At 42.9% G+C, this 71,181-nt stretch overlaps 5 protein-coding genes and 1 long non-coding RNA gene across 20 annotated transcripts in view; 2 read left to right on the top strand and 4 right to left on the bottom strand.

Annotated features, from left to right (window-relative positions):
* The window catches only part of LOC103716779 (wall-associated receptor kinase-like 20), a 3,476-nt gene extending 1,089 nt beyond the window's left edge, over positions 1–2,387 (bottom strand). Inside the window, exons 1-3 of the mRNA XM_008804935.4 lie at positions 1,496–2,387; positions 1,338–1,403; positions 1–212 (exon numbers count right to left, since the gene is read on the bottom strand). The exon at positions 1–212 is cut by the window's left edge and continues 1,089 nt beyond it. Of these exons, the coding sequence (XP_008803157.2) occupies positions 1–212; positions 1,338–1,403; positions 1,496–2,294 (1,077 nt within the window). The 5' untranslated portion in view covers positions 2,295–2,387. The remainder of the gene's footprint in view (positions 213–1,337; positions 1,404–1,495) is intronic.
* An 8,404-nt stretch (positions 2,388–10,791) lies between these two features.
* On the bottom strand, positions 10,792–28,843 carry LOC103716759 (BTB/POZ and MATH domain-containing protein 3-like). 15 transcript variants are annotated; one of them, XM_026808344.2, is made up of 10 exons: positions 28,051–28,842; positions 24,686–25,034; positions 23,033–23,309; positions 18,670–20,338; positions 18,090–18,178; positions 17,772–17,963; positions 12,270–12,674; positions 11,284–11,361; positions 11,166–11,208; positions 10,800–11,088 (listed from the first exon to the last, which is right to left on the bottom strand). In XM_026808344.2, the coding sequence occupies exons 1-4, from the start codon at positions 28,476–28,478 to the stop codon at positions 20,139–20,141; spliced, it is 1,254 nt and encodes a 417-aa protein (XP_026664145.1). In that variant the 5' UTR covers positions 28,479–28,842; the 3' UTR covers positions 10,800–11,088; positions 11,166–11,208; positions 11,284–11,361; positions 12,270–12,674; positions 17,772–17,963; positions 18,090–18,178; positions 18,670–20,138. The 15 variants fall into 15 exon arrangements, with proteins under 15 accessions (XP_017700600.2, XP_026664143.1, XP_026664144.1 ...); XM_017845111.3 differs by having other exon boundaries at positions 10,792–11,088; positions 11,166–11,433; positions 11,909–12,674; XM_026808342.2 differs by having other exon boundaries at positions 10,792–11,088; positions 11,166–11,433.
* Positions 26,841–28,044, bottom strand: LOC113463364. The gene is made up of 2 exons (XR_003387488.2): positions 27,578–28,044; positions 26,841–27,472 (listed from the first exon to the last, which is right to left on the bottom strand). It is a non-coding gene; the product is annotated as an uncharacterized LOC113463364 (long non-coding RNA).
* Positions 28,844–30,902: 2,059 nt separating the features above from the next.
* Positions 30,903–40,736, top strand: LOC103716757 (probable methyltransferase PMT11). The gene is made up of 9 exons (XM_008804900.4): positions 30,903–31,951; positions 33,620–33,769; positions 33,860–34,130; positions 34,458–34,568; positions 35,814–35,973; positions 36,976–37,233; positions 38,924–39,046; positions 39,666–39,743; positions 40,070–40,736. The coding sequence occupies exons 1-9, from the start codon at positions 31,268–31,270 to the stop codon at positions 40,275–40,277; spliced, it is 2,043 nt and encodes a 680-aa protein (XP_008803122.2). The 5' UTR covers positions 30,903–31,267; the 3' UTR covers positions 40,278–40,736.
* A 5,361-nt stretch (positions 40,737–46,097) lies between these two features.
* LOC103716756 (very-long-chain aldehyde decarbonylase GL1-8-like) lies at positions 46,098–56,441 on the top strand. The gene is given in 10 exon segments (XM_008804898.4): positions 46,098–46,312; positions 48,972–49,109; positions 53,883–53,903; positions 53,905–54,029; positions 54,311–54,350; positions 54,352–54,431; positions 54,499–54,572; positions 54,575–54,710; positions 54,804–54,884; positions 56,134–56,441. Coding segments are annotated over 10 exon segments (783 nt in total). The 5' UTR covers positions 46,098–46,276; the 3' UTR covers positions 56,186–56,441.
* Positions 56,442–58,724: 2,283 nt separating this feature from the next.
* On the bottom strand, positions 58,725–60,720 carry LOC103716755 (probable protein phosphatase 2C 24). Its single transcript, XM_008804896.4, is given in 5 exon segments — positions 58,725–59,465; positions 59,575–59,680; positions 59,772–60,101; positions 60,189–60,231; positions 60,233–60,720. Coding segments are annotated over 5 exon segments (1,164 nt in total). The 5' UTR covers positions 60,625–60,720; the 3' UTR covers positions 58,725–59,172.
* Positions 60,721–71,181: the final 10,461 nt, after the last annotated feature.

The following is a 71,181-nucleotide window of genomic DNA, read 5'->3' as shown; positions in this document are numbered from 1 at the left end:
GAGGTTCTCGCGGGAGAAGTTGGCAGTGGCCTTCTTGATCTCTTTCCCGGTGAAGTACTTGGCGGAGCGGCCGCTCGTATTGTTGGTGTTCAGGAGCTCCTCCCGCTCCTTGGCCAGGCGCTCTCGGGCCTCGCGGATGCGCCGCTGCCGCCGGTAGAAGAGGAAGCCCGCCGTGCCCACGAGCAGTGCCGCGCCCAGACCCGACACCAGCCCTGTTTCGGGAACCAACTTCAGTGAGTTTGAGACGCTAGCAACAGCCTCCCCCCTCTTCCCACAAACAGGTGCGACCTAATTGTCTCCAGTCCTATCCCTGTAACTAGCGGCAGCGCTAATTTATGCTACCTAGAGATCAAGTATTTCTCATATTTATTTAGATTAAGATTTTTTTGCCAGTTATTAGATGGCTTTTTGACTTCATCCACTCTTACAAAACTATTAACAGATAATGCATGCGTTGTTTTCTAAAAAAGCTAACAGTGCTGAAGATTGAATAATAGGTTATCTGGTTCGCCGTACTAGATCTTATTTTTAGGATTCTTCTACATGTCTTTCTCCTTGAATTTTTTGTTTTCTGATTACTGCAGATATATTTACACTGTATTTTTTTAATTTTCCAACTTGCAAAAAGAAAAATCATAGGCTACACCAAGGAGGTCAGATGAATATTATTTGAACTCCCAGGGAGCTTGATCACAACCGTACACCAAACATGCAACTGAAGAACGATTTGATCTTTAAAGAATTCTCGAGAAGGTAATATTGATCTACGCATCTAGATGGTAAAAAGAGCCAAAGTTGAAGCCATCCTCTGCAAACAATTATGCGCGCGCGCAAAAAAAAGAAGAAAAAAAGGTACGGTTCAGGTCCACTTTGTAGTGTTAGAATATTACTTCCACTACCGGTCCACCAATACCGTCTTACCGAGTTATAAGAACCAAGACGGAGGCACTACAGTAATTTTGATCCATGTCAAAATCTTGTTGAATTTAAAAGCTTATATTAAGATATCAGACCCCTTGAAATGGTCCGCTCTCCTGCTTTGTCGTCTTTCCAACTATTCTACTTTCATTGAGCAGAAACGGGCTGCAGCTGGGTGCTATCAGGTGTTTGATATACCCATATAAACGGCAGAGAACTATACTAATTTCAGCATAAGGAGGTAGGTGATGAATATATATATCGACCATGACTATTTGAAGAAAAAAGGTATCATTTTGCAAGAAACAAATATCTTGATCCGATACCAATTCACGATTCATTTTAAAAATAAAATAACCAATCATAATAGCATTAGCACAATCTAAAATTGATAAAAAAAAGAAGAAGAAGAAGCTCACCGGCAATCAGAGGCCCATGGTTTGTTCCACCGCATCCTCCCGTACTCTCACAGGAATCCGTAACATCTACATGGGAAAGGGAACGACGAAGAGTCACGGAGGAGATTAATATAGCGAGTAATCCGGAGAAGAAAGAAACGGATGACGGTCAAACTCACTCTCGGCACAGGTGCCGCTGATGGGGTCCCAAGTCAAAGCAGCCTCCGAATTGCAGAAGCACCGGTTGACCGTCCCGCCCGACGCCGGATCCGCCCTGCACGTGGCGTTGACGCCGGCCTCGCAGTCGGCCTGGGACCGGCAGATCGGCTCCCGGGGCGACGACCACAGGAGCTCCACCCCGGAGCTGTCCCCCCACCGCGCCACCGGCGTCCCGGCGGCGTCGAGATTGACGAAGCTGCGGTAGGCGCTGCACCCGACGCCGGAGGCCCGGACGGCGTAGGAGGTGGAGGAGCCGCCGGCGACGAAGGTGCAGCAGATGGAGATGGTGCGGCAGGCGGCGGCGTCGGCGGTGGCGTTGACGTAGATGTGGCAGAGGCTGTTGGAGGAGCAGTTGAGGGGGGAGAGGAGGAGGCGGGAGGTGCAGTTGAGGAGCATGATGGTGTTGCTGCTGGAGACGTTGAAGGGGAGGGAGCTGTTGAGCATGATGCCCTGGGAGTGGAGGTCCGTGGTGACGCAGGCAGAGGCGGAGGCGAAGGGGGCAGGGCGGATGACGAGGCGCTGGATGGAGGGGTGGATGGACGTGATGGGGTAGGAGGAGCCGTTGAGGGCGTCGAAGAAGAGGGAACGCGTCGTATTGTCGCATCGGATCTTGTACAGGGGGTCCCCGCAGCCCTCCGCCGTGCTCAGAGGGTACGGCACGGCGGTGGAGCCGCACGAGGGGCACACCTTGGCGCCGGCCAAACAAGAGGAGTACACCAGGAAGAGGAGCAAAGTGGGAAGGAGGAGGGGTTTCGCCATTTGTGGGTTGGGGTTAGACGGTTGGGAGAATTGGGGGCGGAGACACAGGAGGAGGAGGAAGGGGAGAAGAGTGGACTTAAGAACTTGAAATGGATTGATGGGTGGAAGGGTTTCTAATGTGCCAACAGCTGAATGGATGGGAGAGATTTATTTTTTATTTTTTTCCTTTTACTTGTTGCAAATTTAATGCAATAGTAATTGGGATGTCAGTTGCTTTACCTAATAAGCTCGACGACTTTCTCTTATTGGAAGACAAGGTACCATGTGTAAGTACCAAGGGGGCCCCATCAGGTCCGGATTTAGGGTTCTATGTCAAAATAGGGAAATTGTGAGGGTTGCTCAGGTACCAGCTGAAAATATTTAGGGCTCGTTTGGTCCGTGAGAAATTTTTTTTTAAAAAAAAATATAATTTTTGAAAAATAAATACTTAAGAAAAGCATACTTAGGAAAGTACTTTTGTATGTTTAGTTGACCATAAAAAAATAATAAATTTACAAAGTATTTATATTTAGTTGGCCATCTACTTTCTTAGAAAAGTTATATATAATTCCTATTATATCCTTAATAAAAATTAAATTTTTAATGTCTCTTTAATGCTTCTTTAATATTGAAGGGATTTTTTAAAAAAAAAGTAAAAATGGAGTGATTCCTGCCTCATGGAAAAAGTAAATTTTCAATGTTTCTTATGAGAAAGACTTTCCCATGAAATATGGGAATCATATTTCCATGAAAATACAACTTTTCCATGAAATGTGGGAATCATATTCCCATGGGAATACAACTTTCCCTTCTCTCTCTTTTGAAAACTCCAACCAAACAAGAGGCATCTCATTACTTTTCCGTTGACCACACTTTCCCCCCTTCTTTTCCCACGAACCAAATGAGCCCTTAGTTGTCGGATGGCTAGTTATACGGCTAACCATGTGGACACTATTTTGTGAACTCTATGCTGGATATTTTTTTCTAAATTATTTTATATTTTATTTTCTAATTTATATAAGATATATTTTTTCGAGATTGGTATAAAAAAAAAAATCTATTTTTCACAAAAAGAAAAAAAAAGGACTTTTCATTCAAACTTTGCGGTTGTTCTGGAAACGAGAAGGTTTGATGCTGATCATTTAAAGATCAAAACTATGGTACGAGGGAGTGCGCCCTAAGTATTTGTTGCTGGTACTCCGCGATATGGCGGTGATCTTTTGGATTTATTTGTATTTTGGATTGGAGGTTGGAGTTTGACTAGCGTATTTTACTGACTTTGGTGTCGACTTCTCCCTCCTCAAGTTCTCCTGCAGATTCCCTTCGCACCAAGAACGTAGACTACACCAACTTATTCCACAATCATAGGGCCTTTCATCTTTTGCACTACATATATCTCAAGCACCGCTGTTCGTCAATCTCATCTTTTCCTTCAATGGAAGCGACTATAACGGAACAACAGGACAGAGAGATTAAGTTTTGAAAAATTTAACCAAGCTCCAATTGCTTCCCAAGCCCATATCTTGGTGATCATATGTGCTCGACGTTGAGTTCATCAATGAGAAGGAGACAACGAGACATCGCAGTCGCTGTAATGGACAAAAAGAATGTCGAAAGGTGCTTTCACTTGCACATAGCTTATGGGAAATGATCGAATTGCTCCTTCATTTCGATGATATTTTTAACCGAAGCCCGGATCTATCTAGCTTGATGAGAGGGGACGACGAAGGTGGGGTGCTCGCTATAATTTTGCTATAATTCTTCTTGTCATAGAAATTGGAGCGACGAAGGTGGCAGCCAGCGGTTCATTTACGAGGACGCCATTTATATGCCTGCAGCCTTTTATGGAGGCTTGGATACAGCAGGAAGGGTCAAAAAGTCAAAGTCAACAACCATCTCAGAAGCTTCCGAGCAGGATGGCCATCGACATCACTCACGATATTGGAGTCGACGGTAGGATCAACCAAGTCCCTTGTTTCCACGGGTGGACTGCTGCGGATAAGACCAATTAGTTGACCGGGGAGGTTCTGCAAACCGAGGCGTTCTTCCTCACGGCAAGCTTAACCAGAACAAGGTCCGATCTTACGTCCGGTATTCAGCGCTGAAGTATTACGAATCTAAGATTGCGATCGCAAGTCTGCTCTTTTACAAATAGCATTCTTGACTCCTGCCCGTATCGCTGTTCGTGAACAGCATGCATCTCTCTGTGATTACAGGGGACATTGGAATTTCCGAGTCGAAAAATCGGAACGTCTATCCAATAGAATTGCATCAGAACAAGATCCCAATCAGCCCCGGCAACATCTATACGCCCGCCTTGAAACATTGCAAGAAGAAACAAATTAGACACTTGAACTGCAAATCAGACATTGCTTATGAAAATTAAGCCGATTTGATATAACCAGAACCTACTGCACACTGAAGGGCCATCATATTTTACATGAATCCAGTCATATCCTTCATTAAAATTACATTACCTCAAAAGGTATATGTTGCCGCTAAAATCTGGCCTCTAGAATGTTCCTCAACAAAAACTCGACAGAAAAAAAAGGGTTTTGCAAGGTAATGCATAACTCTAGGATGTTCCTCAACAAAAACTTGATGGAACAAAAGATGTTTTGGAGTTGGTCTGCTCTTCAAAATATGACACAATTCTCTGTTTTTTTTTTGTTTCTGTTCTGGGTTATACACAGCTAACAGATTACTATCTTCTTTGCTTTCTCATAGGTTTATTTAGTTAGAACTAATACCTACAGTTCTGATCTGACAGACTCTCTACTTTCTATAACTCATCCTTTCTGTAATTACTAATTCTTTTAATAAAGTCTTGGATGACATTTACCTTCTTAGTATCAAAAAAAAAAATAATTCTAGCCTAAACTAGGCACCGAGCTATCAAGGTCACTAGAAAGGTTGGTGGGTTTGCTGTTTGAGTCGGAGACGTCGGCTTGAGAGTTGTTGCACGTCTCCGAGGAGAAGAGGATGCTCGGATGGTGGCTCCAATGCTGCACTCTGACCTGAAATATTGTAGACAAACGAAATTCTCTTGTTGAAAAGTTCGGTGGGGATCTTCCTATATCTAAGCTGGAATCAACTTCTAGGGAACAATGGAGATGTTGTCGGAGCGACAGAGCAGCAGCATGAGGGAATAAACAAAACATAGGCGCACTTCAAGAGCTCGGGAATACTTGCTTGGAAGATCTTGAGAGTGGTTTATATAAACGAGGGCTAGCTTTCATGGTCGAGGAAACCAGGCACGCACATCTTCCGTTTTTGGTAACAAATCATGTATGTCCCAAAGATCACCCTCATGCATTTCGCCCGTGTATATCGCTAGTTCGTCGTGCAGTCATGGGAACCATTCATGATCGCTAACTAGAAGAAGAGTTTGGAATTCAAAAGACTTTCCACGTGCCTTTAGAGTTATCTACGTGATAAAGTTTTATTGGTCGGCTTACGGCTTTGTAGTGAGTTTTTATTGGTCGATCTGCTACATCTGCTGTGATCGGTTTCGATGAATCAGTAAATAATATTTTTTAAAAAATAAAAATAAGTATAATGATAAAAAAATGTTTGCGGTCAGCCACTCGAGGTTTTCCGCTCTCGCAATGGTTGCCCCAACTTGTGCATCAGCTGCAAGTCAAGCCAAAGAGCTCGAACCGAGAGCGAGAAGGGCAACCCCAGCAACGATGCCATATATCGAACAAAGACGAGGCAAAGGAAATTACTTTGGAGATGCATCAGGGATGGTAAAATGGTGAAGACCAGCACACACTTTACCCACTCCAATCATCATCTTCGAGTCCCGACCCTGGATAAAATAAAAATCCGAGATATGGAACGACGAGAATCGCAGGTAAGCTTGCCGGTAGACATCAGATCGAACTTAGAAAGCACACGTAGAACATTATGAAGTGTCAAGAAGGGAGATAAAGTAGCGCATGCTAAACTACCATCTGGCAAAGTAACTGAAGTGAGTTCGTTGGATTTTATTCTGGTCAATAATATGCAGATGTAATTAACCATATGATCGGTGAACCCGGTGTCAATGATCCATGGAGTAGATGTAGGTGAGTAGGCATTAAGGGCAACAACTAAGATGGCAGTATTCGACATTGAAGCTTGTAATTAAGGTGCCTCTTTGATGGGCCATTGATGATCGTTTTTTGCTTAAATTGATCGGCAGCAAGAGAAAAAGATGAAGGATTTGAAGGTGTGGCTAGTTGTCACCTGAGGAGGCTTAATTGGTTAATGAAAGAAGCTAGAACCTCCTTCCTCCCTCGTGAAGGTGACGACCCGGAGGGTACCTATGCAAGTTGTAGCACTTGTCCACGGTGTTCTCGCTGAGAATCTTGTCTCCTCTTATTGGAAGTCTTTTAGTCATCATGATTAGAAGACTTTGTCGAAGGTGCCACCGCATTTAGAATTGTCGGATTAAGTGCAGTGACTTCATGCTGTCTTTGCTCTTGGAGAATAAGAGAAAATGCTCGATTAGCTCAAGGAACTGGATCCATCAGCAAGAATATTTGGCCCCGTGCAACAGCAAACGAGTCGTTGTGTTCCATGAGAAATTGCAATCAAGAGTCATCGGTATCATTAGTCCGCCGTTAGAGATAAGAGCAGAATTTTGTTTTTCAAACAAAACCTCAAAAATCCACGCAAGTCTATCTGGTTGCATATCAGAGACCAATCATGGAGAAGACCAAAACAAGTGGATATATATTGTGGAGGTAACGGTGGAAATTATTCTCTAGACCCAATCTATCAGGTCGGCTGTAGGCCAGACCTATAGCTTGTGACTTGTGTTCAAGAAAACTCTTGAATTCTAATCTTTCCAAGTAGCTCAGTACACTGCATGCAGAGATTAAGCATGAGGACTTTAGGAAACTGCTGCATATATCCTCCATGTGGAAAAGAGATCAGTGAATGAGTCCGGTTGGTGGCTAACACGAAGGATACGAGGATTTCTTTATCTTTTTCACTTTTTTCGGTGAAAAGAGCTCCCTGAGATCATCCCAAATCTCATGAGCGGATACAGCATATATGGCACCTCCCGTAAGCTCCTTGGGTAGACAGCTAAGAATCCATGAAGAAACCTTGTTATCACCCCGTATCCACGGTTCATAATCTGGAATCTGGATCCCTACTTGGCGGCTTAGGGATGGAATGGAACCATCAACGAAGCTGGATTTTTTTTGGGGGGGTACGGTATGTACTTAAGGCCATCAACATGGCACGGTTCCATATTGCATAGTCCGCACCATTAAGTGGTCGAGAGACGCAGAGTGCCTGGATTAACCGAATGATAGGAGACGGAAAGGACACTAGCAGCTGTATCTCATGCTCTCATCCGAAGGCCAGGATTTTGATGTCAAAATCTTCGACTCGAATGAAGTTTACTGAATAAAGGACTCGAGAGGACCATCATCCCATGAAAGCAAGATCGTAAGATTTTGAATTTGATGAGAAGAAGGAACTACATAATTTCTATATAATTACAGTAAGGGCTCTAGATTTCTTCTGATGGTAAGGGAGGCAAATAGCCACCCGGAGATTTCTGGTAACATTAACATGACATGTACTAATTCGCAAAAATTCAAGGGCTCTGCTTTGCATTTGATGTGTCATACTTATCTCTGCTGATGTAGCCATTACCGTCTTCCTCCACCCACACATTAAATGGGATCAGAAACTATTTGTAAAGCTAGCAATAATTCTCGTCAATTGAAAATGACAATAACTTGTTGCTCATCAAGCTGAAACTATTGGCGATCATATTATCACCTCTCTCTGAAAGAATTGAAAAGTAAAACCACGAAGCATGCACTTTCTATATTCACAATAAAATCCTCATACAGCACACGAAGACTATTTTTAGATAAATCCACATTTGCTTATCTACCTTCCCCAACACTAATCACAGTTGCCAGGACAGATAGCAGGGTGCCTTCGGCGGCCCTTCACTTATTGAACGAAAAAAAAAGAAGGAAAAATTAAGAGTCCCCATATTTGCCATTCACAAATCATTAAAACCACAATCATAAAATCGGTACCATATCTAGTAAGAGAATTATGAAGCCAATCAGCAACCCCGCCCTTCCGCTTGATCACCTTCATGATCGTTAGGCTCGCCGGCGGGAGGTGGAGCGCCGGAGAAGAGACTGCTGCACAGAGGTGGCAGGTGTGGAGGTTGCCGACGAAGCGATGAATTGGATCTCCGAGGACCGGAAGCTACCGGAGTCACCACTCGGTAGACGCATATAGTGAGCTGAAGGCGACTCATCCAGCCATGAATTCCTCAGTGGAGCTTGCTCGCCGTTCCTGTGCTGGATTATGGCCTTGTAGATAAATGGAATGAGGCCTTCCATTATGAGGGAAAGAGCTGAATTCTTCTGGGAAGAAAAGAGTTCCTTCTGGTTCTCGCTTTGCTTGGGTGGGGGGGAGGGGGTTGTTGAGGATGAGAGAGGCCAGGCGGGGTTGGGGAAGAGGGAGAGAGGGACTGCTTTAAAAAGAGGGAAGGTCTGACGTGGAGCTGGGTGGAATCCAGCTCCTTGCGGGAAGCTACGCAATTGGGCACGAAGGGCGACTTGGACGCAAAATTTACTTGGTGTTGGGAGAAGGAGCCAACGGGAAAGGCTTAATATCCACACGGGGGAGTCGCCATCCACCTGAGACATCTCACCAAATCCAGTGAAAATGATGTTGTATGTGTGGGCTTGGTAGATTTTTCTCTCCTTATAATTCCATACTTAAATGGGGCCTGCATACAATTTTCACTGGCGCCCCCATCACCACTAAGGTACAGAAGGATTTTGATTTGTGCATGCTCGATTTGGTTGAAAATTCTTATAAGTTCGGCCGTGTTAGATGACTTTGGAGAGTAAAATACAGGAATTTCATGAATTGAACCGCGGAATTAACTGGTTTAGAAATTATAACAATTTTGAATAATTCAGAAAAGGTGGCACTGCATTGTGTCAGGAATTGCTGCTGCAGGAGCACAAATCTGGGCTATTACATATTATCATTCTATCGCTTCTAAAGTTTGTATATATAATTTCTAAATGAACATAAAGTGCAGACAGCTAATCATTCATTAAGAGCTCCCGACTTATAGAAATACGATTAATATAAACGAGAAGGCATCATGTACCTTTCTCGAGATGAAGCAGGCGTCCTTCCAAAACTTTGGTCGGTCACGCCCATCGGGGGAGACCATTTTAATTTCTCTGACCGTTGGAAAGAAGAGAACGTGGGAAATGCAAATACCATGGCCTGAATACCGCAGCGTGGAGGACGTCGGGGAAGTCATTTACGTCATTTCATCATACGTTTCGGGACCAAAACTGGGACCCGAGAGAAGGGTTATGACCGCCTGGACGTTTTGAGATCATTTTGAACCAGCTTGTTCCACAATATTGGTCAAGGAAAGAGGCGAACCGTTTTGCGGACAAAACCGGGGTTGGATTTTTTGTAAGGAAAGTTAATAGGGAGTTGTTAAGGCAAATCATTTAGATGCATGTTTTCGAAGGAAAGTTAAAAGCAATCGTTAAGACAAGTACAATGCCCTAGATTGGTACAATGCCATAGATTGTGCGTTTGAGAGGTTGTGCTCGGATAGAGCCTGGCTTGCCTCTTCCGCTTACCCGCGTGGACTCACACATATAAGATCCATGGGAGAAGATGGTTGGCAAGAGATATTATGAGGATCTTGATCAAGAAAAATTTGGGTGATGCAAAAGTTTAGAAGCATAAGCGCTGTTTTTTTGAGAGGGCGCATGTTCTCTCTTCACATCATTAAAAATGATCTACAGCAAGACGGATAATTATCTAAATTTTAAATTTTAAATTTTAAAATTTTGAATGGTATTTATTATTTGTATAGAAAAAAATTTAAAATTTAAAATTTAAATTTTAAATTTCATCTCATATATTGGATGGAAATTGAAGAATTATTTTCTTTTATGCTCTTTCCTATTTTGTACTTTTTTTTCTTGGAAAAATATAGGGTGGGTCCTCCCAACCCTTTTCATCAAAAAAAAAAAAAAACATCATCAAAGATGTCAAAGATTTTCTTCCTGATGAGAAATCAAATTTCTTTAAAAAAAAAACAGAAAAACCGAAATCCATGTCGTTGTCCAAATCCTAGAGTTTATTTTATAATAGTAGAAATGAAACAGTGCGAGTGGCCGGAACAGAACCGACCGTACTCTTCCTAGAGAAACAAATCTCTCATTTAGTGAATTTTTAACTTCTAAAAAACATTGAGGGCAGGGGAGCGAACTCTTGAGAGCTACGTTTTTCACTCCTCATCTCCAAATATCCTTCTCTGAGTGGAGTCAAGTTCGTTAATCAAAAAGATAATGACAAAAGTGGAGTTGAACTTTAGTGTAGACTCTAAACCTCATTAGCTCGTAGAGATGAAACAATGCAGGTGCTTGGAATACAACCATATTGTGCTGAATTCTCGATTCTTAAATGATTCAAGTATAAATATTTTAATGAATATACTAGGACGTACAAAAGGGAAAAAAACCAAGTACACACTGCAGAGCATTCTGATACCCCGAAAAGAGTGACTACATGCATGGGCAAATGCATATACTGAGCAGCAGATAAATGTATTGTTCTGGGTGAAATCTACAAACTCCTAACAAAATCTATGAAGGAAACAAATCCTTGAGAGAATCAGACAAGTATGAGATTCAGCTAGCACCATCGTATGCCACCAGCCACAGGATACACGAGTAGGGTGGTATGTCTCAGCCGGTACCGGACAAGATAGGTTTCTGTCAATTGCATCTCCCAGGCCAAGCTGTGCCCAAAAAGAAACATTTAAATCTCTGAAGGCTGGTAAGGGGATACAGATGATTGTGATAACCAACATGCTACCTGGTCCTACTTGTTCCAACCCCAGCAAAACACCTCCCATCCTCTGCAACAATGGAAACCAAGTCGCTTAGGTTTTTGGCTAAAGGTTCCAAGAATATTATGATGGTCAGAATGGCACCAGCTGTGTTGACTGGCTGCCCCTTTGATGCTGCTGCTGCTGCAACGCTGACGGCAGAAACACCACCAGCAGTAACCGCTGTGATACCAAATACAAAATGCTGGAGAGTTATGGCTTCTGCTCTGACCACTGGAATACTAATAGTAGTAACTGTAACAGAATGAAAATGCCAATAATGAGAGCTAAGAGTATTACAGCTGCTTTTTGTGGGCGCGCATGCATGAATGTGAGAGAGAGAGAGAGAGAGAGAGAGAGAGACCTACCTTACCCAGGTCTAGATTTTTCAGGGATGCACCACCAAATAATCAAAAATCAGAACCTCAACAATAACATAGAAGGCCAAATAAAGCTATGAAAATTCTGTATTGTGTTGGGAATAGATAACGTTATTTATTAATTAATCATATAACTTAATCATACTAAACCAGCACTACAACTCCAGCGGCTGACAAGATTTTATTTAGAGAATACAAATTTATATATTTAATACATACGGCAATGAATAAAAAGTGGTGGATAACTGAATGTAACTAGGAATTCCCAGGGATTATCCACATGGACAACGATAAGATGGTACAAGGTTTACCTGTGATCATTGCACTATGGCGTGCTGTGCAAGGTTTACCTGTGATCATTCTTGTTTTCTAAACATGAAGCATCCAGTGGCTTGGGACGAGTGCATACAGGAGCATTTCAAGAATGGTTGCATTAATATCTTCGCTCAAAAGAAAGGTAGAATAACATTCATGTTTTCCCAAAACAAGGGTCTCAGATACTGAAAATAAGGATGATCAGGCTCAGCATCTGGCAACCATATTTATGTCACTCATGAATTTGAATTTTCATATTGGAGTTTGGAAACAAGCTGGGGGGTTCAGGCCTTGTTGCATTAACCGATTGGCAGCCAAAGCTTTTCTATCTCACTCACCACACACTGAAGAAGAATAACGAATCAGTTCCAGTCGGAGTTCTCACAAAGATTATACCTCGGCAGCTCAGCCTGATCAGAACCTGTCCCCAGTTGTCCAAACTGATTCCCACCAAAAGAGTATACACAACATCAACAGATGTGCAGATACTGTGCCATAAACCCAGCAGCAATCCCTTGTATCTTGACACCCAAAATAGTTGACATGCATCCTGGATTCAGCTCATCATCTGTACTTCCTTGCCTGCACTGGACCAGAATAACAAAATCAGAGGGGAAGGCAGAAAATGAGACAAAAGCAACAGTGAGTCAATTGAGTCCATTTTCTGGGCATTGCAATATAAATCCACTGCAGAATGGAAAGAGAAATTAAAAACAGTTTCCCATATTGCAGTGTACCTCATCTTCAACATTACACTTTGCTCTTTCTCCATCTTTTCTACCATGACTACACATATTAATCCTGGAGAGAATTTAACATTTTGGAACAAAATGGAACAAGTTCAAAGAACATACATGGAATTAGGCATGTTATGAGAATATAATAGAAAAATGTATCAAAGCTATTAGTTCCTTTAGTGTGCAACTGTGCATTATAAGTAAATGATATCTACAAAGATTTTATAAACTTAAAAATAATAAACTATAGGGCTAGTAATGTCCACAGTAATCTTATCTTAAACCAAACTAACTGAATTTTGTGGAGCACAATAAGAAATCCATTACAAAAACAGAATGAAACAGTTTTAAGCAATAAACTATTGATGAGCATGTTTCCAATGATTTATCTCATACCCAATTGCTTCTGTATTCCCCATAGAGGGCATTGTGATTCATTTGGATGCCCACGGATCGTCTCTACACCCCAGGATATATTTTATTGGAGATTAAAGTCCGTGATTCACGTAACTAAATTTTATCCTTGATTATGAAGATAAACATTCTACCTAACATGCCAACGGTTTTTATTCTCATCAGAGATGGAGTGTAGTTACCATGATATCAATACATTCAACAAGAGCCTTGTTTGTGTGGGTGGATGCAATGTAGTTGTTGCAAGGCATGGTTGTGTTGCCACTGTGGCACGATGAATGGACTGGTTGCTGGGGCAAGCAATGAGCATATGGGTTTTTGTTTAGCATCCCTGATAGGGGTGGCAAAATATGATCCGACCCGCCAACCCGACCCGTGTTCGACCCGCCATAAACAGGTTTGGGTTTAGCCTAAAAAGGTTCGGGTCGTAAACAGGTTGACCCGTTTAACCTATTTATTAATTGGGTCGGATACAGATTTTAAATGTCTGACCCGTTTAACCCGTTTAACCTGTTTAGGATCAGCCCAAGCCCAAAAAAAGCCCTGCCCAACGGCCCAAGCTCCGAGTCTACAGTGAATCACCGATTCGCCGTCCGCGGTCCGCCCGTCCTAATCCCATCGCCCACGCGGCCATGCCCCATGGATTGCAAGCTAAAATTTACAGGACGGCCCCCGCTCTTTCGAGTTCTCGCCCGTGATCCTGTTCCTACTCTTGGATGCCTCCCTTTGGTGTGTCTCTATTTCCCTTTCTTTCTCCTAGGGTTCTTCTCGCTCCGCCCAGAATCCTCAAATTTTCCCTCCCTGCCAATGGAAACTTCCGTCTTTCTCTCGTGCGAGAAGCTGGATCGCATGGCGAATTGGGTGGGGGGGAGCGTCTCCTCGGCATTCTTTGCCTACCTGGAGCGCTGCTCCTGCATCAATCTCAGCACCACCGACAACAAGGATGGGGCCAAGGTGGAGGAGGCCAAGGACCGCCCTCTCATGCTCGGCAAGCCCATCGTCCACGATTCCCCCAACGAAGCTGCCAAGAACGGCCCCCAAAACTCTGGTGCCGGTAAGCTGTCCCCCCGTCTGAAAACCTCTTCCCTCGCTGCTACTCTCTTTTGGGGATCGAACTCGATGTACATGATGTCAGTGATGTTCCGTGGCAATATAAGATTTAGGTGCTGGGTGACAGCATGATTGGAGTATATAGAATTAGATCTATGTTTTCTCTTTCTTATCCTGAATTTTTGCGTCTTATTAGTTTCTTTGGGCATCAGAACTTGTTTTTTTTTTTGTTTGTTTGGGTTTTTTTTGATGGTTTTCAGGTTAACAGAACTTGCTCTTATTAGTTTCTAACTCTTCTTGGGCATCAGGACGGGTTGAGCAAATAGAATACCTATTTATTAAACGGGTTAAACGGGTCGGGTCCGGTTACCCGTTTAATAAACAGGTCAGATTCAGGTTGTAATTTTCTGACCTGTTTAATAAACAGGTCGGGTTCAGGTTTATGATTTTTTGACCCGACCTGCATCTAACCCGACCCATTTATGTCTGACCCGACCCGATTGCCACCCCTAATCCCTGGTTGGGGAAACTTTCCTTTTGCGAAGTCCACCTTTAGCCTATGGCCTGATCTCTCTCTCTCTCTCTCTCTCTCTCTCTCTATATATATATATATATATATATATATATATATATATATATATATATATATATATATATATATATATATATGCTACTCTGATAACCTACTCAGGTTATTCTACAACAAATCAAAATGCGGCATGCCAGCACCAAATATCCATGGAAAAAAATTAGCTAGCAATTAACATCAGACAGAAGTCCTAAGAATTACCAGTATTGGCAGATAGCTGATATAGTTGAGATCTGCATCTTCTGAATGGCATTCCCCTTGAGGCTAACAAGAAGAAGCAGCTCCCAGCCCCACTATGTACTCTCACAAGTTGGGGAAAGGTGCATCGGCTTTTAATACACTATCAGCAGATGTGGGGTCAACAAACAGATTTTAGCTTACCTGAAAGAGTCATTTTCTTGCCAGAAACTATTTTAGGAAAGTTGCACATTCATACAGCTTACCTGAGTTTTTCTTTTTTACATTTTATTTCCATTGTTAGTTAAGAAATTTCCCTTATCCAAGGCTGCATCATGAAACTGTCAAGGAAACGGCTATGCAATCAAACCTTACTGCTCACTATTAAATTCGACATATTCCCTCTCCAGTCAAGCATGTGAAAAAACATAATAGAAAACTAGCAGCTTCTGCCTTTATACATGAACAAGGGTAAGCAACTAACATGATCATAAAACCAAATCATATTGGCAATACCCTAAGAGAATGCAAGATAACTATCACATTTAGCAAAAACTGAATCAGATGATGCTCTGGAATTAGTATGTTTGCACGCACAAGTAGATCCTGATAAATGATTTTAATGACTATCAAGGTTTTAAATGCCGTGAGATGTGACTGTCTTGTACTCTTGTTTTTTCTATAAAACGAGACATCACGGTACCACATTCAGAAAAGTGGATGTTCCATCCCATTCCAATCCATTTCCCAACTTGTCCTATCACCGTCCCGGCACCCCGGCTAATGGGACGCCCCACCATCGCAACAATATTTAAAACCTTGATGACTATAAATAAACTCATATTTTAGAAACTTAAGCATGGTATAGTCCTTGTCACAATCCAATCAACTATTAAAAGAAAGAATGACAATGGAGAATTTTCGACATTATTAGTATAGCTTGCAAATGGATGAGATATGGTTCTACTATCATGCCCATAAAGTCCCCAACCAAAAGTAAGCAGTGTGCCAGTATCTGCAAATAGATATACAATCATCATACATACCTGCAGTATAAAGAATGTCACTCAACCTAAATGCAAGTATAATAATTAAGAACAGGGGAAAAAGTTGGAAGATCGTAAAGCAACATATTGACTGCATTTATGATAGTTGATAGATTGTAACCAAATTTGCACATTTTGCTATCTATGAAAGTCCTTGTTGGACCTTGGAAATTTGTCAGACTGGATAGTTGAAAACAGGAAAAGGTCAACTGTCGGGAAAAAGTGCTGGGAAAAGGTGAACTAGAATATGAGAGCCCGCTCAGGGACATCTCTGGCGAAGCATTTCCTGTAACCATCACCCAACAGACAGCACTTTATGACCATCAATCTTATCATAAACAGCTTTATTCCATTAGATCAAAGCCAGTGTGAGTGTTCTTTGTCAACTTGCCCTCTCAAGGACTTGATCCTCTATATCAAATACTTCATCACAACTTTAGCAACAGGTTTTCTCAACTCTCTGTCTCCAACTTTTTACCCTTTATATACACATCCAAATCACCTCCTTATCGACTTCTTTTCCAGTCTTGAATGTTCATGAAGTTACATTTTTACTCAGGTGCCCACTATATTCTACAATAGTACAAAAGTCAAAACTTTCTTATCCAGTTATAACCACATTATCCTTGGCTTTATCCAACATCAACAATTTCATCCTTCTTGCATTCATAAAATGTTCTTGCCCACTTTCTGCTGGACTTTGTGATATTTCTTAGTCAGTTGTACTGTCATCTCATAATGTTTACCTGAAGCCACTTGCAAGAAACAATTGCATAATACTTAAAAAACACTGCTTTGAAAACATATGTCAACTTATCCATATCAAATACCGCACATGCCCTGATCTATCCTTCCATAGTTTTGTACAACTGGTCCAGGGCAGTGAAGATAATCACTCTGTAAATTCCATGGCTATTGATTCTGATTTGGTCCTTAACAGTGACTCATATCTACCTATCCACCTAATGTAAAGTTCAGCCACATGATTGGAAAACACACGTTCACATAATAACCAACCCCTCCTGTGCCCCCCCCCCCCCCAACACACACACACAGAGAGAAAACAAATAAAGGGAAATAAACACCCACCTTCACAGACAGACAAGCACGCATAATCAGGATATATAGTTCTATAATCAATGGCATTACTTACTGAAATAGGATTCCAATTGCTATAAATTGTTTGGTATTGTCTCACCACCACCATTAAGGGAAAAAAAAAAAAGAAAAAGAAAAAAACCTGAGGACATAGACATAGTACTTGTTTAATGATATGACTTGGAATTAACTAGAAAAGTTAGAAAAATGTTTTGTAAAGCTAAAATGTAATAAAATAAATGTCCATGTTATGGTCTATTCTGAAACAATCAAAAGCTATACAAGAGTCAGGCCGTCAGATACCGATCTGTGACTATGGTGCTACGACAACCTCCACAAACAATGGCTTTCACATGGCTTCCTGCGACTTCACAAACCTGACCTTCCGAATTTAAATCCATTTCGAAGATGCCGATGGCCAATCCTCACAACAAGCAGTTGATTCAATGAAATGTATAGGATGAGGAGTAGAGATTGTACGGAGATGAGAAACCTAAACCCAATTGCCCTTCCCCTCCATGTCCCACCCCCACACCTCACCAACATCTGAAGCTTCAGAAAAACCTAGAATGCATCAGTATTTTCTACCCTCCATAATGATGGAAGATAGAACTAGCAGAACACTGAAAATTTTGGCAAGGAATGCACAACCCCACATTACTAAAACATCAAAGAAGTGAAATAACCTGACAATGCTATCATATAACATCCACTGCAGCTACCATAGCAATCCTAACTCCTGTGCTAAGAGTTACTAGACATGGGGGTGCTGAAAGAAATTCATCACCTGATATTTGCGTATTCAAATCCCGCTTTAGCTGAAGATAATCTCCTATTCTTTGAGCTCTCATCACCACCTCAGCTGACATAAACAGATGTCATATTGCTATTCATTATTGAAATCTGTGACTTGGGACTCTCCATAACAAATTTGCCAAATTATATCGGCCAACAGGTGAATGTGGCTTGTGTTTTTCTCCTTGAAAATTGTGAAAGAGAGGCAGTAATTATAATGACATTGAACAATATTTTAAAATTGACATCATGTTTCTTAAATAAATATTTTAAAAAAGAAACTATCAATGTCATTGCCTTCCAATATTACCAGTATAAAAGACTCCAGCAAAACGGCATCAAAGGATCGAAGGACTCAACATCACTGTAACCAAGAAGGCTTATGCCAACCATCCGTGTCTGCATATACAAATAATTTTTAACCATTAGTTTCAATTACAGGCCATTAACCCTCTTTCTGCAGATTTCTACGGATTGTGCTTTATAAAATTATCAAAAAAGTCATCAGCTCTTCTTGATAATTTTTTTTAATAACATATTTAGCAAATTCGTAGATCCAAAAGGTAAAGTATTCAACAAGGTCTTAACCGGCATAATGTTAATTTTGCTTGTAGTAATCTTATTTCAAATCACATACTAATGAAAAAATTAATATCCGGAAAAAATATCAAGAGCATAAATTATTTAGCCTTCCCTCCTCCGAGTAATTAAGGGATTCAAGCGAGAACAAACAGCAATCCAGGCCAGCTATAAATTCTAGAAATGCCAAAATAAAATTTAAAAAGAGAGAGAGGGAAAAAAAAAGAGGAGCAACCACGAGTCTCAGAGATGATAAGTGCCTACAGATCAAGATTAAGGGAGAGAAGAGGGATGCGGGAGGGGAGGAGTACCGGAGACGGCCATGGCAAAACCACATCCAGTGCCGCAGACGTTCCTCCATTCATGTCCGTCCAGGGGTTCCGGCATCCAGTCGGCCACAAACCGGGGAGGAACCCCACATCAACACCACCTTCTCTCTCCTTCCCGTCTTCCTCCATTTCCTCTTTCTCCTTTTCTTCTCCACTTATCTCTTCCTCTCCCTCCTTACCCACCGCCCGTTTCAAGCGAACTCCGTCAATCTCTTCCTCTCCCTCCTTAGGGCGGCTGTGAGCCCTGGGCCGTATCATTTCCCGAGGTACGGCGGACACGTCTGATCCCACGTGGTGGCCCGAGCGTTCCTGACCAGGACTTTCCTAAAACGTCGTGCACCAGAGAAAGATGGGCCACGATAACCCGTCGAAGGGAAGTTATCGGCCCGGCGGAGTGGGAATATGCGTGAATTTCCGAAAATTGGAAACTGGTACCATGTAGGATCGAGCGTGGAAAACCCTCCCGTTGAGAACGACAGCGATCGGAATGTGACTTGAAGACGGGATCTTTATGCTGTTTTCACTAGTCGTTTGGTAGGTTGGAAGAAGCTTGCCACTCCTCATGTCGAAAGGGGCCATCACCGCCCACTCAATCGAATAATAGAATCGGCACTGCTTGGAATTCCGGAGCTGACTAACCGCCGGAAGCAGTGCTCTCCACCGACTTCAAGCTTTGTGCTTCTTTCAAGCATCAACAACACCTCCGGAAAATCTCCACCTCATCTGGCTGTCTTGGCATGGCCTCAAGGTCTCCGCTAGCTAGCTGCTGAGCTCAAGCAACTTCGTTTCCCCGCTGGGGGAAAGAACCACTAGAGGCAATTAGTTAATATCCGTTTCAAGATCAGCTCTACTAGCACAAACCCAGTATAAGTTGCTGCAGAACACTAGCTATAAGTTGTCCATGCGGCCTTGATGGAAGACAAGACATGCCAAGTTCGCCACCAACAATCTGTAAGCATGTATACGGCAGGAACTCAAACAAGCAACCATTCCGATCCACCTCTGAATTGCTGCAACGACAAGTCCACATCTCTGCATTCATGCACCAACACATCAATGACACCTTCAGCTGCGTCTGCAACAGGATCGGGTAGGTCTCCAGGCTCCGTACCTGCAGAGAAGTTTTTGGTAGGGTAGGCCGCTGACTACATGGAACCTGGTCATACGAGTCATAAGGTACACACATCAGCACAATTTTGCTCAGTTCACTAACAACCTTGGCTCAAAAACCCTCATAACTAAGATACTCAAAAAGTTTTGCTTGATTCACCAACATATATGTCGATTAATTATGATAGGCTAATTATTGATATGTCACTAAAATCCAAATCAAATTTAATCAGGAATGCTGCGTCACACAAATGTACATATCAGAACAGTCACATGAGTCTTGTGGTGCAAAAGGCAGCAAGATTTACAAGACTATGGACAGGGTTATAATCAGTTGCAAGTTACATCTGCCTCCGCGTGCGCCTTCCCCCGTTCAGATCAACACTGTCAGCTAAATTAAGCCCTATGTTGCTGCTGCTGCTCCTCTTCCGGCAGATCAGACTGGGCTCATCATCTGCCTCAGCGACAGTTGCCAACAGGTCTGAAAGTAGCGAGGGGCACGTCTCCTCCAAGTAGTTAAATCCTTCAGTCTGCATAACAACTGCAACAAGATAATCGACAAACTATGGAATATGAGAAACTCAAGGACGCAATTCAATCCTCCATTTCGAGCAGGATTTAATACAGGAGAATTGGTATATCATGTAGCTCAACGAGGGATTGCATCTAAAGCCTTAACTAAAGCACCAAAACATTTTCAGCATCAACTTTTATCACCACAGGACCTTGACAAGCCAAAATACTGCCATATTTCCATCATGGAAGTTCACAATGAAACTGTTGCACAAAGGGTTAGATAAATCTGCTTGAAAATACAAACCAGCTCATTGTCAGGGTCAAACTGCAACTACAAGAGAATCACAGGGAGACAAAATTTGATGCATTGCACCCGATTGAGGAATAAAGTATTCTGCATTTCGTTGTTTGTCAAATTACACAAGCATGTAAAATAATAGTTTCGGTACACCAAAGCAAATTCATTGCTCAATAAAGAAGTATCCAAGATAAGAAAGTACTCAGTTCATTACTGTCCAGTTAGTTAATTCTAAAATCATCGCTGCCAACTATATTCCAGAAAAGCACCATATGCTAAAGAACTTATTCAGTTAGGGGCTTTATATAACACTAATGTGAAAGGCAACAGGCCAACAGGATCATTCCATTCAGCAGCTTCCTCCGCATGAACCTAACGTGCTTCTTAATTGCAAAACTCCTGACCATTACTACTTAAAATACGGATTTTTCTGCTGAAGGATCCTTATCTTTGACAAATCTGCCCCAATGAGGAAATGACCCTACCAGCTCTCTGCAGGCAAGTTTGACAGAGGAATTCACTGATTACCTTCAGACTTCTGGAAATATTCCAAGCTTACCATCAGCACCCTCGCTAGTTATTTTCTTTTGTTGCCTCACTATAAATTATTCCACAGCTTATAACTACAGCCACTTAGGATCAGCTGTTATATAACCTAATAGTATATAAGAAATCACCTAATGGCTCAAATGGTCTTCCCCAATATAGATCCAAATCATCAGACTTCTTACGAGCACAAAACCATAGCAAATGTTATAATTATAAATATCATACCTCTGATAACTCAATTATTTGAAACAACACGTGATACAAGTCAAAAAGATTCTTTTAGACCTTTAGTCCAATATGCTGAGAAGCTCAAGAATCTAGTAACTGAGAGTAACTCCATACAAACACTAGCAACCCACTCGGAAGGCTAAAACCTACTGGCATATATGCAGAACAGCAGAAACATCATATGATCATACAAGAATGTAGTATCATTTAACCTTGTCATGCATTACATCATGTATCACTCAATACACCATTTAAAGAAATAAGAGGCCAGCACAGATGCAGTTCATACAGAGATGCAATCTATGTAGCTGCAAAATCACATTCAATCATGCTAATGATCACACAAACACATATATATATTATAAAAAAAAAAGTCATCGTCAAAATGTTCTAGTTGGTCTTCTGAATCAAATTATGACACTGTTTGCAAAGATTGATTGCTACATGAGCATGTGAAAAGTAGAATACATATTGTTGGATTTCCTCTTTTTTCTTTTTACCTTCCCTTCTTCATTTCCTTTTGGTATAAAATGGGTGCTCATCATAATTAACTGATGGAGTGGTAGTAGAGTATAGATGTGATCCCTAATAGACGGAAAACATAATCACCTCTTCAATTAATCCAACTTTATCGAACTCTGTCCGCATAATTTCTAAACAGGCCTTCTTTATGTTCCACTAGTATCCCTACTTGCTGCAATTTGAAGAGAATAAACATGACGACTGAACGGTTGGTTTCCTATGGTGATTTGCTAGGCACATTCTTTGAACAAAAGAGGAGCACATGCCAGACTTTACTCACAAGATAGACTTCAACAATGATAACAGATAAAATCAGCACATAGATTATCCATGTGAGATTGGCATCTGATATATCTTGAATTTTCATGAAAACCAACAAAAAAGGGCAGTATAATAAATTTTTAATATCATTTCCCAAAATGTAATTCGATATCTTCCTGATTCACCTTTAACTGACATTTATAATCTACCAGTTCTTGTGTTTTTTGCTTTTTCATAAGACATAAACTAACCAAGAGGCCTATACCCTCCACCAGGAGTGGTTAACTACCTTTCCCATCTAAATTGGATCCTTCACCTAACCATTTTCAAACTACTTGATCTTTTAGTTAACTTCCTAGTGATCTTCACTTGGAAACATTTTCCAGCATTCTAAAGTACTCCTTGTTCACTTGAGGTCCTAAGACTAATCCAATAAACTACAACCCCGAGTAATATGGATGAACATTCCACGATGCATTTTCTAATCCTATTGCACCAACATAGATCCATCTATCCAATAAAACAGTTTCCCAAAATTAAAACTTGTTCCATGCCCATGCCAATGTGATAGAAATACAAATACAACTTAAGTATTTCCAATGGCAAAACAATTATTGTCACCAGAAATCTTAAAATTCTTTCACAGATTTCATAAACAAATTAAGTGCAGACATCCAGGGCATGTTACAAAATTGCTCGATGTGATAGGTGTGTGTGAAGATAATAAAAATAAACCTATACTCTTAGACAATTATACGCATTTTCTTTTTCAGGCGCAGGGGGGGGGGGGGGGGGGGTGCAGCGCTAGAATCATTGCAAACTGGAAAAAAATACACCCAACCTAGAGATGATAAAACTGACCTCCCAAGTTCTCTCGAGCAGCTGTAAATTTTAGGCAGACGGATTTTAAGTGAGAACACTGGTGTTGCTCTGCAAGGGCCAGAGTCGCTGCTACAGTATCAGCAGTCAGTTCTTCACACAACTTTGATTCACATAACTTCCTCAACCGATCTAGACCATATCTATCAGCTGCTGCCAATAGATGCTGCACCAGTATTGTGGATGTGCACAGAGAAACTGATCCAGTCAGTTCATGAACATCTGGAAATCCATCTGAGTATATGAATAGAAGCATGGCCTGCAGCAAACAAAGTAACTTGTCACAAGAGGAATTAGTATACACATCTCCTGGCGTGCCTGCTAGCTATATATATGCACATGAGGACATGTGTGCGTGCAGCTAAAATCTTCTGTTAAGGCCATTATTTTTTTAATAAGCTCCAAATTATGTTATGAGTAACTAATTTTATATGTTTTCCATAATAATTCGGACAATTTCCAATAGATTAGAATATATGTTCTATTTCGAAGAAAAAGAAGATAGGTCAAACAAAAGAAGATGCTTGATCATCTTCATTGTCATCGTTCAGATAATACATTGTAGCAGAGGAGTATTTGTTTGAAATGTTTGTTATGAGAGCTCACTATGATGATACAAAGAAAAGCACATGCACTAAAGACTGGCAAAGGCTCCATTATACCAAACTGCAAATAGATTTTTAGATCAGATCAGCACTTTCGTTCAAACTCTAATTAACATATTATCAAATCTCAAAGAAGATAGAATTATGATTAGGCGTGTCCGTGCTGCAATGAAACTCCAGGCATTGACGATGAAACTGATGATCAAAAGATAGCAAAAAAATGAGAATGGCATGATACAACAATAATTTATTTTCACAGATCCAGTAGTCCGGAGACACTTTAGCACATTTAAACGAGCTATATCACCAACCAAAAGGCCACAACCTGAGAAAAATCATTAATAAAAACTACAATAATATATTCTAATATCATCTAAACTCCTATGGTCCGCTCAAATTTTGAAAATTAAAAAAAAATGAGAATGAGATAATATAACAATAATTTATTGTTATAGATCCAGGATGTCTAGAGACACTTTAGCAAATTTGAACTAACTATATCACCTACCAGAAGGCGACAATCTGAAAAAAAATCGTTAAGTAAAAACTACAATAATATATTCTAATATTATCACCTCGGGAAAGAGAGGGGCATTCTGTCATTCTAAGTTTGGAAGAGTCGATAATCCAAGAAACAACACAAGAATACCTGGCCAGAAATTGTGAGGAGGATTTCAAATAATCTAAATTGCAAAGGATGTTGAACCTAATAGAAACCAATGGTGAAGAAGGGTTAGCCTAAAATATGTGGGATGATGGTTATGGGTACTTAAGAATCCACAAAGATTATTAAACATAACATGACATTTCACACAATCTTCAGATAATAAAATACATCCAAATCATGACTCGGCTTGGAGAAAGAAAGAATTTTAGATGTATCTTACAAAACTTAGCAGATATATTTTCCATACAGTAAAAATGAGTAAAAATAATCTTCCTTTAGCAAACAGGCCAAACTTACTGTCATATAATATATTTATACATGCACAAATATAAATGGTAAAATCAAAAGCTGCATGAACATTACCTTGAAAACAGGAGGTTCAACATCTTCCACAACCACTCTATCCATCTTTGGATCCCCAATTAGCCCAAAGAATTGGGCATTAAATACAGGCGAGCGAGCAGCAAGAATCTTCTTATGAGCTTTGAATGTCTCATCACCAACCTCGAAAACAATGTCAGAGCCCATGCCAGATTCCAACAGCTCCTTAAGACACTTACCCATGTCCGGTGGTGGCACAGGAATAGAAAATTGCCTTGCTGTTTCAATGCGATTTCTAACAACACCCACTGTGCAATGCATGACTAGACAATCATCCTTAAGGTAATGTGATGTTTCCAATGCTGTCCTTCTGTAAAAACGCTTGTAACCCCTAACAGCAAATAGCCATAATAAATCTGTAAAACTCAGCAATAAACAAAGAAAAGATATTGAACAGACAACAAATTTATAGACAGAAGAAATAAAGGTTCAGTGCACAAACTAGAAAACCAACATAAATAATACAAAACAGAACCCATATTGACAAAATCCCAACCAGGTCAGGACTGATACAAGATTGACACCAAATTTTACCCACAAGAACACCTTTGGTTAATAGGCGACACTGCAGGAATAGGGCCGCGGATTAGTCTCACATGATGACATGTTTTTGACAGCATGTTTTTTAGTAATAAAGTTGCTAAATCATTCCTCGAGTTACGAAAGCAAGGTATGCTATTTATTTCTTCAGACAATATGGTGATAGAGTGGTCACAGCATATATGTTTTCGACAGCATGTTTTGTAGTATACAGGCTGCTAAATTGATGAGGCATGAAAGCAGAATATAGTCCATAGTGTTAGTTCCTTCAAATAATTGAGGGAATTATCACAAAAATGAGGAAATCTTGCACAATATTGCGTTCTAGGATACTTTAAACTAACAATCAACCCCATCTTCTTCCTGGTCCAAGCTGCAAAAGCTTACTTAAACACCAGGCCAATTTGTAGCCCTGATGGCAACACAATTTTCTCCTTTATAGTTTTCTTACTAGCTCGTAACTCAACGCGAGCTCGTACTGTATCAACTTTATATAAAATTTAAAGAGATAAGAATATTTTTTGGCCATATAATTATTATCAGTTACCTGCAAGTATCCTTCTAAGTTCACACCCCTCCAAGCATGACTAACAGAAACAAAAATAAGAGCATAAATATAAATGAAAATGATAGAAAGGTACATAATTCAAAGATAAAACTTAGCATAAATTTATTAAAAAAAGACCAACTATCTACTAGCCCCTGGTTATCAGGTTATTGGCATAATTTAGTATCATTTTTTGAATATCATAATTATCTTCAATAAATAATGCATTTTAAATAATGCGTTAAACAGAAAATAACATCATTTCATGAAGAAGAAGAAGAGTAATTGTACCACTAATTAAGAAGTAGATGGTTTTGCTCAAGGCAACGTATCTGATACTTCTTAATTTTTACAGTTTTCTACTATCTACTTATTTTCTCAAATTAGTCCTTTATTACAATACCCATTTTTATATTTATAGATAATATAACCTTACCACTATTAAAATTCAAATGTTTTACTTGCATTTGTGCATGTTCAATAGGAAATGTGAGTTATTTCTGTAGTGTTTTCATTTTCTTTTTCTAGTATCCTATATTCAATCTTGTCCTTTTTATCTCAATCTTTATCTTTCTTTTGTAGTTCTCATTTTCCTTTTTCAACTAATATAATCATGAGCATAAATTTATTAAAAAAAGACCAACTATCTACTAGCCCCTGGTTATCAGGTTATTGGCATAATTTAGTATCATTTTTTGAATATCATAATTATCTTCAATAAATAATGCATTTTAAATAATGCGTTAAACAGAAAATAACATCATTTCATGAAGAAGAAGAAGAGTAATTGTACCACTAATTAAGAAGTAGATGGTTTTGCTCAAGGCAACGTATCTGATACTTCTTAATTTTTACAGTTTTCTACTATCTACTTATTTTCTCAAATTAGTCCTTTATTACAATACCCATTTTTATATTTATAGATAATATAACCTTACCACTATTAAAATTCAAATGTTTTACTTGCATTTGTGCATGTTCAATAGGAAATGTGAGTTATTTCTGTAGTGTTTTCATTTTCTTTTTCTAGTATCCTATATTCAATCTTGTCCTTTTTATCTCAATCTTTATCTTTCTTTTGTAGTTCTCATTTTCCTTTTTCAACTAATATAATCATGCTTTTTGATCTTTTCTTTTGATGATTAGTTTCATATAGTTTAATTTTAAATTGATAGTATATGTTCCTTATTTTAGACGTCATTCACTATTTTGAGTATGTATGTACACACTAACATGTAGACATATTAAGTTGTTTTTTTTTTTTTCAAACTGTACCCTGCCAAACTCATTTGAATCATTAATATTTCTCATTTCTAAAATCTGCATTTGTACATGCTTGGGTACTAGTAAACTTAAAAATAAAACAGAGATAAATCCCATAAATGACTTGAACCTCTAATCTGACTAGCTACTACATGATTACCCAATCATATCCTTATCAAACTACAATATATAACAACGAAGAAGTACAAGACCAACTTGTACATCAGAGAAACCAATGCTATCTCCATCACTCTGATGTCTCGTGTCTCATCAGGTTTTAATCTGTAGCCCATCACTCTCCTGCAGACACCCCTATTGCTGGGCTGTTATTTCAGAAATTTTCAGTGCTCCACTTATATTTGTAAGTATCTTTGCTGTCTTTGCTGCTAAAAATTCCCTTTTTCAACGTCACTGAATTTCTATAAAATAATTAAAGTTAGTGGATCTTGTTAAGTAATTACGTAAGAGCATCTGTTACAATGAAATCAGAGAATATCATTCAAAATCTCCTACACTGTATATACCTACTCATATCTCTGACAGCCTAAAATGACATAGGTCCACGGTTATTGCTCCAAGAACCCATGCTGACAGATGCTGAACTTAGTAGAACATAAATTAGAAAATAACAGTCAAAACATCATTAAGAATATCAAGCACTCAAATTTGTACTATCCTCTTCTTTAACGGTCGGTGGCATCTATGCCCATTGCTCACGTTAAACGCATCCAGTCAAGAAGCGTTATCCGTAAGTCTTCCAGCACGAACAATTTCAGATGGATTCTTGCAAAAAAATCATATCATAGTGACACATGAAAACATGATAGGAAATAAAAAATAGATAGCTAGAAGCATATCCAGTTCCAATTCAACCGAATCCAACCCACCGATAAGAAAAATAAACTAAAAAGAGAAGTCCATAACAAGAATGTGAAAGGGGAAGAAACAAGAAAGCATGGCAAGAACCAAACTTTGTGCTGGCAAGCAAGAAACGTACCACATGCTCCCCCGATATTTGAGAGTGTAGGGCCCCCCCTCCAGCGCCCGATCGAAGTGGCTATGCACCTTGTGCTTCCCCCTGCCGCTCTGGTCGAGCAGGGTGAGCTCGAACAGCGCCCTCACATCGGTGCCCTCGCTTGCAAGGGCGATGAACACCGACACGTAGAGGGAGTTGTCCTCAGGGTTCTTGCCATCAGGATAGAAGTAGACCGCCCACTGGTAACCGCCGACGCTGAAGGTGTCGCTGGTTATGTACTTCCCGAAGCCCATCCCCTTCACCAGGGAGTATCCCTTCACTGTGTACCGGTGCGATCCATTCACTGTCTCGCACACCGACTTGGACTGCGAGACGCTGGGGCGATGGAGCCGGTCGGCGGGGGCACGGTTGTGATTGAGCCCCCCCTGATCCCCTTCGGGCTTCGCCATCTCATCGGATTCTTGGACCGCTTCCAGAACTACGACCGCCGATACCCCACGAATGTGGAATCGAAGAGAACGGATATCCTGAAATTCCTCCGGGATCGGTTCGGGGCTCCAAGAAGCGGAGGAACCCTAACCCTAACCCTACCCCCAATTCTTGATCGTCGAGGGGATGAGAGAGGTAGACTTCTGCGAAGGCGATGGGCTTCGAGGCGTATGGGAGTGGAGGCTGTTACTGTTCTTTGAACGGGAAGCAGGGCGTCGGCCGGAAATCGCAGAGGTTGTCGAAAGGATTTCAGAAAAAGGATAACGGGTTGGGATAGAGGGAGAGCCGGAAAGAGAGAGAGAAGAAAGAAGTCGCAAGGGTAAAGGGAAGGGACGCGGCATTTATAGACGTTACGAAGGAGGTGTGGGTACTATACATCGAATGTGGTTGTATAGTATCTCTAATGAATCTGACTTCCCAGCTCATAAATCTTGTTTCTCTGAGACCCGGTACGGTAATGTACGGACCAGCCGCATAGACAGTTCTATGCGATTACCCATCACTTTCTATCTCTCCTGCTTTTTAAAATCTGATATAAATATTTTCTTACATAAATGCAAAACATTTTATTATTATTTATTAATAGAATTTTAAGCGACTTCCACTCAGTCAAAGTATGTACAACGAAATTGTTAGAGCCTAAAGACAATAATATTATTGATAGCTGGTTACATGATTTTGCATTCTTTCCCCTTTTTATTATGGCTGCAAATAAGTCGGATCGATCCGAGACCCGACCTGGCCCGACCCGCGTAGACTCGATCCGATCCGAATTTTAGGACCCGCGGGTCCGGATCGGATCCTAAAATTGGATCTGAATCATTTTCTGGATCGGATCTGGATTTACCAAACGGACCCGATCCGACCTGAATGGACCTGACAAGAAAAAGAGAGAGAGGGGGAAAAAGCAAAAAAATTTTCTTTTTTTTATGTGGGTCGTAGCACTATTGGTCCGCCAGGATCCTCTCTCGGTCTATTGATACCTAGCTGGCTTTTTTTTTTTTTCCTTCGGTTTTTTTGTTTCTGTTTTTTTAAACTTTTGCAGGGAGGAAGTGAGGGAACACTGAACTGAATATGGGTCATGTGCCAGTTTTCTGCAATGGAATTGGATTTTGGAAGAAGGTCTGGGATTTTTTTTGTCCTCGTGAGAGGGGAGCTGCGAGACACCAAGTTCCGTCCAATCAGTCATATGGACAAAAAATAGTGTGATATGAAATTTGGCTTGTAGACCGACTTAGTTAGTAAGTCAAGGGTCATCTGTTCCGACTAGAGGTCAATTGCAAGTCTTTCAAGTCATGGGTCACCCAGCACCTCATAATTATGATATGACCAAATTAGATTTGCCCAAATTCTTTTCCAAAAACACAAAAAAAAAGTAAGTCCGATTTCGAACCCGAACCGGACCCGGATTCGAATCCGAACCGGACCCGGATCCGACTCGGACCCAATCCAATCCGATCCGATTTTTAACCGGATCGGATCTAGATCCAAAATTAAAACCCGAACAAAAAATCGGATTGGATCGGGATTACTCAGGACCCGACCCGATCCATTTGCACCCCTACTTTTTATCTCCAACAACGAACTGACCGCTCAATCATACTTATTCTCTGCAAACACAAACAATCTTAGAACTCTGTTAAGGTTTTCCTAGGGAACTTTGTAAGTTACCTTCGCTAACTTTATCTTATACAACCATCAAAAATACTTTCTTTTCTAAGAATTTTGAGCACGAGTTCTTGAGGTTATTGATAATAATATTACAGGCAGATCAACTGATAATGAGTGGGAGAACAATGCCAATTTTACTTCCAAACAAGGATTCAATTTTTCGCACTCTCCATATGATTGCCTGGGACCCTCTTGAATCACTCGAAGGGATGAAATCAACTTCCATTCAAGAGTTTCATAATCAGACAGTTGGGGCCGTGTGCTAACATTGAACCAAGAGCAACATGGGAAGGTTTCACAGCCACATACTTCACTCTCTTGAGTTGTTAAAATATGGATCATGGGAGATTCATTGACTGTTATGAGAGGGACAAGCCCACCCATTAGATTTCGCAGTGCATTCCAACCTCTTGCTTCGAGACATCTAAGAAGCTCTCCAAGATCAAGTTAATTATTCTAAATCCATCTTTAAATATCTATATAAAATTCAGTTAATTATCCTAAATCTCCTCTGCTGCTTGCACACACATGACAATGACGCCGCATGTTCTCAACCTCGATCCACAGAATTAGGAAGAACAAGTGGGACCACCTAAACCACTCTATATTGAAAGTTCTTGCCTTGATGTTAAGCTTCTCCAAGAAATCATCACCAAACTCAAAAAATCGCTTATTTGTTAAACATTCCACAAGTAAAAGCTGAGTCAGCGCATGATCCAATCCAACCGGGATAAACGGGACCGAGAGTAGAATTCTCCCATCCAACGCCGGGTGGGACGGCACCAGGCGTCCGCGTGGGGATCATCGTACAAGCCAGGCGAACCAAGCCGGTTAGCGGCAAGACGTTCACGCCCCAACGGCCCGTCAATCACCGGGCAGCCACCTCACATCACCTCAAACCGCCGAACGCGATCCCAAAATCTACAACCATGTAGCTTTTGACCTCGCTGCCTCGCAGGACGAGAAGTGAGAGCGGCGCCGTCCCTCTCTTCGATGTCGATATAAAATCCCTACATCCCCTCTCCGCAAACACAAACAGAGAGCGAGAGCGAGAGAGAGCTGTGTTGAGAGTAGAAGCATGAAGGACCTCCGTGAGCTGGGAGAGGTCTTCCGCACGGCGCTCTTCGTGAGGATCACCGTCCTCGCCCTCACCGCCGTCGTCTCCTTCTACCTCGGCCGGCATTGGTCCGACGGCTACCCCCAGCTCGTCTTCTACACCCACTCCCTCCCCTCCTCCTCCCCTTCCGTCACCGTCTCCCCCAACGCCAACGTCACCCTCGACGTCTCCGCCCTCCTCTCCAACGCCACCACTCCCGACGCCGCTGGAGCCCCGCCGCTGCAGGACGAGCAGCCGGAGGCGCTTCCCTCCCGTTCCCCTCCTCCTCCCTCGCCCCCGCCCCCGCCGGCGAGGGTCGGGATCGTGGACGAGGATGGGATGATGAGGGAGGACTTCGACGTGGGGCTGCTCGACCCGGATCTGGTGGATAACGATGTTGGAGCGGGGAGCGATGCGGGGATTGGGAATGGGGAGGTGGGCGGGCGGGCTAGGGTTAAGATTAACAAGTTTCACCTCTGTCCAGAAAGCATGAGGGAGTATATTCCTTGCTTGGACGATGAGGAGGAGATCAAGAAGCTCCAATCGACTGAGAGAGGGCAGAAGTTTGAGCGGCACTGCCCAGCACAAGGGAAAGGGTTGGACTGTCTGGTTCCTGCACCGAAGGATTACAAGACCCCAATTCCGTGGCCTAGAAGCAGAGATGAGGTATTTGTTTCATTATTGAAAACGCCGAGATATTCTGTAACTCCAATCGGCGAAACACACTTATTTTGTTGGATTAATTTCGACTGATTGGGTTGAAGAAGTTTAAGCAACTAGTACAGTTTCTAATTGCCTGAATGAAGAGCACTTAAAATCTAAAAGTTGTAAGCTAAATTGACAACAAATCATGCAGGACAAGTTTGTTTAATTTAATGTACAATTTATGATTCCTATTCTCACACTATAAGTTAATTTGGTCATCATTCTTCGAGTGTTCTTCTGCTTCCCCCTTTTCTTTGTTGTCCACTTATATACTTCTTTCTTTGCACACAATTTTTACGAGAACCAACCTCAATTGCCTAAGAAACAGATTTTATTTAACTTTCATGTGTTAACATGTTTGACTACAGTGCCTCCAAAATCCAAATTGCACATTAACCTATTTCATATGCAAAGGTCTCTGAGTATATGTGTGTTCTTCTGATGAGGCCTCCAGATTGGAATGCAACTGACAGAACTTTGTACATATGCTATACTCTGGTAATGTGGCGCTCATGTATAAATTCAAGGTAGACAGATCTGTTGCATATGACGATTACAGCATAGGACACAGGACCTAAGTTGTTAGATAAGTAGATTTTTTTTTTGTTTAAATTATTCAGTCATGTGATGAAGTTCTCTAACATTCACAAAATCATTTCTGCCATCCGTAGCATAATGCAAATGAGGAGAGAGAAATTGAAGAATCTGGTTTATACCTTAGCACCAGATAATAGGAGGAGCTGGTAACACTGCATTACAAATTCTAAAGTTTGGTTTTATTGAAGACAAATGCCATCTGCAATGTTTTTTTTTCTCAAAGTCCTCATTTGAGTAACAGTTTCTTCTGGAACCTAAATTGTCTTTTGGGAGTATAAGATCCAAAATTAGCAAGTGAACCAAGAAGATGGAATTTACAAAGTCTGTAGAACGATGGAAAACTGTATATAGAAGGAAACTATATAGTCCATTCACTGAAGTCTTCATCAAAATGCTAGGTAAAAGAAATATGAAAAAGTCATTATGCTCAATTTGACAACTTCTTTTGCTTAAATATTGTCTTCCCTAATTCTTCTGGCTTAAACATCTCTTACACCATACTATCAAAATTATTAATGTTGCATTTTATTGCTGCCAACTAAAGCTTTTTATCAAGACAGTCGTGCAATTTGCTAAAGGAAAAACAAACTTTGTTTCATGAATATGATGAGAGTCACAAAATTTTAAAATCTCTATATCTCAAGTTTTTAAATGTCTCTGAATCTCTTTTGCTTTAGAGTACCCTTGAACAAGCTATGTCAATTAGTTCAAACAATTTTCTGCTTTTTTGATGCCTAAGTAGCTTTGAAAGTGGTAAATGGAAATGCAAAACTTTTACCCCAAAAAATAATAGTGGATAGCTGAAACTCGAAGCCCAACCTTCAAATCAAAGAGACATTAAGACAATCACAAAGCTGCATGTAAGAATCGGTGGTCTTTTGTCTCTTTCCTCATAAGATAGATCCTGCTGTCCACATTACTGATCCAATTTACTTTTGGAAGATTTTGCTGTTATCTGAAGGTTTTTACTCTGACATACTATTCTTTTTCTCTTGACAAATTGTTTTTTAAAATTTTAAATTATTATCTCAGGTATGGTATAGCAATGTACCACATGCACGCTTAGTGGAAGATAAAGGAGGGCAAAACTGGATCTCAAGGATTAATGACAAATTTAAATTTCCAGGTGGTGGAACCCAGTTTATACATGGAGCAAATCAATACTTGGATCAGATCTCCAAGGTTACATAATTTCCAAATTGTCTTGTTTCTAACTTATATTCATCTTGTGTATATGACTGCAGTATTTCTTCTTCCTCGCATAACATGCAGATGGTTCCAGATATTGCATTTGGTACTCATACAAGAGTTGCCCTGGATGTTGGGTGTGGTGTGGCAAGTTTTGGTGCTTTTCTATTGTCACGTAATGTCATCACCTTGTCCATTGCTCCAAAAGACATTCATGAAAATCAGATTCAGTTTGCTCTTGAACGTGGTGTGCCAGCCATGATAGCAGCTTTTGCAACACGACGGTTACTATATCCAAGCCAGGCATTTGACTTGATTCATTGTTCAAGATGTCGAATAAATTGGACCCGTGATGGTATGTCATTCTTCCATTTATATTACTCTTAAAATTGTTACGTGTATTCATAAAGATACAAGCTGGCAGTGCTGGTACTGTATTCTGTTCTTCAGATATCCTACTTCTCTGTATGGATATATATCTTTGTTACCTCCAAACTTGCTGAGATTGATGTATATTCTTTGCCAAGGTCCACAATATGTTAGGCATTTCTTGTGTTGTTGAGTTTAGAAATTTGTACCTGCTTTTCTGAAAAAAAATAAATAAATGTATAATTCTAAAGAGTGTGATTGCTAATATTTGCTTGGCTTCATTGTGCTAATAAATTTTCAACTTTTGGTGAAGATGGAATTTTGCTCCTCGAGGTTAACAGAATGCTCAGAGCTGGAGGATATTTTGTTTGGGCTGCACAACCAGTTTATAAACATGAAGAGAGCCAACAGGAGGCATGGAAAGGTATCTTCCTTCAAAATTGTCATTTTAAAAAAGAGTATGTTTACAGTTTTGCGATGTAATTGGTACTTATACATGGATAACATGCAGCATTTGCCAAGTTTTTGAACACAGCAAACATATCTATGTTTGTAAGCCATATCATCTCTTGTTATGAGTTCATATCGATCTTTATCATAGTCACTTGACAATATGACCATATTTAAGTTTTATGTACAGCAGATTCTAACTCTTTTAACTGCTTTTTTATTATAAATTGGATAGATGGAGTTTGATATATGCAGCATTCACCAATGATGCATAGTTTCAATAATGCATTTAGTGTATTCTTATTTTTAGCCATTAACTTTGGGGGTGTTTAGTACCTAATGTTTCTTGTTCATTGTTTATTTGACTATCTACTGCATAAGAGACTGTCATCTACCCCGACACTTTCATTTGAATAACATAAACAAGTTCAATTCTCCCCCCTATCCTCTATTTGATCCCCATTTTAAAGTAACTACTATTTTCTCGTGCAAATGCCATGGCTCTGTGTATGTTTGATGTATGAACATTCAATTTGAGATCATCTAAGTAATATCCAGTTGTTAGTTCTTATTCTCCTTCGATGTCCTATCCTGTGGTTTTTCAGTAACCCTGTGATTTTTCAGTGTACTAACAACTCTTTTATTAACATAGGCAATTTTCACCCAATATTATTCATTTATTGTAACTCGTGTTTTCTCGACTTAAACCCTACTGCATAAGATGATGAAATGGTAGATGAAGTGTTCCTCTAATTTTTTGTTTCAGCAAATAGATCCATCTATTTTTGTTGGCTGCACAGAAATCTTCTTCTCATTAATCCTGTCAATAACAGGAAAAATTGAGGATAGGTACGCCTATGCAGAGTGGGTTTCCGCATGTTGAGCTGAATAAGAAAATAACCAAGATTCCATAGATATCTTTGTGATACTGAAACATCAATTTTGATTCTTTGTCCCGTTGTAGAAGAAAACTCCATAAATAATGCCTTTCCCTCTCTATTTTATCCACATATGGGTAAGGTTTTGGCATATCTATATTCAGAATCAATAACTTTCCTTGTAAACTTTCCAACTCCTAGTTTATCAGAAATATAAGGTTTCAATGTATCTATCTTTAGAATGAATAGTTTTCTTTGTCTACTTATATCTATGAGTGCTTTGATGAAGCTTCTTTATTGTTTCTCTGTATGTGGATCTGACATGTGATTTATATGTATAGAGATGGAGAACCTTACTGCTCGTATTTGTTGGGAACTTGTGAAGAAGGAGGGGTATATTGCCATATGGCAAAAGCCTTTAAACAATTCTTGCCATATAAGTCGCAGTTCTGACATCCAACCTCCACTATGCAATGCAGAGGATGACCCAAATAATGTTTGGTATCTTCAAGTCCTTTATGCTCAGTGTTGTAGGAATGATCCAGAATTGTTTTATAGTTGATGCTCTTTCTTGTTTGATATATGAACTTTAAACAAATAATAGGAGTTGTAGAAGCTTCTTTCTGGGTGTCCCTACCTTCTTTGCCACCGTACATATATCACCCTGTAAAGCTTATTCTGTATCCTGTTGCCGCTAGTTACTTTACTAACTAAAATGTAACACCTTAAAAGATTATTGTTATCCCCATTAGTCAACTCGGATTGTAGCATATATGTGGGATGTAATAATGAACTTTTGGTAATAAAAGGGAAGGTTGGTGATGGCTCTTCTACATTTCAATGCAATTCATGATATTTTGCAATATTCATGTTTTTGCCGGTTATAACTTTATCCAAATTGAAGTCTGCTATGTTCTGAAAATTCACGTAATGCCTAGATCATGCAATTGGAGATTTATTTTATTAATTTTGAAAAGCACAGGCCAGCTGGACTTGGGTCCCCAATCTACACTCCTCTCCTCAGAGCATGCCCCGGGAGAGATTCGATCTGAGCTTAGATGCTGGCACTCTCACCATTATTTATTCTTTAAAAAAGAAGAAGTCAAATTCACAATCCATTCCATTTCAACCTTCCCCCCTTGGGTTTCTCTTCCTTACAACTGAATACCTCTTCCTTAAAACTCAAATTCTTTTTTAATTAACAAGAAAAATAAAACATGAAATTAAACTGAAACCTCCGATTACAGCCTTAAATCTTTTGGTGTAGCAAACTATGCGTTCTTGATACTTTTTTAGGTACAGCAACTCTTATAGACCTCTGGAAATTATTAGTTTTAAAGAAGATCTAAAATGATAACTGAATAACAAGGTCCTTTTATTTAGAAAGAAATTTTGTTGCTTCAGTTCACCAAAAATGCACTGCATGATGCTTTCTGAATGTATTTTTATTCAATTTACTTTTCAATTTCTTTTTCTGTGTTCTGTAAGTAGCTCTTTCTGCAGGTATGTTGATCTGAAAGCATGCATTAGCCAACTTCCTGAGAGTGAATATGGAGCAAATATTACAGCCTGGCCTGCTCGCTTGAATGAGCCACCACAAATGCTTCAAGGTGTAGAAATGGATGCTTATATAGCAAAAAATGAGCTCTTCATGGCAGAGACAAAATACTGGAATGACATCATTTCAGGCTATATCCGGATTTTTCGTTGGAAAAAAATGAATTTGCGAAATGTGATGGACATGAGAGCTGGATTTGGAGGGTAAACTTTTTCCCTTTCGCACTTCCATTTTGAAGTGTTAATATGATACTTGACATATGGTATCTTAAGATGCTCCAAGCAACTGTTGTGAAACTTGATTTAGAAACATTTATACAACAATTCAAACATTTAAAAAAGGAGTAAAACTTTCAAATATAGAAAATATTATAATTTAACTTGATTAATGTACCATTATCATTATGAAAGGTGCATTCTTGTAGTTTTGATGCTAGAGAAATACATCAATAATTTGCATGTGCAAACTGTGTTATAATTGGATAACTAGTGATATATTGACCAAAATAAAGCAACTTAGAACAAAACTTTGGGAGCAGTGATCAAATATATTATTCAGATAGTACTTCTGTAGACTACCAAAAAGATAGGGCTTATATAGAGTAGATAAACTTGGTCCATGAACAGTGTGAGTAAGCTTTATTCACTTAACAGTTGAGTAAATGGAGTTTTTTTCTCTGCTGATCTTTCCCCCTTAAAATTAGGCTGAGATTATTGATAGTTTTATTGATCAAAGTCTTAGTAGGCAAAAAAAAAAAAAAAACAGAGGATCAGGACCTAGAGGTACTTGTCACACTGTGCTTAACATGGTGTTCTAAAGTATCTCAGTTTTTCAGCCAGTATATTGGCTGAATTTTTAGAAGATCCTGTAATAGTAATAGTAAATATAATATTTCTAATGAAGGCTGATGCCTTTTTGGATTAAATATCTCTAGTTTGTTTGTCATATGGTAGTGTGATTTGACTTTTAATGCTGACTGGTTTGAATTGAACTTGAGTACTGGTAGAAAAAGATCGATTCTCAGTGGTTGATTTGATTGTTTATTTGGGCCCTTAGTTTAATGAGTTAGGGGTGGGTGTGGTGTGGGAAAGCTTTCAAAACTTCAGTATATTATACTTATCTAATTACCAGATATTAAATAATATTGAAGACAACTAATCTGCAAATTCCAAATATTTATAGAATAATGAGCTGTACATTTTATACAATTAGACTAATTCTAGTCTGCTCTTAATGATGAAAAGTACTTGATAATCCTATAAAGACGGCATAGAAGCACTAGGAAGCTGTAGCAAAAGTGGAAACAATGTTCTCAGGTGGGTTCGATGAAGTACTGCCTACTGCGTTTGGGACCTTGCTCATATTCCTAATCATATATTGAAAACCATTTGTTTGCACAGTTAGAAATATTTCATTAGATGACATGATGATTAAGGAAACTAGTTGGTCTAATCATAGTGGAGAAATCAATTCACTTAAAATCTAATATGGATCTCTACAACAGAAGCTATGTGGAGTGTGTAGATAGTAACAGGGCAATGATCTTTTGGTATCGCAGTTGTTGTCTCATCGCCTATAGTAAATAGCAAAGTGATGGTAGTGGATCATTTTGTTGAAGCGTGACCTAGGCAGATCCTTTTTCTGTTAAAACTTTTGCCTTTTATATTACTTTGGATGTAAAATGTCCTTTTTCCTCATATCATCCTTTCTCTTGCTTTGACCTATTCTTTTTAATATGCTGTTTTATTTCTGCTTCATGACTACTCTTGTTCTGGATTTACTGACTAGAAATAAAAAGACTAATCAATTCTTCGCTTATGCTCCCCCTGCTGCATCATGCTGCTGAGCTGGTATTCCTTTGTTGTATGATCATGAATCACCATCTTGTGGCAGGTTTGCGGCTGCATTAATTAACAGTCAAATTGATTGCTGGGTAATGAATGTTGTCCCAGTTAGTGGACCCAACACATTGCCTGTAATATATGATCGTGGACTTATAGGGGTGATCCATGACTGGTATGGTCTATCCACCTTGTTATCTCTATCATTTAACAGATGAAAATGACTTGCTATGATATTTCAGTTTTGAATTCTAAACATGGGAAACTTTAGACAATTTTCTTTCTTCACCATTTTATATATGATTTGCATCTATATATGTGTATTTAATTCATCTGAAAAGCTGAAATATACTAGCTTTGATCAAATATGTCAACTAACTGGTCTCTCAACCGAAAAAATCTGCATAAGCTTTGCCTTCAGATATTAGATTGATATCATAAACAGCTGCATTGGTTTGTCTACCTAGGTTTTGCAGGCCTTGAATCTTACTGATCTTTTTTGTTAAAAATACGTAGTACTATTTCACAGCATGGAACCTAACCTATAGTAAATTATTACTTGATGTGTTTTTAGGTTCGTATGGTTCTTGAAATGGGGTTACTTTTCTTCACTGTACATTTTGTACATTTTAATCAAATTACCTTCCACTGTTGGACTTAACATCAGATTTATAATTGATATTCAGAGCATTGACTTATACTAGTCATATATTTAATTTGTTTATGTTAGGCTTTCGAGCCAGTTTATTTGAATTTCTTATTATTGTAAACTTGAGTTGTATTTTCTTCTGCAGGTGTGAACCGTTTGATACATATCCAAGAACTTACGATCTACTGCATGCTTTTGGTCTGTTCTCCAGAGAGCAGAAAAGGTACCAAGAATTTTTTGCAGCAAGCAGTTTTAATTTGCACAATTTCATATTTATTTCCATGTCAATTTTATTTGTCTTTCTACACAGTTGCTTTCTGTCTGTTTCTACCCACACCAAAATATTGGGGTAAAAGAACCTCTTACATTTATTCTATTTGGAAAATGTGGTGACCGTTGGTTGGTGACCGTCCTATTAAGGGCTTTCTATGGGCCTTCTAACATGTTAGAAAACCAAATGGTCTAGATCAGTCATGGTAGACGGGATTTGGAAGCAGGTAGGCTTATTCCATTGTAGCAACTGCCTATACTAATCTCTCCTATTGTCAGGTGCAACATCTCAAGCATCTTACTGGAGATGGATCGCATATTAAGACCTGGTGGGCGTGCTTACATTCGTGATTCAAAATTTATTATGGATGAGATTCAAGAAATCACAGAGGCCATGGGGTGGAGGACCAGCCTGCGTGACACAGCCGAAGGCCCATATGCTAGCAGGAAGGAATTGTTATGCGATAAACCAATGCTGCATTCCTAAGTTTATAAAGTTATCCCTGTTGTCTTCAGAAAGAAATATACTTCACTCTTGCTCTCTCTCTCTCTCTCTCTCTCTCTCTGGGGATCCAGACTGAAGACTTGGCGAGGATAATTATATGGATGAGGGTGCTTGATTGGTGCAATGCTGTGCTTGTTCTTGACTTCAGGGGAGTGGCATTGCATGTTCTAGCAGTGTTACAATCAAAATTGCCTCATAAATATCATTGAGCTGGTGTGTATTGTCATTCCTTCCTTTGAATTGGTATTGTGAAACGTGCCATTTTTATCAAAGCGATTGGTGCAGTACACCCGAGTGAACTTTTTTGAGTGATTTTCTCAACCGAAGAACTGTTCATTAGCAATTCTTTGATGAGTATGCTTAATTATGATGTCCTTTATCAACAGCATATTCGTGTTTCCATTAATTTAAAAGCTCAATATATGTTGCTATAAACTTTTTATCATAAGAGTGCATGTTTTGTGGGTATGGAGGCTTCTATTTCAAAGTTACATAGTGTGATCAAATGTGTATTTGTGGAGGATATCAGAGTTGCATCAGGAATGACTCAGAAGCTTGTGGACAAGGTGATTTCCAGCTGATCAAACACCGCCTAACCTGATTAGTAAAATTTAGATTGCTCACTTACAAAACACGAAAGATAATTATTTAAAGCAAGGATTTAAAACTCGGTACTGGATGGTGCATTGGTATTTTTAAAAAATTGGTACCATCTTACTCTGGTGAATTTATAACCTTATTTTGAAAGTTTTCAAAATATTTATAATTTTTTTGTTTTTTCATTTGGAGTTGCCCCTGATGAGTTTTTCCTTTTTCCACCTTCTTCCCTGGTCGTTACTAGATGAGCCCAAAGGCTGAAACTAACCAGCAACTGATCTTTTTCTTTTGCAATTCAAGATCCCTATAAATTGCTGGCTACTCCATGAATTAAATGGACTGCTAATATATATAAATTTTCTGTCTTGAAGAATCTAATTATAGGCATAATTTCAGTTTTGCAATTCAAAATATCTTTTTGAATAAATGGATCTGCTAACAAGTTTCCGTAATGAACATTTTGATACACAATGTTCTTAAGATAAGGTTCTGATTAATTTTCTTCAGAGATCCGAGGTACCGACACGTTCTTAACAGAGATTGCTAGTTGCTCATCATCTTAAAGACGAAGTAATTAAACGATCAATGCGGCGAAGGACCTTTGTCACTATTCGCACAGCTCATAGGTCACATAGTTCTGAGGTCACGTTAAGGAAATTAGTAAACAATGGCGTACAAAAACTAAGGAATGCTCTGGGACCTTATGAATATATGAAAAGTAGAGTTATTTAAGTCCATTAAAGTAGAATGAATTATATGATATCATGATACTGGAGCCAAGAAGCGAAACCGGAGGAGGGATCGACGCGCTCCCCCAGGGGGGTAGGTGTTCCCTATTTAAATCTTAAATCTTATATTAAATATTATAAAGTATGAATAATTTTTTTTCAAGAAGCATTAGGAACCGTTAGATTTAATTGTGAGCATCTCTCACCCACTCCGTTGTTGGTTTTATCCCATCAGGATCTTACGCCCTCTTCTAGCAAGTGTTCACGTTGAATTCTCTTTGGCAAAGATTCATTCTCCATCATGATCGTGCCTCTTTTGTACTCTCAGCGATGCATTAACTTTCCACTGGAGGACTCGCATGACGAAATATATCAATCTCTCGCTCTCTCTTTTGGATCAGGTTGAAGACTATGTGAGGCAATTCACCGGGACTATGGGCTCCAAATCTGCTTTATTGGAGTTGTGAGCTGCCTTGCTTCCATCAACACTGCGAGTACTCTTTTGGTTGGCCTGTGATCCATTTATGGGAAATCTCATGTATGTCTTAAGTTTACAAATTTTATAAAATCGAGTCCGCATCAATTCTAGTTGGTCTACTTAGGATACTAGTTCAAATGCACATGGACTCAGGACACTAGTTATATATTAGCCTAATCTGATTACTGTAGAAATACCAGCTCGAGTCTAAATTAATTTACTCTATTCTGTATTCTAGAGACCAGATGCATTGAGGACAAGAGTTTATAAAGTAATTTTGTATTTTGTAATCTTTATTTTTTTTATAGTGAAGCTTTTACATTATATCTATACGTTGACGTGTTAGTAGACCAAATTTTTCTGTCTCAGCAGAAAAGGTGGCTTAGTAATAAGCCTGAAATCTATTAGTTGCTTGGTTCTGTAGAATGGGTCAGACCAGCTGAAGAGCTGACGTGACTCGGTTCAAGTTTTAGTACTTGAATTTTCAGGCTCAGAGCTTTGGAAATTCAAGGAAAACAAGTTCAAACTCGGGTTAGGCTCAAGCCTGGCATCAGACTGCTGGGGCCGGGTTTGGACAGCCCTCGTGACCTTTCAACGTGTGCTCCCTCTTCTAGTGACTGTATGCATAATGACGGTGTCGACGCAGCTTTCTTTCGAGTTCCAACTACTATGGAGGAGACTACATTGATAATTTCCGGTTGCTGCTTAATTTATTTGCTTAACAACCTATAACTACGGGCAGTCAAGCGACCGCGTTCTTCTCACAGGTCATCAACCTTATAAGAGACCATTTTTATCTAAGAGTCTGCGAATATCACGTAGCAGCAGGTTGAAACTAGCATAATTCTTGATGGCCAACGCATAAATTAAGATGTAACTTCTTCTTTTTTTTTCCCGCTAAGGCAGATGTACCGATCTTTGTCCGGTGCAATCTCTAAGCAAATATCTCTAAAATTATCCCTACAATTGACAGTCCCAACGGTGCTTGATCTCATTTAGAGAGGGAACCGGGCAAGCTGACAAAGAAAAAAAAAAATTACGGTGTAATTAATCATATCCAAATTTGGCTTCTCTGATGGCCATCCCAAAAGTTAAATAATAAAAACCAGCACAGCTGCAGTATTTTATTTTCCACGTGTATAGCATGAATCGAATACGTGCATGTCCTGCAATCTTGCTCACGTGGGGTGTGGAAGCCCGTCCAGAATCTTGTCTCCATTTTTGTTTGCGTTTGCATGTGACCGGCCGCAGAAACTGATAAAAACTGTCGCGCACTGAATTCGGAACTTAAGCGAAGCACCCATGGGCCCACCTTTTGGACATGAGCACGTGATATCATGTGATCGATTAGGATCACCGGCAACATTTCTCTCGACTCTCGATGCGGCCGGCGGTGGTGTCCGGGGTTTGGTGTGGTATCTAAACGTCGACGTGACCGGCGGTAACACCACCGGTAAATAACTGGCTCCAAGAAAGATCGAGCCATTGAAACGACAAAACACAAAAGATACGTTCCCTGCAGCTCCAGCCCGAGTTGGTGACGGTAGGCGAGCTCGCGTACTGTCGCGTTTCTCACGTGCGAACTGGCCTCGATGCTGCGCTGAAATTCTTTGTTTTTCCAGCGACGGTCAACCCTTACAGCATGAATACGTTACGATGCCGATCCATAAGCAAACCATTCGAGAAATTATGCCTCATATTACATTGTGGAATAGTAATAGCATGAGCCATAAATAACTAATCTCCCCCATCTCCTCTTGACAGATTTTTGTACCATCCAATTGTCTATACATATGACATTGCTATCTGATGAAGATTTTCCTTTGCTCCCTAATATCATCGACCATAGGATGGGAGAAGTTTTTCGAAAAACCATCACAGCAAGAAACCTTTTTTTTTTCCCCTTTCTTTCTTCTCCTGCTTCTTGTCATTTTTGTCTCAAAAATGAGTTGTGGAGTGCTGATCAGTCTACGCTGGAGCTTGCATTTGCAGTACATTGGTGAGAATTCTTCCCTCCTCTTGAGGCTCATCATTTTAGGGAACATGCAACAGACGAGCATCTCAAAATTTTGGTTTCTATCTGCATTTCTCATATAATTTAGAAATGCTTGCATGAGTTCAAAATATTCCAATAAATTATTGCTATTTTTATACAATTTTGTACTTTTATTTTAGATTTTCCGTTGCAATTTATATGTAGAGGGATTCACAACTTTCAATTGTCATCTATCTTTTTTTTAAGGGAAAAAATAAATAAAGCACATTCGGTGAAAAATTACCACATGCTCTTGCCACACGGGGTTGACTTGCGCACTTCCACTCCATGCATGCCACCAACCTCCAGAATCCATTTAGTAGTCCAAGATAGTGGGTGCAAATGAGCCGAGTAGCTCGCAAGCTACTTGAGCTCGACTCGACTGGACTATTACCAAGCTCGAATAGTAAAATACTTGATTAGAAGGTTCGCAAGTTTGGTCGAATATATATATACATTTTAATAATATTATATTTTTTATTTTCTAATATATTATTAATTTTATATTAAAAAAATAATATTTTGTTATATTTTGTTTTAACTATATTAATTATGACTAAGGCTCGAATTCCAGCTTGAGCATAGCTCCGTCAATAGTCGAATCGAGCCGAGTCGATTTCAAGTATTGCTTTTTTTTTTTATTGATTCAAGTTTGAGATTGGATATTAAGGTTCAATCAATCTTGAGTCAAGTTTCAAGCCCAAATATTTTGAATCGAGTCGAGCTTGAGTGTCTAGCTACTCGACTTAGCTTGGCTCCATTGCACTCTTGGACTTAGTAAAGCAGAAGATGAGTGAGTATTATACCTAAAGATTTGCCACTTTCCACTCCATCCACGTCGCCAACCTCCAAGGTCCACTCAATTGTTTAGGATAGGAGGTGCAAATGAGTTAAGCTGCTCGAGCTTGATTCAAATCTAAGCTCGACTTGACTTGTTTATTATCGTTTTTGAATATAGCAAGTATAAATTTCTAAAAACTTAATATTTTGTTGCGCATGTGTTCAAGGAAGCAAATCATATGACAGACCATTTAGGCTCCGTTTGGGAGAGCTTTTGAAGGGTTAAAAAGCACATTCAGCTTTTTGCAAGAAGCTCTATTTTGGAGCTTTCCGAAAAAATATTTTTAGGTCCGGTTGAAAAGCTTTTTTTTTGACCCAAATGCCCGTCATAAAATATAACAATTATACAAAATGTTTCTTTAATAATTGTTTAACCAATTTTATCACATAGCTAGAAAATTTGTTATATTATAGAAAATTAATTTATGGTAATAATTATAATATTTTATATCTTTATTATTGTATTATACTACAAATATAATATTATATTACATTATATCATAATACATTGATATATTGTGTTAAGTAATTTAATATTATATTAAATTATTATGCTATAGCATACAATATTATATTACTATATTATAATAATATTTTATTATATTACAATAATATTATATTATATTATATATTTATGTATTAATATATATTATATTTTATTATGCTCTATTATATAATACTATGTAATATTTTTTATAATCATTTTGTCATACCAAAAATATTTTCTCAGTCTGTTTACCAAATGCATGTTAAAGTGGTATAACACTTTATAAATATAATTACCAAATAGTAAATAGTTTTGTATAAAAGCTCTATTTCTAAAAATTTGCCGTTAATAATTCCTTCAAATGGGCCTTAGCATAATTAGAAAGCCTCTCAGCGAATCTAGGACTTGCCTTGTGCTTTAGCTCGATACATTGTAGCGGATTTAGGGGGTGTGCCCTTATTGGGTGCAGTAATTTTCTCTTCCTGTTATAAAAAAATGGGTTTTATTTGGGGGGCGGGCAGGAGGGCGGCATCTTGCGTGACGTGGAGAAGGATCGAATTGCGGGGCCAGGGCAAGTCTGATTTCGCTTGCAAAAGCCCGCCTCACGAGGATTCCTCTTCTCCATATACGGACGGCTTCCCCTCACCACATGGACGACAGTCTGTCACTCCGCCCGCGTGGTCTCTGTCCGCGCTCCGAGCGGACACTCTCTCTCTCCCACTCTCCTCTCCACCGCCTTCCTCTCCTCCTCCTCCTCCTCCTCCTCTCCCTAGTAAATCTTGCTCTCCCGTCGCCGCTCCCCTCCCCTCATCCACCATGGCCATGGCGTCTCTTCTCGAAGCCGGCTGGACGGTACCATCTCTATGCTCATGTCGCTCTCTTTTCATGCCACATTCTTTGAAGCGCCGTCTCTAAACCCTAGTATCTGTGTTTCTGTGCTGCGCCTGCGATCGGATCTGTGATTCTGCTTCTCTTCTCGCTTTTTGCTTAAAAATCTCCTCTGATCTGCTCTTGATTTTTTGTGTTTTCTTGAAGGGGTCGATCTTGGGCTTTCTTGGATGGTCGTGGGTTTTGATTTGACTTTTATTGGATCATTACTAGGATTTTGGAGATGTTTTTGATCCGGTTTTGAGCGATTCTTGATGCTCATCTCGGACTCTTGTTTGCGTTAGATGGTTTTATTAGAGGGCGTGGTGCTAGAAGAGGAATCGGAGGCTTGTTGCCTGGAGGGAAAGAGGCAAATCGGGTAACAGAGTCAGTGTTTTTACTGCTCTAACAGTGGCGAAGATTTAAAAAAAAGATCGCGGTCCTCATCGATTATAGAAGCTGCATGGGTTGCGTGATAGTATTCGATCATTTCTGGGTCCATATTTTCATGTATTTCTAGAAATTTCTGAACGAAGGCTGTATTACTACTACGTTTGATCACTGATTACTGATTTGGCACCTTCTGAAGTCTCGATTCTCATATTGTAACATTACATCTGTTCATAGTGGGGTGTGATGTGATCATGCTTGTTCGTAACTCTAGTAAAATCAACTAATCCATTAATACTGTCTTCCTGTGCCACTTGAAGAGTCAAGTAAGTGGTGAGATTGCATATATCGAAAAACATGTTGATGATGTTTAGATGGCTTCGTTTACGAAGGAGTCACATGCACTACCATTAGAGCTAAGCCATAATTGTTGATTGAACAAGATTAGCACTAAAACATCCTTGTTTCCTTCTCGGTCAAGAACTGCATTTTTTTAAAAAATTCATGTGTAGGAATTTCTTTTTTTCCCCCCTTTTTGATTCTGCACAACTATCCCATTTACCTAATCTCAGATCTATAAGAAGACATTAGAAATAGTCTGTCCCTTGACATATAATTTAAGAACAATTCTTTGTTTGATTTAAGTTGAAACTTTTCTGCACACCCAACTTGTGCTCCCAAAGGTTTCACAATCTCATGAAAACAATGATGAAGATCCCATGAAAAATGAGATTCTCAGTTTTACAGTGTCAAACTATCAATAATATTTAAACAATGTCATCTTTCATTTAGTATCACAAAGATTGAGAGCTCGTGAAGACTCTTCATATTGCCTCAAGTGTGCTTTGTACATTTGATCTAACTTGCTACCTTTTATGGGTCACAGCTGTTAGAATACGTGGTCTTTCAGACTGTAGGTGTCGTGTTGGTCCTCAAGTGATTGCTCTTTTGTCCCGAGGTGCTTGCCTAGCTCAATTCCCAAATAAAGGGACATGTCCCTCCCAATTATGATGCCTTTCAGGGACTGCGGTTTTGCGTGAACTGCTTTGGAATAAGGACATGCTTAAGTGCGTGGGTTTTAGCTATTGGAAGGTGAGGCTTTTTTGTTTTAAAGCCTCCGGGTGATTCTTTTTCCTTTTTTGAAATGAAGGTTTTTTGGTTCTTGATTATCTTTAATAAAGGGCCCTGCTTTCTGCCCTGTAGCTCAGCCTATGGCATATAGAGCAATACATTATACATGGGAATTTTGCATGTATATGCTAAGAAAAAACATGGTCATATTTTTTGTCCATATAAATAAAAGAAAAAATGTTGCTTATATTAATGCTGATATTGATAAATATGTAAGGCTGATTTGTATTTCAAAAAATCATAACATGGTGCTTCTAAATATTGTTACTTATATTAAAAGTGTTGTATATTGTTCCCAATGGCTTCCATGACCGTTGGAAATACTTGTAATAAATTTAATTCTAATACTTATTTACCATTTTTGTCATTAAATTTGAAATACAATTTCAACCAATATGTATGCTAAAATTTTAAAATATGTTTACTAATGTTATGTTAAAAATAATTCTAAATTGTTGTTAATATCAAAAAAAAAATGTCCTGCAAAAGTTTCTGTTTAGCAAGAAAGATCCAGGGGATCAGTTTGGTCCATTGAGCCTAGTCTATGTACTTCCCTAAGTTCCATGGCCCCAAAAACACCTATGGTGCAAGCACCACTCTTCATTGGACCTAGGAACCTAAGCAAGTGCCTGTGATAGCCATGCAATTGTCATCAACAACGTTGTCGCATATCAAATTTCTCGATAGCACATTGACAGCATTGTTACCCTCTGACCCATTCATGTTATGTAAGCAATTGTTATGCACATTGTCTAAGGTATTTGTGTTTACAATTCAGTAATGGGTCTACCTGGCTCGAATGACAACAACCTGATCTCCTTGTTTCTACTTATTTATAATCTGCACTTGCACTTATTTTCCTATTGCTATTTATTTAAGTGCTTTCAAGACATGAATATGTTGGACAAGTAGACTTTGGATCAACTCACAAGATGCACTTCTTTTCTGCATACAGTAGCTTGCATGCTGAACTCTCAACTATTGGCAGTAGATCCACATGTTTCCAGCAAAGTTATAAAGACTCTTGGTGTTTGCCTGAGTTTCTTGTTACAACTTCTTGACTGGATGCCAACTGTTATCCACATGGATAGTTTCTAATTGTTCCTAATTTTTGGTTCTGCAGTATCTGATCACTCATTTCAGTGAATTTCAATTGGCTACCCTGGGTACTTTCATAGTACATGAAAGTGTTTTCTTCCTTTCTGGGCTTCCATCTTTATGCTTTGAGAGGGCAGGTCTTTTCAACCAATACAAAATTCAGGTTTGCTTAGAATTTCCCAGCTTATGTTATTTACTTTTGAACTGTAATGTTTAATATCTCTTCCCTGTTCATGCACTGGAATGCTGCAATAGCTAAATCTTTATGATGTTATTGTTCCATCCAAGAAGATAATTATTTCCTTGTGACTATTTGTCCGAAATACAAATTGAATTACGAGCTTTTTCTTGTTTGCTTAGCTTTGTTTTATATGTGCGGCTAGCTGTGTTCTAAGTTTCAGTATATTGCAACTTGACTTCGACTTATACTTCTTGGAATTGGCACTGGTGATAAGTTCTAGATTCTTGGCAAGGAGGGGAAACCCCTTGATCAGATTCTGATGCATCTCCTTCTTCTTCATTTCTGGAAAATGGAATAAATGTAATTGATGCACTGGATCTTCTTTTAGTAAGTACAAGTTGGTTTCTTGAATGTCATCAGTTCCCCTCTTGTTTCCTTATAGGCCATTAGATTCTTATTTGTCATTATATTGCATCCTATTTATAGTGTCCTTCATGCTAGAGTCAATGAGATACGCCACTTCTTTCTACTTGTATATCTAGACTAGGAATTATTTTCAACTATTATCTAAAATCTATCATAAAACTCATGTCTTTTTGATGAAATGCAAACTATTTGGCTTTGAGACCTGAAGAGTATGATGACTTTGTATGTGGTTGATGACAATGGTCTTTATGTAGATAGACCCTTGCTCTGAATTTGGCTTCTCAAATTACAAACTATTAAACTCAACTCAACTAAGCCGTAATCCCAAACTAGTTGGGGCAGGGGCGGCCCAATGCATTTGGGGGCCTAAGGCGAACTCACTAAGAGAGGTCTTTTTTTTTTTAAAAAAAAATGATGAAAATTTTTTTAATAAGTGCAAATTATTTTAAAAATTTATTTAAAAATAATTCGTCTAGCTTTTTGAGATGCAAAATTACTAATTAAACTTTTGTACTCTAGATTCATTAAAATATTATTTTCAATTGATAATATAGCTAATTCATTTAATATTTCTTATGACATAGTTGACCGCAAATAAGATTTTATCAACTTTAATTTTGAAAAACTTCTCCGCTAGGCTCTCATGTGAGACCCAAACTCCACCCAGGGAAGCCTACCGCTAGGCTCTGGTACTCTCCTGGGAGCACCAAGAGAAGTTTTAAAGTTTATGACATTTTTCTGCTATCAATTTTATTTGATGGATCTGTATGTCTCCACATTATCCATCGTTTAGGTCTATAACATGTCTTTTTGTCACACAATATTACAAGAATATAAAATAGAAAGATCTATATTTACTATCTATCATCGACTAGATCTAATTATAATTTAACAATAACAAGAATAATAACAATAATAACAATAATAGAACACCAATGAAATAGAAAATGACAATATCAGAATCTCAGGACTTTCAAAATCTGAAGCAAATTTCAGAATAAATCAGAGCCATTGACCTTGGTGCCGAACGGACCGACTGGAGCCTCCATATCGAAAATCTTCCTTCCCTGAATCCAGCAAAATGAAATAAGAAGTGGGCAAGATCGCGATTATCTCTCATGAAGCAATCAAGCAAGCAAGAAGGGGAGCACAAGAAAGCAAGACATGATAAAACCTACCTCGAGCTCGAACTCGAACTCAATCTCATCCCGCTCGTGCTCGGCGGCGATCGGCATCACATCCTCTACCCTCTTCTTCAACGAAGCATTACCTGGATCAAGAAAGCAAGAAATCACGAAATCGGAAGCCAAGCCCCGATGGGGATAACCGATCGGGTGGGAGATCGAGAGAGAGGACACCAGAATCGGCTGAGAAGAGGGGGCGGTCTTCTAGAAGGAGGAGGAGGGGGAGGAGGAGATGGAGGCGGCACCGTTGCGGAGGGCGGTGCCGCTGGGGGTGGCATATCGTCATGGGGCGAGTTGCGAGCAAAACCCTCCTCCACGTCGTCTCCCTCTTCTTGCTGTGATAACTCTCAGGCCTCCTCCGCTGCCCTCTCCGACCTTCTTTCTATTTTGAGATTTTCCCTCTCTCTCTCTCTTTCTCGCTCGCTTGCCGGGGCCTTTCTTTGGGCCAGGGCCTTAGGCAACCGCCTGGGTCGCTTAAGGGTTGGGCCGGTACTACTTCATCCTATGTGATTTTCGGTCCTCTACCTTTTTTCATTCCTTCTACATGTATGAAATCACACGATGCTGGTGCACACCTTGGGTTACGTTATAGATGTCCAACTCATCTAAGTCACCCTTCTCTCATTTCTAAATTATAAATTATTGTTCATATTTATTCTTTTCCCATTCTTCCACTTTTTTCCTGATTGCTACAAATTTTTTGGCAATACTTTTTAACCAAAAATTATAGGTAATGCATCAAAGGGGGAAGTCTGACATATATGCAGACTGAAGCAGAAAGAGAATGGCAGATACTAGAATGGGAACTGAAGAAAGAACATCAAAGAGGCTATCAAACATTTGATTAAATGTCTTTACTGGGCAGGATATTATATAAATTTCCTCCTTAATAATGCTTCCACAGGCTGTCTCCTTTGTACCTCTTTGCACGACACTTGTCATTTGGTACCACAGATCTACTAATTGTTGATGATTGGTGGTGATGACTCTATTGCCTCCTGAAGAAGAATCTTTAACATAATTGCAATTTTGTATGTCTCCAAAGATTGCACTTTCTCCTTAATGGTATCTGATTTGGTATAATATAAATTTGATTCTACTGTAGTACATGTGTATTCTATATGACTCTTGCTGAAACCATGATTTAACTCCATTTGAAGTTTTATCCCATAAAAATGATGATCTCCACTAATACCTAACCTCGTATAGGCTGATGGGTTGTCTTCACTATATTATGCACCTTACTCTTAGGGCTCGTTTGGTTCGCGGGAAGCATTTTTTCCCCTAGGAATATGATTCCTGGGAAGAAAATGCCTGGGAATGTACTTTTGGCATGTTTGGTTTAACATGGAAAAGTGACAGATTTTTAGAGTGTTTATATTTGGTTGACCATCCACTTTTCTGGGAAAGTTATGTGTAATTCCTATTATACCCTTAATAAAAGTTAGGTCTTTAATGCCTCTTTAATGCTGAAGAGTCTTTTTAGAAAAAAATAAAGATAGAGTGATTCCCGCCTCATGGAAAAGTAACTTTTCCATGTTTCTCATGGGAAAGACTTTTCCATGAAATGTGGGAACTATATTCATATGGGAGTACAACTTTTCCATCTCTCTCATTTGAAAACTTCAACCAAACAAGAGGCATCTTATTACTTTTCCGTTGACCACACTTTCCTCCCTTCTTTTCCCGCGAACCAAATGAGCCCTTAGTGTTATCCATTCTTTCATGTCATCGAAAGATTGCCACGCATCATTTTGTATGCCCCACTGCAAGCTTTTGTACCTTCTTTGAACTCCAATCATCAACTGGAGTAACAAATAGCAAGATACCATTTCGCTCTTTGACCCTGAGATTGGGTGTTCAATTTTTTTAATGTTTCAAGGTCTGTTTTCAGCTCCATCACATTTGCCACCTATTTTTTTGTGTTTAGATAAAAAGGATGCTATTTATATTGTAATAACCTGTTTTTATCATAGCAATCAAAGCATGTTTTTGGATTAATTTACTGTCCAAAACCAACTTGTATGGACAATCTCTTGTCCTTCAATTTGCATAGCAATTGTGCTAAGACTATTATTCTTGTATTCTACCATGAAATGTAATCCAATCAGGGAGAAAGAAGATTTTTTTCCCCCTCAATCTGCTCAACTCAAATCCCTTTGTAAAAATAAGAGAGAATACTAGAATTTTCAAAAGCAGGTTTTAAACCCTCTTCTTTCATTAAAGATGATTAAAACTATTACATAGATCCTCCATTTACACTAGCAAGATCTGCCCTTATAGAATCTGGATCATATTTATGTTCCAGTTAGAAGAGGTCGCAGTTTTTCCTAAACAGCAAGCTAGTAGAAATAATCTTGAAAAAAAGCTAAAATCTTTCTGAAGATATGCATGGTCGAAGTTTTATCCAAAAAGAAAACTTTTACTTTGATTGGCCTGTTTCAAGGCCTATATATTTTCAAAACCTAATGTTACCTAGGTGCAATGAACCCAGGGGTTGGTGCATCCTTGTAAATTTAAAGCCATTTTTTTAGAAAAGAGCACCTCAATTAGATGTGTTATTGGAAAGTTATAGCCCCGAAAGTTTTGATATGCAAATTTGTTTGGATCTAGCAGAGCTTGCCTCCAAACCCTGTCCAGACCTGTGTGAAGTGGCCAGAGTGGTCCACAACAGGTCTGGTGATCCTCTTGGATCAAAAATGTATGAGCATTTATGCTTGGCTTTGAACAAGTTGGTAAGCTACATGTTCCGACTGATAAGAAAACTTTATTTAACCATGTTGATGTTAAATAGGACTGCTAATAAGATGTTGAATCTGCTTTTAACTGCTCAGTTATGAAATCCATCTCTTAATTCATCTAGCAGTCCATGGCCTGAAAATTGTGCATTTAGCTGGAGTCTTTTTGAACCTTATAGCAGTCAACAAGTGACTCGGCATACTTCCATCGACATTTTGTAACTTTTCTTGATGTGTACCAGAATCTTTGCTTGTACATTTTCTGGTGTTGTTTTAGGGAATCAATTTGTAGTTGTCCTTGTATTAGCTGATCTGACATGAATTTTTTAAGCATGCACCATGTACACCTTTCCTACGACTTCTTTTTTGGTTTGATATTTCAATGACCAAACTATTTATCTTTGCAGAAAAAGAGTAACACTCCAGAATGCGCAGGGAAAATGTGTCATGCGCCTAATCCTCTATCATGTCTGTGTGAACTTGCCAGTTATGATCGTTTCTTATCCTGCCTTCAGATACATGGGCCTGAGAAGCAGTCTTCCATTGCCACCCTGGTATTAACAGGTTTCCTCTGTTATGATGCTCTAGAATCAATTATGCTCCCAAGCAAGCTTCATCTTTGCACGAATGTCCATGCAATTTTTAGTGGAATCAAAAACCACACTTTGCTGTGCACCTGAAAACATTTGAAAAAGCTTGTGATGTCTCCATTATATGGCTTGAAAGGCATGAGGAAAAAAAAAAATATTAAGTACAATCCAAATAGATGGGAGTTGCTTGTTGACTTCAGCAAAGGTTCATGTTATTTATGTGGATCCATGGTTCTGTTTTGCAGGAGTGTTATTCTATCTCAAATACTTTTCTACTTTATCCTGGGAGGACTTTGTGTTCTACTGGGGACATAGAGTGCTGCACACAAAATGGCTATACAAGCATGTCCACAGTATTCATCATGAGTACGTAGCATTACTTCTACAGTTTGTTCGTTCATTACTACTCTCCTTATATGTACGTATTATGCAGATATGCTACTCCATTTGGATTAACTTCTGAATATGCCCATCCTGCTGAAATATTATTTCTTGGCTTTGCAACCATTATGGTCCTGCTCTCACTGGTCCGCATATGCTCACTCTGTGGTTATGGGTGATATTGAGAGTCCTGGAGACAGTTGAGGCTCATAGTGGATACCACTTCCCATGGAGCCCTGCCAAATTCTTGCCATTATATGGAGGGTGAGTTACAACCTTTTCCGTTTTGATCTCCCAGTTGAAGCCTTTCTGAGTTGTGGTGTTCATCTCCTGACACCTGGTTGGTTGATGTTATAGTGCGGAATTTCATGACTACCATCATCGTGTGCTCTACACCAAGTCTGGAAATTACTCATCAACTTTCATCTACATGGACTGGTGAGTGTATATTGTTGTGCATGTATACTATGAATCAGTTAGATAGCAATTTGCATTGTCATAGTCATGACAGCTGTTGCACCATCTAATTTTCATATTTTTAGAGGCTAATTAAATGACAATAGGACCTGCCTTCAATCACTATCAATCAACATGTACACTTAAAATCTCATTATATGGTACATATAGTTATTTGTAAACAACAACAGAGGCTAACAAACAATGGACATAATACACAGACAATTGGATCAGCGAAACTTCACATGCAACATTCTCTAGAAGTACACCTTGCTATATCCTTGGTGATAGAGTTAACAGATTCCTTGGTCATCAAATTGCATCATGATTGGTTCCTACGTTGGCCTTTGGTTTGGTGCATGTCCCATGCCTTATTTCTCTTCAAGGATGCAGCCTTGTGGTCACCACTTCTGGTGTAATTCAAGAGAGTTTTAAAGTCGCCAATCCTGCCAAAATAGTTAGGACAAGATCTGATGGTTATGGTTTTTTGTGACTGCTAGATCCCAGCAGGAAAATTAAAAGGCACCAGAATCTAGCTTTAACAAAATTGTTTTCAGAAAGCAAATTAATTCAATTGAGAGCACTAGAACATTCTAAAAACATAAATTTCTCTTCTTCATGAATATCTAGGTTCCACCTTTGCAGGTTCATCTGTTGGAATATATTCTTTCCAGATTTCAGGGTAAAAAACATGGCATTCCTAATTGGCACATGCAAAAATTTGCCAGTTGGTTTTTCATGGATTTGGCTGATTAAATAATTATATATCTTTGTGCCACCTTTGCAGGTGGCACGCTAGAACAATCTATAAACATGAACTTTCTTTTCTTTATGTATATCTTTGTGCCACCTTCGTAGGTTCATCTATTAATATATTCTTTCCGGATGCTAGAGACAAAAAGAACATGGGCATTCCTAATTGACATGCAAAAATTTGCTGGTTTAGTTTATTTGGCTAATTAAATCAGTCACCTTTAATAGAGTGTAAGTCACAAATCTTGCTTGTACAATTTGTATATTGAGAGAACATGGTTCTGAGACCATGGGCATGTTTTATGAAAACCAACGTCTTTCCCTCTGGTTGTTTTTGTTTCCCAAGACTAATCCATTGCATTTGGACTTCAGAAGTTAGCATCTCAGATATGCTTTTCAAAACTGCCATATATCAATATTGTTGTTGTATGACTTGTAGAACGATCTTCTAACCAATCGAACTTTCCACCACTATCAGGTTATTTGGCACTGATAAAGGTTATCGGAAGCTAAAAGCACTTGAGGAGTGAGAAGGAAAAATAATATTAAGTAGCGAGTTATATTTAGATATCCTGAACTGGTATTAAAGCATCTCAATAAGTTTGATGTGGTGTCCTCTTTTAGTGTCCGGTGGTGCAAGGATAAGTGTCAAAATTGTGTTATGAACGAGTATCAAAACTTATGAGGAACTATTTTAAGGGCTCTCATCTCTCTTTGGCACCTTGTCGGAATGTAGTTTCTAGTGTACTGATGAAGGGCTGCAGCAGCTTTTTTCTTGATTAGTGAGTCTTTGGTAACATGTGCATTTGGACAATCCAGGCTCATTGGAGGTGTGAGCATTTTTTTTTGGTTACTTACAGTACCACTTGGTCATCTGCCATTTTGTTGAAGGTGTCGCAAAGGCATTCAGGCTGGTAGAAAGGGAGCTCAGGTGGCTGAGCTCTCATTTTTTTTGCTTAAAGCTGAGCTCTCATTCCGGAGGATATACGGAACAGTTTCAGTTGAGGGTAGGGATGCAAATGGGTCGAGTCTTGAGCGACCCCAATTCAATCTGGCTTTTTGTTCAGATTCTAATCCAGATTTGACTCAATTGAAGACCAGGTGGGATCCAGAGCTACAATTTTTGACTCAAGAGGTTATTCGGATTGGATTGAATCCATGTATAATCCAGATCCGACTCAAAATTTGGATCTGGGTCGGATCCGGATTATGCATATCAATAATGCAGCATTAAAGTACCAGATCATTCGTTACAAATACCAAATCCATCAAGAATCAAAGCTAAGGTGGACAAAAAGAACACCAAATAATATAGATCCATGTAGTAGAAGTAATCTACAAAATCTCTCAGAGAGAACGAATCCTAGACGTATGCATCCTTATTACATCCTTATTACCTTAAGGTTCAGATCTAACCACAAAGAACCACAAAAGACGTCTAGGGAGAAGTGACTCGAACAATGCTAGGAGAAAAAAACCAACCAAAATCTCTAAATAACCACATATATGAAGTATCTAGACTAAGAAAGGCACCGTCTATCACAAAACTCAAATCGGAAAAGCTGCCGAGCTGCAGAGATTTACGGATCTGACCCAGCATCAGTGGAGATCTCAGTGGCGGAAAGATTCGAGGAGAAGCGCAATGGATGAGGCGACGACAGCGATGGCGAGGGAAAGAAGCGACGGGACCAGCGGTGGAGGTGCTGCTCGGGGCAGGAGTGTCCGCCGCAATGGCTCTGCCGGCGAGGAAGATGACGACGAGCACAACCATGAGGAGAGCAGCAACAAATCTTGGATCTGATGACCGCTGTTGCCTCTCAGAGTCGAGAATTCGAGAGATATCTGGAGATAGTTTAGGGTTTGGTGAAGGAGAAAGAGTACATCATCACTCGGGAGAGGAGGCAATGGATGGGGTGGACCGAGGGGGGCAGAGGGGTGTTTGGGTCTAAATGGGTAATTCGGATTTGGGTCGGGTTAGATTGGGTCTTTGGGTTAAAAGATCTAAATTGACCTCCAAAAAAAGGTTCGGGTCGGGTTGAGATTGGGTTGACCCAGATCCGACCCGAAAAATAGAACAGGCTCAAATTTAGAATTTGATCCGGCGCCGCGGTTTCTAAAATTTGGATCTGGTTGGGTCTAAATGGGGTTGGGTTGGGTCATGAATCGATCCGACCCATTTGCAGTCCTAGTTAGGAGATTGTTACGAGGAGTGCTTCAAGGGTACAGCATTCTGAGTTTATTAGTGGGAGGGAAAGATGAGTTGGCATCAGAACGAGGGTGAGTACAGGGTCCCTCGGCAGCTTTTCCAGCACATGAAATTAAACTTAAAAGTAATCAGTTATGATGGGGTCGTGGGGTGCAGCATAGCTTTAGCATTTTCCCTTGGTGTAACTCAGTAAGTGTTGGCTGGGTGGCCAACCCTGCTGCATATCAATCTGTTTAGTTCAGTCCTGCTGAAATGGGTCAAAATCTCGCCGCGTTTTGCGTATTTCTGAAGCACGATTACAGACACGCCAACAGGTCGGTAGCCAGGTAAGGTTAGGCAGGTTAGGCCGCGTCTTGGTACACTTAAAAAAAGGCTGACAGGCAAAGGCTAATGCGCTGGCTCGCAAGAAGCCGTTAGGCGGATTGTATCAGAATCCTAGCGACCAGCTGCTTTGGTTGAGGGTATTTTAGCCCAATTAGCAACAGGTAGGCCTAGCCAAGCGAATGGATGCCGGACTGGATGGTGATCCCCTCGGAACTCGTAATTGGTCGGGCTTTTTCTGGAAGAAAGGAAAGGTGCCACCAGTTCTCATAGTACCGTTCATTAGAGGCAACCTGGTGGTTAGATTCGATTTTAGGCAGATGCTATGGCCATAGCCTGATCCCTTCCCTGCTGTGGACATTCACTTATAATAACGGTTGGCTTCTTAAATCATATTTTCTAAAACTATGACTACAGTCTCTAACCGCATGTGGAGCAGATCCATGTGCTGTTCATACTGTCTTTCATGAGACGAATCTGGGGGACAACTCACCTAGCACGGACGACAACATCGCAGAACATTTTTTTCCCTTTCCTTTCCAAAACATTTTTTTCCATTTCAAACATCGCAGCAGTTCCTCAGGCTCCTGATACAAACGATCCGTGGCGTACAACGATAAGCAGCTCCAAATCGACTAGATATGCCTTCCAAGTCTCCGAACCTTCCCGTATCGAAAACAGAATATCGTATGCTCATACGTTCATCTTGAAGGGGGAAAAGAATAGGGATGGAATAGAAAACTATGGCTTCTTGCATTTGGACATTAATTATCTTATCAAACTTGGGCAGAAAAAAGAAATTTTCATATCCGTCTTTCTTTATCTCTCAATTCATCAGGACCTTTTTTTTCCAACCCCCCCCTCCATCCCCATGGCGATACTAATATCCAAAAAAAGAAGAAAGAAGAAAAAGAAAAAGAAAAACGAAGTTCGAACAATGACACTCCTTTTTTGAAGCCGTTTCAACCTAAACTTTTTAGGCCTAAGCCGTCACCTCTTCCGCCTGAGATCGATGATGACCACGCTGACGTTGTCGGCGCTCTGCCTCGCCAGCGCCAGCTTGGTCAGCAGCATTGCGGCGTCGGAGCAGGCTTTGTCCGACCCGCTCCCCCCCTCCGCCGGTGCTGCGCTGAGGCACATCCGAGCGATGTCGCACGCCATCTTGTTGGTGACCACGTCCCACAGCCCGTCGCTGGCCAGTATCAGGCACTCGTCCCCCTCCTCCCTCTCAGTCACCGTCACCTCCGGATCCGATATCACATATGGCTTCAGATAACCATCCCCTGTTCATTTATTTTATATACCAAAATCGAAAAAAAGTTAGTAACTGAGCGAGCGGAGGCAGCATGCAGCACGAACCAAAAACAAACAAGAAAGATAGCGGCCACTCACCGATGGCTCGGGACATGGCCAGCACCCCGAGAACCCTCGCCCCGTCCCAGTAGATCACCCGCCCCCCCGCCGCCTGGATCCGCTCCAGCTCGTCCGGCCTGTCCGGCTGCCAAACCGTCCATTCATGACACCACTCAACGCAAGATCTCATCCGAACGGCCGGAAAAGTATTTGAGGGGAAACAGACGAGAGCCTACCTTGTGGTCGGAGGAGAGGGGGATGGGGACGCCGTTCCGGCTGAGAACGGCCCGCGAGTCGCCGCAGTTAGCGACAACGATATGGTCGGGGCCCACCACTGCTACCACCGCGGTGGAGCCCACGTGTTCGCACTTGGGCGTCTGCATCTCGCACCGGCAGCTGGCGTTCTGCGGCGCACCGCCCCACCTCACCACCGCCGCGTCCATCCGCGAGAAGCTCCGCTCCATCACCTCCCTCCACTCCTCGGCCGGTGGCGGTGGACCCGATCTCACCCTCTCCACCTCCTCCGCCACCAACCCGTGCATCAGGTCCTTACACGATACGGCCACCTAACGATAGCAAATTAGGCAACGGTCAGGGACACGGACACGAGGAGAGGGAAAGCGAGAATAAGAGAAAAGAGACTATAATTTTACATGCGAGCATCCATGGCCGTCGAAGACACCGAAGAAATGGTGTCTCTTCGGAGTCCCCGCTAAAGAGCCGGAGGAAATCCGGCCGGACAGAGACGGCGTCCTCCATGTCCTTCCTCCGGCCGCATACGGAGGTCACCCCGTACCTCGGGCACCGATCGGAGGGCCCCGATTCCAACGAGCTCGCCCCCGGAAGTCCCGGACCCGCGCCTTCCTCTTCGCTGCCGAAACCCTTCTGCAGCACCTCCAGAGGGGAGACGGAGCAGGCCAACCTCCGCCTCTTCCGCTTGAACTCCTCGTTCAGCGCCCTCGACGACTCCGCGCCGGTGATGAATCTGAACCGCCGGATATCCAACCTCCGCCGCCTCGCCGTGCGCGGGCTGGGCTCGCAAGAGGCGGCCGGGGCCGAAGCCTCCGCCTCGAAACAAATTCCCGCCATGTCCAAATAGAACCCTTGAAACCCTAAGGAACGGACACGGATATTTTCACCGCCCTCGTCCCCGCCTCCGACCGCGGGGGGTGGGGGGGGGGTGGGGAGGGGGATAAATTCCAGCGCCCCATGGTCGGTGCAACAGAAAAGCGCCCTCTCGGGCAGCTACCCGTCACCGTCACGGGCAGCCCGCTCGACAGGCCCGGTTGGTGTGACGTCGTACTCCGGACTCATCTAGGCCGTCCATCTTCGACTGTCCTCTAAGAGTCGTTACGCGTGGATCGTCCTGATAAGGAAGGGCGACAAACGCAGCTGTCAGGTCCTCCTTTTTTTGACACGCATGTGGTCCGTCGATATTATTTCTTTTTTCGGATATTTCTTTTTCTTTTTTCCTCTCTGGATATCGACACGTGTAGGATCTCAGACGACGTTGCTGACTCTTCCGAGGCAGCCGGTCAATTGCTGTGCCGACGACACGTGTTCGTTGCTGGCGTGTAGTCGACTCGTATCAGAAGGCCACGTTCCCGGGGGGGTGGTGGACAGATGCCCGTCCTGCCGTAACGCCTTTCTTCTCCTGCGAAATTTTAGCGCTTTCTTTTGTTAAGCATACTCCTCCCCGTCATTTTCGTCATCTCCCTGGGCGCCACGTTAAGGAGATGGAGAGTTCGTAGACCCCGATTATCAAAAAGTTGGGGCTATTCATAATTCCTACGAAGAAGAAGAAGAAAGGAGAAAGAAGAAATCAGGTGTCGTCCAGCCTCGCACAAATCATCTGATCGGACCGCGCTGGTGGACCTGCCGGTATATTTAAATCGTTTCCACGGACCGCAAGGTCGACGGATGCCCGTGGGGCCCTGCTTCTTTCCTACGCAAACTTGACGGGAAAGCGAAGCGAGGACGAGACGTTTGTGCCGCGATCGTGACACGTATCGGGTTGGGGCCGCAAGCTGGCCGGATGGGCCGCACGGCCATGTGGGATGTCTCAAGGAGAAGAAACGTGCGGGGCCCGCAACGAGGTTTGGGAATTGGGATGGAGAGAGCGGAGGGCCGTGGCACGAGGAGGTGACAGCTGGCCTCCCACGCCAGATGGGTTCGGGAAGCCGGAACGTGGAGCTGCGTATCTTCGGTAACCGTCCACGCGTCGGGCCTTCTTTGGCCATCGACATTTGGTAACGAGACCGCAGGTAGCCGTGCCATCCGGCTGCGGTCTCTGGCCTGGCACGATGGCAAGCAAGGCGAACAAATCGTAATTGTTCACATTCTCGGCTCATGCCGCATGAGGTGGCAAACTGAAGAACGGATCGCTAATTGATAGCTATGTTACTTTAAAATCTAATGTTATACTTGTTACGGGGGAACTTAGCCACCATGCCCCACGGGACCGGCACGCGCGCCCAGGAAGACCACGGCTGCCCCCTGATCCAGCACTCCGACCCCGAGTCGGATATCTTCGGCTCCGCAGCCCGACCCCGAGTCGGCTGCCCCCTGATCCAGCACTCCGACCCCGAGTCGGATATCTTTCGACAATGACAGGCTATTCCCCAGAGGCACGCCGCGGCCTCCTGCGCCACTACTCCCTGCAACGGCTGTATCCGATGCTGCTCCACGATCTCCTGTATCAGCCGTACAAAACGGAACTCCACTACGCCCCTGTCATGGTCGTACCCGGCGCTGCTCCACGACGCCCTGTAACGGCCATGTCAGTGGCCACTCCATCGTGCCCCACGATGACAAACCCCCCTGAGAGACCCCCCAGCCAGGTATATACGCGGTTGGGGGGAGAAGGGGGGGGGGTAAGCAACATCTCCCAGAGCATTCTCTTATTTGCGATTATCATCCTTCCTCCTCCTCCAATCTCCTCTGACTTGATCGTCGGAGGGCCCCCACTACCCAGTGGTGGTGCGAGGCTTGTTTGCAGGTCTCCCGGTGGAAGGTGGAGCGCAACCAACACCAACCAAGGCAACTCAGACGGAACCCCGTTCACACCGTCGTGTCAATCGTTCTCGGTTTGGACCACCAGCAACAGTTGGCGCTAGAGGAAGGGCCCCGAATCTCAGAACGATCGTAATGGCACGGCGAGGTGGTCGTGGAGCTTCCAATGCTTCTGGTCGCAGAACCTCTCGCGCTTCCGGCCGGGAGGCTGCTGCGTCCCCAACACGTTCTCAGCAGCACTCCACCGCCCCACCTCCCATTCAGACGGTCGAAGCTGCTCAGTTCGACCAGCTAGCCCAGCAGGTTCGCACCCTCACAGAGGCAGTGCAGAATCTGCAGGGTGTGATCTCTCGGGTGCCGCAGCGGGCTCAGGAGCCGCTGCTCCCCGAACGCTCGCCTGTCCCTCACCACCCGCGCTCCTTCCTCTCCCATGGAGAGGAGCGCCGGCGTGAGGAGGATTCTCGAGTGCGGTCCGTTCTGCCAGGACCTTCTCACCGGAGCTGCGCGGGGTACGAGAGGCGGACCCGGGCGCGTTCCCAGACACCCCAGTCCTCAAGGAGTCCGCACTCCAACCAGTCCCCCTCGCGCCGCTCCTTATCTCCCACCCACCGGTCGCGCTCCCTGGACCGGCGGGTGGACGACCTCCACAGACAACTCCAGGTCCTGAAGGGCCACTCCGAAGATCCCTTCGCTGACTTGGAGATCTCCTCCCAGCCGGCGCTTGCCTCGAGGATCCTGCGGACCCCAAACCCGCCGGGGTTCAAAATGCCGGCGATCGAACCCTACGACGGGGCGGCGGACCTGCGGGACCACGTGGAGAGTTTCAGGACTCTTATGCTCCTCCATGGAGCATCGGATCCTCTCCTCTGCAAGGCCTTCCCGGCAACCCTCCGTGGCCCGGCAAGGGCATGGTTCGCCGGCCTGGAGGCTAACTCCATCCAGTCCTTCGACCAGTTCACCCGCCTCTTCATCAGCCATTTCGCCGTCAGTAGCCGGCGACGGCTGGTCTCCGACTCCCTCTTCGATGTCCGGCAGAACGAGGGAGAAAGCTTGCGGGATTATCTCACCCGCTTCAACAAGGCTACACTGGAGGTTCGGAACCTGAGCCAGGAGGTGGCTCTCTCAGCCCTGAAGCGTGGCTTCCGGAAGGGCAGACTCACCTTCTCCCTGGACAAACGCCTGCCACGGAGCTTCCCGGAGTTGCTGTCTCGGGCGAACCAGTATGCGGACGCCGAGGAGGCGGCCGCCCACCGGAGCAAGGAGGCCGCCGAGACCCCTCTAAAGCTCGGGAAGAAAAGGCGAAAAGAGGCATCCCGGAGGAGAAGCCCGACGCCTCAGCGTCGGCGCAGAAGCCCATCACCAGCGAGGAACCACGACGCCCCACGCCCTCGTTCTCCGCACCGACGCTTCGACCGTTACACCCCACTCCTGGCTCCCCGGGCCCAGATCCTTATGGAGGTCAAGGGGCGAGAGGACCTCCCGGTCCCGAGGCAGATGAAGAAGATCCCTGGGAGGAGGCCCTCTCGGGCGTACTGTGAGTACCACCGGGACCACGGCCACGACACCGAAGACTGCTTCCAGCTTCGGGACGAGATCGAGGCTCTCATCCGCCGAGGGCGTCTCGGCCGATATGTAAACGACCGACGTCCCCCTGCAGACCCGCGTCCGGCCGACCCGGCCCCTCAGGAGCCTCGGAAGCAGAATCGGCCCGTCGCGGGCGTGATCCACACCATCACTGGGGGCTGCTCTCGGCCCGTGAGGAACGCAGAGGGCTCGGCGGAAGCATCAGGGGTGGCCGTCGCGAAGAGGCAGCGGGTCGGAAATGTAATCACTTTTTGTGATGAAGATGTAAAGGGGGTTCAGACCCCCCATGATGATGCCATGGTGATCTCCCTCACTATGGCGAACTATGATGTAAGGCGTGTTCTTGTGGATAGTGGAAGCTCAGCTGATATTTTGTTTTACGAGGCCTTCCAAAAGATGAGCTTGTCCCGACAACTGTTGCACAAAACATCCACCCCCCTCATAGGATTCACTGGAGACGCTATCTCGGCCGAATGTGTCGTTGAGTTGCCTGTGACTGCGGGCGTCGCACCAGCAGAAGCCACGGTGCGGCTCGGGTTCTTGGTCGTCCGTGTTCCCTCGGCCTACAACGCAATCCTCGGACGACCCGGACTGAACGCCCTTCGCGCGGTAGTCTCTACATACCATTTGCTCATGCGGTTCCCCACGGCGGCCGGGATTGGAGAGGTCCGAGGTGACCAACCGACCGCACGACAATGTTTCCTAGCAACTCTCAAAGGAAAGAAGCCCGCGGAGGCCCTAAGCGTCGAGTCCCTTGACGCCAGAGACGAGGTGGCTTTGCGGCACGGGGAGCCGGCCGAGGGTGTAATCGAAGTTCCCCTTGAAGAGGGTCGCCCAGATCGTACGGTCCGGGTCGGTGCCAATCTCGACTCGGAAGCTCGGCTCCGGCTAGTGGAATTCCTCCAAGCCAATGCTGATGTATTTGCCTGGTCGGCGGCCGATGTACCTGGGATCGACCCGGAGGTCATTTCTCACGCCCTCAACGTCGACCCGACCCACCGACCCGTAAAGCAGAAGAAGAGACACTGTGCCCCGGATCGGATCCGGGTGGTCGACCAGGAGGTAGACAAACTCTTGGAAGCAGGCTTCATAAGGGAGGTGAGTTACCCTGAGCGGCTGGCAAACGTTGTACTTGTCCGGAAGGCGAGCGGGAAGTGGAGGATGTGCGTCGACTACACCGACCTGAACAAGGCGTGCCCCAAGGATAGCTTCCCGCTTCCACGAATAGATCAACTAGTCGACGCGACTTCCGGATATCAGCTGCTATCTTTCATGGACGCCTTCTCCGGCTACAACCAAATAATGATGGCTCCGCAGGACGAGGAGAAAACGGCCTTTATAACAGACCGGGGGCTGTACTGTTACAAGGTAATGCCCTTCGGTTTGAAGAATGCTGGCGCTACTTACCAGCGCCTCGTCAACAAAATCTTCAAGGAGCAGATCGGCCGGAACATGGAGGTGTATGTGGACGATATGCTGGTAAAGAGCCGCCATGCGGATCAGCACATTACGGATCTGGAGGAGACTTTCGCCACCTTGCGGAAGTTTCGTATGAAGCTAAACCCAGCGAAGTGCGCCTTTGGTACTTCAGCCGGGAGGTTCCTCGGCTTCATTGTCAACCAGCGGGGGATCGAGGCCAACCCGGACAAAATCCAGGCCATCCAAGATATGTCCCCTCCGACCAAAGTGAAGGAGGTTCAGGAGCTCGCTGGAAGGGTCGCCGCGCTCGGACGATTTGTGGCAAAATCGGCTGAACGCTGCCAACCGTTCTTCAAGGTGTTGAAGCACCCGAAAGACTTCCTCTGGACGGCCGAATGTCAAGTGGCGTTCGACCAGCTCAAGGAGTACTTGGCATCTCCTCTCCTGCTGTCCAAGCCGCAAGAGGGGGAGATGCTCTACCTTTATCTGGCGGTTTCCCCAACCGCAGTCAGCGCAGTATTGGTTCGGGAAGAGGCAAAGCTTCAGAAGCCTGTGTACTACATCAGCCGAGTCCTCCGGGATGCCGAGACGCGGTACACGAGGGCTGAAAAGATCGCCTTCGCGCTGCTGACTGCAACCAGGAGGCTTCGCCCCTATTTCCAGGCTCATTCTGTCACCCTTTTGACCGATCAACCACTGCGGCAGATCCTCAGCAATCCTGAGAATGCTGGACGGCTGGTGAAGTGGGCGGTAGAACTTGGAGAGTTCGACATTCGCTACCAGCCCCGACCCGCCATCAAGGCCCAGGTGCTCGCGGACTTCCTCGCTGAGTGCACTGTGCGGGAGGCGGAACCTAGGCCGCCGGAAACACCCAGCCTCGACCTCCCGATCTGGACGCTCCACATTGATGGGTCGTCGAACCCTGAAGGTGGAGGAGCTGGGCTGGTCCTTACCAGTCCCGATGGAGTGATAGCCGAGTATGCCTTGAGGTTCGGATTTCCAGTGACTAACAATGAGGCGGAGTACGAGGCCCTAGTCACGGGACTCAAACTCGCCAAGGAGCTCGGCATCCGGCGTCTGAAGATCTTCACCGACTCCCAGCTGGTGGTCGGGCAGGTCCGAGGGGAGTTCGAGGCACGAAGCCCGATCATGCAGAGCTATGTCCGGAAGGTGCAAGCACTCATTCCAGACCTCGGCAATGTTGACATTCAGCAGGTCCCAAGAAGCGAAAATGCCAGGGCCGACAGGCTGTCCCGCTTGGTGGGCGCAGACGCACACAACTTGTCAAGGGCGATATACTTGGAGACCCTAGACGCCCCGAGCATCGGCGGGGCTGGAGCGGTGATGGCGATCGATCCAGAGCCGTCTTGGATGGACCCGCTTGTAGCCTACCTCGCCGAAGGGATCCTCCCTGAAGACGAAGACCAAGCTCGGCGACTTGTTATGAAGTCCGCCCACTACGTACTTTATGAAGGAGGCTGTATCGGACCTCGTTTACCGCCCCCCTCTTAAGGTGCCTCCGCCCCTCGGAAGCGGCCTACGCCCTCAGCGAAGTCCACGAAGGCATCTGCGGATCGCACTTGGGGGCTAGGTCCTTGGCGCATAAGATCATGAGGCAAGGCTACTATTGGCCGACCTTGTTGGAGGACTCGAAGGATCACGTGCGGAAATGTGACGCCTGCCAGCGCCACGCCAACGTCCAGAGAGTCCCCTCTGTTCCCTTGGCGCCAATCACCGCGCCCTGGCCCTTCGCACAGTGGGGAATGGATATCCTCGGACCATTCCCCATCGCTTCGGCCCAGCGGAAATTTTTGGTTGTCGCCATCGACTACTTCACCAAGTGGGTGGAGGCAGAGCCACTGGCCACTATCACGGAGGCGCAAGTCCGGAAGTTCGTAAAGAAGAACATCATTGTCCGATTTGGGGTACCTCGGGTCCTCATCTCGGATAACGGTCGACAGTTCGATAACAAGCATTTCCGGGACTTCTGCGAGGAGTTTGGGATCGAGCATCGGTTCACGTCCGTGTCGCATCCCCAAACCAACGGTGAGGCCGAGGTCACAAATCGGACAATCCTCCAAGATATCAAAGCGCGGATCGGGCGGACGGGGCAAGCTTGGGTCGAGGAACTCGAGAATGTCCTTTGGGCGTATCGGACCACGCATCGGACTCCTACCGGGGAAACGCCTTTCAGCCTAACCTATGGCACGGAAGCCGTTGTCCCCGTAGAGCTCGGACTCCCCTCACCTCGGGTGGCCGCACACCGATTCGAGGCCAACTCGGAGCAACTCCGAGGGAACCTGGATCTCTTGGAAGAAGCAAGGGAAATGGCGCAGGTTCGGATGGCAATGTATCAGCGGAGGGTGGCCCGATATTACAACTCCAAAGTCCGACCGAAGCTTTTCAGAATCGGAGATCTGGTGCTAAGGCGAGCTAGAGCATCTCAACCTACGGAAGGTGGGAAGCTAGCGCCGAATTGGGAAGGCCCGTATAGGGTTCGCTGGATAAACCGACCTGGCTCCTACCAGCTAGAGGCCCTAGATGGTCGAGAAATTCCGAGGAGCTGGAACTCCGCTAACCTGCGGGTATATTACCAGTAGAAAGAAGAAGCTGGAAAGACAGATCAAGAAAATGTATAACACTTTTCATTTCAATAATTTCTGGTTACAATGGCGTGCTCGTGTGATTACAAGGAATTTCCAAAGGGGAATTAGGGAGTAAAGAAAGCAAAGAAGAGGTGGGGACTCCGTGGAGTTGAGGATCGAGGATCCCAAACCCTCAACCCAAAGCGGCTGCAATCCCACCGGAAGTGGGTGCTTCTAACCGGAGGCGCCATCCACGCCTCACGAAGAAGACAAAGAGCCGCCGCAGAAGAAGCCCCCGCTGCCCCCAGGGGAACGCCGCCTCCAAAGGATATTCCGATCCTCCCCAGTGGTAGAAAAGAGAAGGGATACAAGGGGGAAGAGCATATGGAGGCGCGGTCCCGGATTGAGCGTCTGGTGCAGAGCTCAATCGGGAGGCTGAACTTCAAGGAGGGGAGATGTGATCCCGGATGAAACGCCTAGAGCGGAGTTCTGTCGGGGAGACCCTCCTTGTTGATCCCAGATGAAACGGCTAGTTGGCTGAAGTCGCAAGGGGAGCGCCTCCCCTTTCCTTCGACAGGAGTCTCTCAGTCATATGCCAAGGAGGAGGTCCACGATCCATGGCAACCTGAACAGCTCCGGCTTGGCAAACTCCGTCGTACCTACACCTGTATTTATAGCCAAACTGCGGCCCCCTGGTCGTTCCGATGCGGGTGGCTCCAATAAATGCAGACGCATTGGATCCGGAGCCGTTCCAGCTCCCGAGGCGTATCTCTCCGCGATTTCCTAAGCGTCGTTCTCCTTAATCCCATTCTTTGTGCAGGACACGCCGGGTGGCATGTACCCCTAGGTCAACCTATCCCCGCTCGCGTCCAGGCCGCATCCGCCTCGAAGAACGCGCGTATCGCGGCCGCTTAACTGACACTCCCCACAAGCAGCAACTGGCGATCTGATTCCCCAGGTAACGCACTAATTAGCGTTTAATGCTCTTCTGGTGTTCCCCAGGCAACGCTTGGAAAAGAGGAGAAACACGATCGCAGCTGACCACGGAGAAATCCCGTCGGGCAGCAAGCGACAGGCGCACGACCAGCGAGCGGAATTCCCTGAGGCTTGACAACCCTCAGATGCCTGGCTAGCCCGATGATCATCCCGGGAGCAGACTAGCCAGAAGCCCCGACCGGTGGCCTCGGCTTGCGCTAGCCTTGGCCGACCAACGAGTGGAATTTCCCGAGGCTCGGCCCTCGGATGCCTGGCTAACCCGATGAACATCCCGGGAGCAGACTAGCCAGAAGCCCCGACCGGTCGCCTCGGCTTGCGCCAGCCCTGGCCGACCAACGAGCGGAATCCCCTGAGGCTTGACAACCCTCGGATGCCTGGCTAACCCGATGAACATCCCGGGAGCAGACTAGCCAGAAGCCCCGACCGGTCGCCTCGGCTTGCGCCAACCCTGGCCGACCAACGAGCGGAATCCCCTGAGGCTTGACAACCCTCAGATGCCTGGCTAGCCCGATGAACATCCCGGGAGCAGACAAGCCGGAAGCCCCGACCGGTCGCCTCGGCTTGCGCCAGCCTTGGCCGACCAACGAGTGGAATGTCCCGAGGCTCGGCCCTCGGATGCCAGGCTAACCCGATGAACATCCCGGGAGCAGACTAGCCTGAAGCCCCGACCGGTCGCCTCGGCTTGCGCCAGCCTTGGCCGACCAACGAGTGAAATGTCCCGAGGCTCGGCCCTCGGATGCCAGGCTAACCCGATGACCATCCCGGGAGCAGACTAGCCTGAAGCCCCGACCGGTCGCCTCGGCTTGCGCCAGCCTTGGCCGACCAACGAGTGGAATGTCCCGAGGCTCGGCCCTCGGATGCCAGGCTAACCCGATGACCATCCCGGGAGCAGACTAGCCTGAAGCCCCGACCGGTCGCCTTGGCTTGCGCCAGCCTTGGTCGACCAACGAGTGGAATTTCCTGAGGCCTAACCCTCGGATGCCTGGCTTAGCGCCGGAAGAATTTTCTGAGGCCTAACCCTCGGATGCCTGGCTTACCGCCGGAAGAGTTTCCTGAGGCATAACCCTCGGATGCCTGGCTTAGCGCCGGAAGAGCTTCCTGAGGCCTAACCCTCGGATGCCTGGCTTAGCGCCGGAAGAATTTCCTGAGGCCTAACCCTCGGATGCCCGGCTTAGCGCCGGAAGAACTTCGGGAATCAGAAGTCGGCAAAACGCAACCAAGAGCTAAAAAGAGGAAGGATGAAAGCGGGATGAAAAAACATTCAACTTGCATTAATTTTCATTGTCTCAGGGCCGAGGCCCATACAATTTGGCAAAATGCCGACAAAAAAAAAAAAAAAAAAAAAAAAAAAACAACGAAAGGTACAGAAGGTCAGCTTGGAGGGACCCCCGGGTCGGGAGCGTCGGGCTCATCCGCAGGGAATAGGGAGGCGGTTGGAGAATCAGCAGGCAATGGCGCCGGAGAGGAGTCGAGAAGGGAGATCCCACTCAGGTCAACTTCGGGGTACTTAGCCGACACCCTTGCGAGGCCTTCCTCGAAGCCTAAGATGAAGGATTCGGACCCCGCGTCCGACGCGTCACGGATGAACTCGTCAGACTGACGATAGGCCCGTACCGCCTCCGACATGTCACGGGTGAACTCGGCGGACTGACGATAAGCCTGCACCGCCTGACTCCCGATCTCCGCACTCTTCTCGGCCAGCGCCGCCTCCGCTCGCTCCGTAATCTGAGCTTTAGCCTCCAAGACCTTCGCCACAATCCGGTCGTCAGCCTCGGAGGAGACCCTCAGCAGATTGGCCTGAGCCTCCTTGTGCTTCGCCTCGGCAGCAGTGCGAGCGGCCTCAGCTTCCTCCAGGCGCGAACGAAGCTCTTGGTCGTTCGCGCGGAACTTCTCCAAGGCCGACTCCAATTCACCCAGTTTCGCCTCAAAAGACCGGGTTCGGTTGCGGGCGTTATCGGCAGACCGCTGGGCTTTCTCCCACCTCTCTCGATAGTCCGCGACCTTCCGGGACAGCTTTTCGGCTCGTTCCTCCGCCTTTTTGATCCCGCTT

This window comes from Phoenix dactylifera, chromosome 13 (assembly GCF_009389715.1).
Source record: "Phoenix dactylifera cultivar Barhee BC4 chromosome 13, palm_55x_up_171113_PBpolish2nd_filt_p, whole genome shotgun sequence".
Classification (NCBI taxonomy): domain Eukaryota; kingdom Viridiplantae; phylum Streptophyta; class Magnoliopsida; order Arecales; family Arecaceae; genus Phoenix; species Phoenix dactylifera.
The sequence above is the reverse complement of the archived record's forward strand: the minus strand, read 5'-3'. Positions and strand labels throughout refer to the sequence as shown.

Excerpts from the sequence above, each read along its gene's own strand:
- LOC103716759 (XM_026808331.2), bottom strand. The coding sequence starts at position 28,478 with ATGGCGAAGCCCGAAGGGGATCAGGGGGGGCTCAATCACAACCGTGCC. Across the intron at positions 25,035-28,050 it reads AAATATCGGGGGAGCATGTG|GGGTTACAAGCGTTTTTACA; the intron begins GTACGTTTCTTG and ends ATTTGCTGTTAG. Across the intron at positions 23,310-24,685 it reads TTGAACCTCCTGTTTTCAAG|GCCATGCTTCTATTCATATA; the intron begins GTAATGTTCATG and ends TGTTTGCTGCAG.
- LOC103716757 (XM_008804900.4), top strand. The coding sequence starts at position 31,268 with ATGAAGGACCTCCGTGAGCTGGGAGAGGTCTTCCGCACGGCGCTCTTC. Across the intron at positions 34,569-35,813 it reads CCAACAGGAGGCATGGAAAG|AGATGGAGAACCTTACTGCT; the intron begins GTATCTTCCTTC and ends TTATATGTATAG. Across the intron at positions 35,974-36,975 it reads GATGACCCAAATAATGTTTG|GTATGTTGATCTGAAAGCAT; the intron begins GTATCTTCAAGT and ends CTCTTTCTGCAG.